At 34.3% G+C, this 72,089-nt stretch overlaps 5 protein-coding genes across 6 annotated transcripts; 3 read left to right on the top strand and 2 right to left on the bottom strand.

The window, feature by feature from the left end:
- Positions 1-25,364: 25,364 nt before the first annotated feature.
- On the bottom strand, positions 25,365-26,154 carry LOC108779247 (protein SREK1IP1). The gene has a single exon (XM_018546622.1). It carries the CDS (start codon positions 25,994-25,996, stop codon positions 25,496-25,498), a length of 501 nt encoding a protein of 166 aa, XP_018402124.1. The 5' UTR covers positions 25,997-26,154; the 3' UTR covers positions 25,365-25,495.
- A 1,616-nt stretch (positions 26,155-27,770) lies between these two features.
- On the top strand, positions 27,771-32,199 carry Hsp90 (heat shock protein 90). The gene is made up of 3 exons (XM_018546642.1): positions 27,771-28,073; positions 29,241-29,359; positions 29,846-32,199. Exons 1-3 carry the CDS (start codon positions 27,924-27,926, stop codon positions 31,749-31,751), a joined length of 2,175 nt encoding a protein of 724 aa, XP_018402144.1. The 5' UTR covers positions 27,771-27,923; the 3' UTR covers positions 31,752-32,199.
- Positions 32,200-34,052: 1,853 nt separating this feature from the next.
- On the top strand, positions 34,053-40,107 carry Tudor-SN (staphylococcal nuclease domain-containing protein 1). The gene is made up of 9 exons (XM_018546615.1): positions 34,053-34,149; positions 35,078-35,199; positions 35,353-35,495; positions 35,949-36,443; positions 36,784-37,267; positions 37,555-38,185; positions 38,272-38,721; positions 38,794-39,000; positions 39,442-40,107. The coding sequence occupies exons 1-9, from the start codon at positions 34,099-34,101 to the stop codon at positions 39,547-39,549; spliced, it is 2,691 nt and encodes an 896-aa protein (XP_018402117.1). The 5' UTR covers positions 34,053-34,098; the 3' UTR covers positions 39,550-40,107.
- Positions 40,108-42,110: 2,003 nt separating this feature from the next.
- On the bottom strand, positions 42,111-45,277 carry LOC108779254 (methylosome protein 50). 2 transcript variants are annotated; one of them, XM_018546637.1, is made up of 6 exons: positions 44,977-45,277; positions 44,534-44,662; positions 43,568-43,898; positions 42,789-42,961; positions 42,524-42,716; positions 42,111-42,395 (listed from the first exon to the last, which is right to left on the bottom strand). In XM_018546637.1, exons 2-6 carry the CDS (start codon positions 44,637-44,639, stop codon positions 42,212-42,214), a joined length of 987 nt encoding a protein of 328 aa, XP_018402139.1. In that variant the 5' UTR covers positions 44,640-44,662; positions 44,977-45,277; the 3' UTR covers positions 42,111-42,211. The 2 variants fall into 2 exon arrangements, with proteins under 2 accessions (XP_018402139.1, XP_018402140.1); XM_018546638.1 differs by lacking the exon at positions 44,977-45,277 and having other exon boundaries at positions 44,534-44,678.
- A 3,179-nt stretch (positions 45,278-48,456) lies between these two features.
- On the top strand, positions 48,457-56,182 carry Vap33 (VAMP-associated protein 33kDa). The gene is made up of 6 exons (XM_018546641.1): positions 48,457-48,858; positions 51,923-52,078; positions 52,228-52,337; positions 52,585-52,770; positions 52,851-52,952; positions 53,714-56,182. The coding sequence occupies exons 1-6, from the start codon at positions 48,789-48,791 to the stop codon at positions 53,879-53,881; spliced, it is 792 nt and encodes a 263-aa protein (XP_018402143.1). The 5' UTR covers positions 48,457-48,788; the 3' UTR covers positions 53,882-56,182.
- The last annotated feature ends 15,907 nt before the right edge of the window (positions 56,183-72,089 follow it).

Genomic DNA, 72,089 nt, shown 5'->3' with positions numbered 1-72,089 from the left:
GAATTCAACGGAAGCACATTTTTACATGCTCCATGCGCCATAGAACTTCTTCACAAAATCCGAAAATTATTGCGCTTCCTGACTGACAATGAGTGCGCATAATCATGGGATTACATGGAAAGACAAGGGATGGTTCCGTACAGCATAATGAATGATTGCAATAAGAGTGTATGAATGACTGGTATATACTCGATAAGATGACTCCACCTTTTAAACCTTAAATGCTGATTACAAAATTATAGAATCTTTAAAAAATCTAGATGTTACTATAATAGTATTATACGAAATAAAATGCATTAGATTTAGAATTGTACGTTAGAGATTATATTTGAAATATAAAACTAGTGGTTGCAATGCGAAAAAAATATATCAATTTTGAAAATAAGACCGTCTAAGTGTAGTAGTAGTAGTAGGATTCAATAAGTATATTCAATATACCGGGTGTCTTAGACCACCCGTACACCCTTTTTATCTCCGCAGGATAAGTTCCAATCGAAAATATGTTCAGACCAAAGTTGTGGGGTTCCAAAAGATCTACTTATTGGTTATATCATAATAATTAACACGTTAAATAGGGCGAATAAGAGTCAAATTACAATTTAAAAAAGTATAACAATTAAATTAGCTGCAAAGTATCTTATCTTATTTTATTACTCCAAATATATTTTATAATAAATTGACGCAGAGGATATTTACATATGGACAGATTACAAAAAAATTTTTATTTTATTTTTGACAAGGTATATATGACTTTAATATTTGTATTAGATTTTAATAATTTGGACAGGGTTAATAAGACATTTAGTAGTTAAATTTTTAAACAACGTTATAATTTTTATACTTTTTATCAGGATCAAAGAAAAAAACACATACAAATACGAATGTTCAAATTTTATACACCGAATCTATGAATTTCAACAATATGAAGATTGTATAATGTTAATTTAATTTTAAGTAAAATTATTGTATCATTGAAAATGACCCGATCGGAGTCGAAACGTCTGACGTTGTAGTAATATATGAATTAAAATAATTCGTTAAATTAATTTGGCTCTACGCCCTAGTTATATTTTTATATCACTTTAATTAAATTTCTATCTTCAGATTAATTAGATGTGTCAAAGCATTTATAACGTCAAGTGGACACTACCGCACACAAAAATGATAAATACATTTAAAATATAATATATAATATAACCATATAAAAGTAACTATTAAATTAGTTACTAGTTATACTTAAATGATGTAACTAAGTTAAGTTACAATTACAGATGGATAGAAAGTAACGAAATTAAGTTACACTTACTCAAAAAAATAATTCTAACTGTAATGTTACAAGTAAAGAGTTACTTCCCATCATTGAATAATAGTATTATATATATAGATTTATAAGAGATATTTAATATTACAAAATGCGTGATACCTCAACGAAATTATCTTTTTAAAAGAAGTGTTAAGACGTTAAGAGTGCATGTTCGCCTCACAAAACTGTTACATTATATATTATTATATACAAAAAGTGAAACGAAGTCTTTAAATTGCGCTAATTGTAAAAGAAATATATTATCTTGCCACATACATAACATATACTTTATTTCAAAAAGCAAAGGTGCAAAAAACTTGGCGATGCTAGACCTCAAAATATACAATAATAAGATATAGTTATTAAATAACAACCGAATAAAAAAAATAATGAAAAGATTTAAGAAAGAAAATGCAGTATTAAGATGCAGACTATCAAGAGACACAGTATATGTAATGTGTTGTGCCAAGTAAACGCACAGCGTGAGATTGTGAGATTTTGTATTATAGAATAAGTATAAATACATGTATAAAAAATCAAGGACTCAGAATTAAGTACATATGAGTGAGTTATGTTAAGGATTTTCTCCGAAAAATCCATTTTCTTTAGATTTTTCTGAAACTTATAGAAAAAGCTTGTTTTAGTGTCCTGAACATGTACTTTAAAACTCAATACCTAGGACGGGTTTTAAAATCAAGATATTCCACTTGGAAGTTGAAGTGTTTAACATAGGGTTCCTATCTAAGCTTATTCGAAACTGGTTTCTTTATTTACTATTAAAGTTATTCTTTACAATTTTTTAAAACAATGAGATATAAAACTTGATATCACGAGGAATAATATGAAATTTGTCTGAATATGGCTTCCGGTATTTGTTTTTAAGAAATCATTGAGTATAAAGTAAGTAAGTCTGCTATTTTTTCGACCAGCCGACCGTCGGCAGCGGCGAAGGTGGGGATATTAACGATTTATGTCGTATGAAACATCGTATGAAACGTCGAAATGATATGATATAAAACTATGGCACCTAAAGCTGGTTCTACATTAATTCCAAGCCGATCGCAAGTTTGTTGCGACAGCCAATCTCAAGCTTGTATTTTGAAATCAACGCTTCAAATTGGCTGTTGTAACAAACTTGCGATCGGCTTGCAACTAATGTGAAACCGGCTTAATAAACATATGGCAGTAAGACGCAAGCAGTAAGCGAATTAACCAATCACAGTAGAGATCGAAAGCCATTACTTAAGCAATAGCAAATCCACAACGTTGATTTCCATACTGCTTATGCTTACTGCCTTAAGTTTTTAGTGAGCCATGGTCTTTATACTTACATGCAATATCTCACATTTTCATAATAATAATTAGTAATATAGATAAGGTTAATTAAAAAAAAAAGAATCTTATTTTATGATCATTGATTTGCATTTGTTTTCCTTTTTACTTTAGGTTAAGCACAACTGCAGTCGGAGAAAGTTCTTAATTTAAAAATATAGACATTAAACTATATTTATTTCTTTTATGTAACATACAGTTATTATATTTTGAGATCTAGCAAGGCCAAGTTTGTATCTTTACCTTTTGAAATAAGGTACATGTTATATATGTGGCAAGAAAATATATTCCTTTCACAATTGGCGCAATTTAGAGATTTTGTTTCATTTTTTTATAATGTAATAATAAACATAACATAAAATTGCGTTTTAACAACAGTTTGAAGTCGTTTTATTACGAATTTGCAGTAGATATTCTTTCATATAAATATCTCCCATAATAAATCTAGATTGTCACTCTTCTAAAAAATATATGTATCAAGTATATTATTAATAAATTAAAGTATAATGTATATTAAGTATAATGTATATTATTCGATTATTCAATAAGTATAAAATATATTCTTCACGTACAGTGGAATCATATACCGGAAAAGTTTCGCGAATAAGGAAACATTGAGTAATGATAATTCCATTTTTTAAATAGGTTCAAACTATCAAAATGAGTTTACTGCAGATGAGCTTGTTGTACGATTCGTTGATCGGAAAGCATTTGTTATTTCATGTTTATGCAACTTCTGACAATACCGGTTTAATTTTCTTGAAGAACATCTTTATGAAATTTAAACGATTTCGTCGTCGCTCATAAGAATGCCGCATATGCATATGTACATACACGTATGTATATGTACGGATATAATAGGTACACACATGAAGACCTTGGGTTAGTCGTTCCCAATATCTCGACATGCTTATATGTCAACAAATTATTTCAAATTCAACCGTATTCTTAGGTCTTGATCTATACGTTTAAACTGTAACTAGTGCATAAAAGTAATTATATCATCAAAGAATCAGACAAATATACAACGTCAAAGGTGTCATTCTAATTTTAAATTTTTCTTATCTCATAACAAATTCTAACTCTGACACAGCTTTCTGTTACTTCCTTGTAACTTTTAGTGACAGCTGTCAGTTTATTAAAGTTTGATATTATTAAATTTTTACATTTTTTATGATTTTAGGTGTTAAAGTACAAAAGTGAAAGTGTCTACATACATTCAGAACATATAAACTACGATAATAATATAAAGAAACGTTACAGTAAATAGAAACGTTACAATAAATAGAAAAATATATCCAGGATGGATCAGAGAATTGATTCGAAAAAGGTGAAACAAAATGAAGAAACTAATAACGACACAATAGAATCTGAACACCAACAGTGCGGTAAGATTTATGTAGCTCCTAATAAACATTCATACCATTATTAATACATTTGTGCATTACAAATTGCTCAACAAAATTAAACCATTACATAATTTACTATCCAGAAATTGGCAAATTACAATGTAAATAACTTTGTCAATAATCATATTGTCAAAATTTTTACAAAAGCACATTAAAGCTATAAATCTGTTTTTTCTCAGATCGGTACTTTAAAAACGATGTTACTATAATACTTTATAAAATTACGTAGATATAAAGGGTGGTACAATAGATTTCAAAACTGTTAACGAAACTTGTGAAGTTCCTCATCACGAATTAAAAATTGTGCACTGATGCGGTATACAGCATTCAAAAAGTTAATCTTGGCCTATAAATTGCAACTCTTTCGAGTTTTGATCACTGTTCTTTCTCTGAGTTATTCGATGTTGAAGTAAACAGAACTTTTTTACTTCAACGTTCAGTAAACCTGTGAAAAGGTCATACGGAAGTCGAAGAAAAAGCAAATAATGTATGAAAGACGATTCAATGTTTCGGAAGCTGTAAACCGTATTTGTACATAATTTTTATTTTGCGCCGTGCAGTACCAAAATTACGTTTAAAATTTTAAATTTTGTTGCATCATTATTTACGATATTGTAACTTCATGAAATATCAACAGCACTTTTTCTCAGTGTAAGAAGATATCAGTGTAAAATGTTTTTTTAATCATGCCGGTACGGTAATGTTTGACCAAATTATTATATTTCAATGATTGCTTATTTTTGCAAATAATGCATTAATTTCTATGAATAGGATGTTTAAATATTATGAGATTCGTATTACCGTTTTTATTAATGATACGAACTTTTCTTAATATTCAGATAATAGTTCAAACACCCCGACAACTTCGAATCAGAATAAGAGAGACATAAATAATTTAATTATGCCATACATATGCGAAGCATGTGGTAAAGAATTTTCGTTTAAATCGTGGTTGGATAGACATAAAAGAATTCATACAGGCGAAGAACCTTTCGAATGCGTATCTTGTAGTAAAAGATTTAGGTGAGAATATAATAAGTGAAGAACGTAAGTCGTTACGGTAATTACGTAGCACTTGAGTATCAATGATTAAATTAAGTGGTAAAAAATAATAAATATTCTAACGATCACACACACACACACACACACACACACACACACACACACACACACACACACACACACACACACACATTTACAGACAAAAATCAACCTTAGTTCGGCACGTGGCTGCACGACATAAAAATGATGACAGTTACAAGAAAAATAAGGACAATGTAAGGGTGACACACACATGCGGACAGTGTCATAAAAAGTATAAGAGAAAAACGGATTTACTTAAACATAAAAGAATGCATGACGATGAAGGACTTTTTGAATGCAAATATTGTGGGTTAAGATTTACGTAAGTATTTAATTAAGCATCAAAAGTTAAACTAATTGTTTGGTTCTTCAACATAAATGCTTATATAAATTGATAAAAAATAATAAATATTGCAACGGTTGTTTTGTAGGCATAACAGAGACCTAAATAAGCACAAGAATAAAGAGCATCCTAGTGATGAAAGGGTATAAGGATAATAAGGACCAATATGATATAGGTACGTCTCACAAATATGGAACGTTTAATAAAGAGTTTAAAAATAAATCGGATTTCCATAAACATGAAGGACTTCATAATGTCGAAAATTCTTATAAAAGCGTATTTTGTGGAACAAGATTTAAGTGTGTATTTAATTGAATAATAAAAATTAGAGTAATTGCTTCGTTCTCCAGTCTCAGTACTTAAATTAATTAAAATATTTTAAAGATAATCAAGGTTTGTGTATTCGAAAGAACTTAAGTCAATCTTAAAAAAACTGTAGTAAAATCTCCCCTTTACACAGTCAGCCTCAAATAATTTCCTAGTTACCTTGACCTACACCTTAACCCTCAAAATTACTTAATCAATGTTTATATTGCTATTTGTTTTCATTTTTCTGGTACATGTAACCATCATAATAATCTAACTGGGAAAGTTAGATTATTATGATCGCGCACGGGATGTAAGAAATCCGGTTTCGGCTCCCGGCCGAGATAACATTTTTCGCAATAAGAATAATTCATTTACAGATTTTAATTTATCTCTCAACATTATTAATTCCGATTTAAGATGCGTAAGGGGCATCAAAAATTGTTAAATTGCTACTACAATATAAATCGTGATATTATTACGACGGTTTTGTCGGGTTGCGTTTCAAGACCGAAAAATTGTTTGGTGCGCAGTTTAAAAGATAACATACATAGCGTATAAATTCACATGGAATTACCCCAGTCAGAAATAATTCCTCGAAAAGACTTTCTAACAATACGCACTTTAAACTTCCTGGAATGTTATTCCCTTTAACTAATATTATAGTTGAATCTCATTTTATTGTCCTACACCAGCTGAATGAAATTATTTTTATTTGTACTTCATAGTTAATTCATTATAATGTTATTACGTTACTTTTGTAAATGTGTTGAAGACTTTAGAGCACAACGTCAACCTTAAAATTCAATTCTGAAAGTATTCTTGCATTTGTTATTTTTAGATAGCCATGCTGAAACAGAGTACTTTTATGTACCCCTACTCTAATAGAACATCCGTTTGTGTGTGTACTATATATATATACTAATAACGCAAATTAATTAACTTTAATATCGATTCACCTTGCACTTCATCTTTTTCTTACAAGAAGAGTAAGTTGAATTGAGGTTAACAATAATCTACATTAGTGGAAATAGGCATCAAAGTAGTTATATACTAACAGAACTGAAGTAATTATTTCGCAAGCACTAACTAACATTAACTGTCTTTTACTATAAATAAGTAAAAAATTAAGAAAGATACCTTTGACTTTAATTCTAACTTGAATCAATATGGAAACGACTTCGATTCTTAAATCAATGAAATTTAAATGTTGTTCTATCGTACAAGTTTTTAATATCGTTTTAAGAGATCAATTCAAGATTTCAATTCTAACTCAAAAATTAAAGAAATTTGGAATAAAAAATCTGTCGAAATCAACAGAAATTTCGAAAATTTTCCATTTTTATTTTCGACATCTTTTTGAGAAACTATTTCTGACTGGGATAATAGCACCTATGATCTAGTTCGATCGTTAAAGGCAATTTTTTATTGGTTTCTCTCACATGTTAATCAATGTCTACAATAAGCAAATCATGCATAAATGTGTTTTAAAGCAGTACAATGACAACTGACTATAGTTTTGCCTCTTTTGTGACTATATGTAAGACGAAGCAAGAACGAGCATATACTTACAAACCTTTTCGTTGTTTATCGATCCTTCACTCGCTACCGAAGTTTTAACACTTTTAAATTCCGTGCACTCTACAGGAATAATTATTTACTTTTTAGGTTCACACATTTTATTCATGATGTCATACTGCGATTAACAATGGTAGAGATAATCTCAAATACAATTATGTTTACTCTAAACAAGTGTAAGGAACAAACAACGACGAAAGAAATTGAGAATATGGATGAAATACTTTTACGAGATATAGTTAAATAGATAGATTTCCAGTGGTTATAATTTTTATACGAGGTAACGCTAATGCATATTTTTGTATAAACAGCATCCTTATAAGCGCATATTATTTCATACTAACATAAGTATAAACCGTTAACTCCTTAGATGAAATCAAATCGATGTCGATTGACCTTTCGTACCTCTTTTTTTATATACAAGACACTATCAAATAATTTTTAAAGAAGAATGACATTTTACGAACGCTTTATCGAAGAAGTCAATGTTTTTTTGAAGATTTAGTAAAAGGATATTAGTAAATTATTATGTCAACCTGTCATAAAATTCAAAAATTTTCAAACGGAATATTGAAATCAAGATACATTAGGTATACTTTAGAAATTTAATTGTATCATATTATGAAAAACTTACTAAAATTTTATGATATTAATTATAATACTTATTCTTGCATTTTTAATAGATGTTTATATGTCTAATCGCTGTAATACTACGACGATATTAAAAGTTTAATTAGATCTTACTGTAATATTATACGGACGTAAAAGACCATTTTAAAAACATTGATTGCTAAAACGTTTTTGTTACAATATTGTGGATACAAGTTGCAGTAATACAAAAATGTTACGTTGGTTATGTATGTTATAATAATACTTTGGCAAAGTTAAGGAAAAATATTATATAAATGGATGTATAATATCAATTAAATAGTCTCACAATTTTTAAAAACATAAATTATTACTAATTATAAGAAATAATTTATAATAATTTAGTTAACCGTTAATTATGTTTATGTGTCATTGTACCACCATTCTGCGCAAATAGGGTTTAACTTGCAATGTTCATAAAGCGTATATAATATGAAAAATTTCATCTTTAACTATTATTGTCCTTGAAATTATTTTAATGTAATAAATCCATGTACTTACGTCATCGTTTGATTTAATGTAATACAATGCGGCGAATAAAAGGCTTTCTTGAAATTGTATCGACGTTGTACTAAAAGATGCTGGAACCCTTTTGCAGTTCCTGCGACAGTGACATTTCAGCGTTTAGTCGCGAGCAATTAGATATTTTGCTTTTATATGTGTTACGTATACAAAGTTCATAAAGTTGTTGCGATTTTATTTGTTTGGCCCAAGTTGACACTGATATTTTAATTAGAAACGAGATTGCAATGATGAAAAGTTAAACTGTGATTATGAAAAATTGTGATACGATTTTCAAACTTTTGATTGATTTGAGATGAAATCGTGTGTAGAATCCAATTTTCATAAACAATCGTCAGTTCATTTTGTGAATCGATGGAAGATAGCGATAAATTGCGTTAAACTGAGTTCTGTTTTCGTTTCTTTCGTGTGTGCCTGAGGTCACGTACCATGCGTTGCACGAATGCCTGGGGTTTGATTTGAGAAATCCACGTTTCATTCTTAGCATTTTTACATTCACGACTGATACAGCCGGATGTAAACGTCAGCGATCATGAATATATCGTAGAGTTAGTAAATTTTTTGTTTTGATAGCCGATCGACGTAATCTCAGTTTTCATCGGTAAATTTCTGCAAATGCAAAGCAATTATATTTCTTTAAAACTACATCTTATCTGATATATTAAAGGCTTCGATCTCCGACCCTTTTCATTTAAGTTTTGGAATATTTCAGAAATTTTACTGTTCAAAACTAAGGTTACGTTGGTCGGCTGTTAAAACACAGTTTATTAACATTACGATATGATCCCTGATGCATCATCGTATCAGTCGTGAATGTAAAAAGAAGTAAGAACGAAACATAGACTTCTAAAATCGAACCCCAGGTATTGCTACGTACTGTATATATTTATGTATATACATATATATGTATATATATGTATATATATGCATATATGTATATATATGCATTATGTGCAGACAATAATTTTCTATCAGTGGCGGAATTTGAAGTTGAAGATATTGTAATCGAAACAACGATAGAATTAAGTATTTAGTGATACTATGGCTAATGTAATATCTTCAAAATTTGTGCCGTATTCGTGCTTACGGCACTGTAAGCATTATTTGTAATTTAAGCTAAATTGTAAGTTTCTTTAATATCTGATGGATCCTTACTGAATGGGTACTCTGTAAAAAACAGAATGTTAATTTTAACTCAAAGATGTTGAGTATTTTTTCTGAGCATGAAAATGTTAAACTTAACATTTTTGTGTTAATGTAAACATTTTCGCATATCTAAAAAATCTACTGAACGTTTTTTTTTTTAGTCAAAATCAACATGTTATTTTTTACACTGTAACGTCACAAAGTTATAATTATGATGGCATCACGTAATTAATGTTAGTAAATTCCACGTAACGGGTCATTCCAAAACATTATGGTACCGTTTAATGCTTCTAATTGTTGGGTAATTGCGCTGACAATATATCTATTTAAAAAAAAAAATTTTTCAATAGATTTTTATAGGGTTTTCGAAATCTTTATATATGTGTAATGATATACTTGGCAATGTATAGAGCTCATGTTTTTTGTTAATACGCTTTATGTGTGTTAATACGCTTGGCGTATCTCTTTTACCTTTGTAAAGCCTTTTTTATAGGATTTCACTTCTTTTTGTAAAAATTAGGGAGTACTCGTCTTTTATAACATCGAATGTGTTCAGACGGCGACAGATGACTTAAATTAATTATATCGTCATGTATAGAATATAATTAATTTTTATTTTTAGTATATTTATGTCGTATGAAACGTCGTATGAAACGTCGAAATGATATGATTTAAAACTATGTCACCTAAAGCTGCTTCTACATTAGTTGCAAGCCGATCGCAAGTTTATTGCGACAGCCAATCTCAAGATTGTACTTTGAAATCAACGCTTCAGATTGGCTGCTGCAACAAACTTGCGATCCGCTTGCAACTAATGTAGAACCGGCTTAATAAACATATGGCAGTAAGACGCAAGCAGTAAACGACCAATCACAGTAGAGATCGTAAAGCCATAACTTAAGCAATAGCAAATCCACAATGTTGATTTCCTTACTGCTTATGCTTACTGCCTTAAGTTTTTAGTGAGCCATGGTCTTTATACTTAAGTACATGCAATATCTCACATTTTCATAATAATAATTAGTAATATAGATAAGGGTACTTAAAAAAAAAGAATTTTTTTTCATGATCATTGATTTGCATCTGTTTTCCTTTTTTACTTTAGGTTAAGCACAACTGCAGTCGGAGAAAGTTCTTAATTTAAAAATATAGGCATTAAACTACATTTATTTCTTTTACGTAACATACAGTTATTATATTTTGAGGTCTAGCAACGCCAAGTTTGTATCTTTACCTTTTGAAATAATAAGGTACATGTTACAGATGTGGCAAGAAAATATATTCCTTTCACAATTGGCGCAATTTAGAGATCTTGTTTCATTTTTTTATAGCGTAATAATAAACATAACATAAAATTGCGTTTTAACAACAGTTTGAAGTCGTTTTATTACGAATTTGCAGTAGATATTCTTTCATATAAATATCTCTCATAAATCTTTTGTCACTTTTGTAAAAAAAAATATGTATCAATTAAGTATATTATTAATAAATTAAAGTATAATGTATTTTAAGGGATATGGACAGTGTGAAGGCCTGAAAAATAGGAGGTTCTTTGGGAATTTTTTTTTAAATATAATAAAGTCAGGTAATTTTGTTTTATGGCATCTTTATTGTATCAATTCTGAGTAATGTAAAAAAATTTTTTTTGTCTCGATTACTTATATATAGGCTGCTGTACAAAAGGGTAATCTTGAACAGTTACTTTTGCCTCGTTGACAGCAAATCAAAAAATCTACTCGACCTATTGACTTGGTGTAAATTGCATTTTGTTCAGAAAACTTACCTCTGTAGCAGGACGTAGGGAAATTACAAAATTGCAAAAAGTAACAAAATGGCGGACATATGAATTTTTTTTTTAATTTGGCCTTTTTTACAAAAAGCCTTTGTTACAAAAAAGTTGAATAAAATTGTGAAATTTTTATTAATTAAAAAACGGCTACGTCCAGCGATAGAGGTAAGTTTTCTGAACAAATTGCAATTTACACCAAGTCAATTGGTCGAGTAGATTTTTTGATTTGTTGTCAACAAGGCAAAAGTAACTGTTCAATATTACCATTTTTTACAGCAGCCTATATATAAGTAATCGAGACAAAAAAAATTTTTTTACGTACCTCAGAATTGATACAATAAAGACGCCATAAAACAAAATCACCTGAATTTATTATATTTTTTAAAAAAATTCCCAAAGAACCTCCGATTTTTCAGATCTTTACACTGTCCATACTCCTTAAGTATAATGTATATTATTCGAATATTCAATAAGTATAAAATATATTCTTCACGTACAATGGAATCATATACCGGAAAAGTTTCGCGAATAAGGAAACATTGAGTAACGATAATTTTATGTTTTAAATAGGTTCAAACCATCAAAATGAGTTTACTGCAGATGAGCTTGTTGCACAATTCGTTGATCGGAAAGCATTTGTTATTTCATGTTTATGCAACTTCTGACAATACCGGTTTAATTTTCAGGAAGCACATCTTTATGAAATTTAAACGATTTTGTCGTGTCTCATAAGAATGCCACATATACATATACATATACATATGTACATACACATACGGATATAATAGGTACACACAAAAAGACCTTGGATTAGTCGTTCCCAAGTGTTAAAATATATTAAAGTTGCGACGATGGCAATTCGGTGGAAACAGTAATATATTTCAGATATACATAATTCAATATATCATACGTTAGAGTCGAGATTATTACAATACCTTCAGATATTACAAGCAATCAACATACAATACAAACAGTATTCTTAATTTATAATGCGACTACAGAAATCGGGATGATGAGCTCACCATGTCTATCTAAACAAAAGTAAATCACACACAAATGAAAGTGCTGTTACTAAGTTCCAATCAAATTACCTTTTGTTTCATGCTTGCAAACTTCTGCTTATAGAACATAACATAACTCTAGTAACGCTAGTAACTTCAATAAAAAATACTTAAAGAACAACGGTTTAAATTACACAAACCAACACCAAGATTTCGACATGCTTATATGTCAACAAATTATTTCAAATTCAACCGTATTCTTAGTTCTTGATCTATACGTTTAAATTGTAACTAGTGCATAAAAGTAATTATATCATCAAAGAATCAGACAAATATACAACGTCAAAGGTGTCATTCTAATTTTAAATTTCTCTTATCTTATAACAAATTCTAACTCTGACACAGCTTCTGTTACTTCCTTGTAACTTTTAATGACAGCTGTCAGTTTATTAAAGTTTGATATTATTAAATTTTTACATTTTTTATGATTTTAGGTGTTAAAGTACAAAAGTGAAAGTGTCTACATACATTCAGAACATATAAACTACGATAATAATATAAAGAAACATTACAGTAAATAGAAACGTTACAATAAATAGAAAAATGTATCCAGGATGGATCTGAGAATTGATTCGAAAAAGGTGAATCAAAATGAAGAAACTAATAACGACACAATAGAATCTGAACACCAACAGTGCGGTAAGATTTATGTAGCTCCTAATAAACATTCATACAATTATTAATACATAATTAAACAATAATACATAATTAATTAATACAAAATTAAAGCATTACATAATTTACTATGCAGAAATGGGCAAATTTCAATGTAAATAGCTTTGTCAATAATAATATTGTCAAAATTTTTACAAAAGCACATTAAAGCTATAAATCTGTTTTTTTCTCAAATCGGTACTTTAAAAACGATATTACTATAATACTTTATAAAATTACTGAGATATAAAGGGTGGTGCAATAGATTTCAAAACTGTTAACGAAACTTGTGAAGCTCCTCATCACGAATTGAAAATTGTGCACTGATGCGGTATACAGCATTCAAAAAGTAAATCTTGGACTATAAATTGCAACTCTTTCGAGTTTTGATCACTGTTCTTTCCCTGAGTTATTCGACGTTGAAGTAAAAAGAACATTTTTTACTTCAACGTTCAGTAAACCTGTGAAAAGGTCATACGGAAGTCGAAGAAAAAGCAAATAATGTATGAAAGACGATTCAATGTTTCGGAAGCTGTAAACCGTATTTGTACATAATTTTTATTTTGCGCCGTGCAGTACCAAAATTACGTTTAAAATTTTAAATTTTGTTGTATCATTATTTACGATATTGTAACTTCATAAAATATCAACCGCACTTTTTCTCAGTGTAAGAAGATATCAGTGTAAAATGTTTTTTTAATCATGTCGGTACGGTAATGTTTGACCAAATTATTATATTTCAATGATTGCTTATTTTTGCAAATAATGCTTTAATTTCTATGAATAGGATGTTTAAATATTATGAGATTCGTATTACCGTTTTTATTAATGATACGAACTTTTCTTAATATTCAGATAATATTTCAAACACCCCGACAACTTCGAATCAGAATAAGAGAGACATAGATGATTTAATTAGGCCACATGCATGCGAAACATGTGGCAAAAAGTTTGAATTTAAATCGCGTTTAAATTTGCATAAAAGAATTCATACAGGCGAAGAACCTTTCGAATGCGTATTTTGTAGTAAAAGATTTAGGTGAGAATATAATAAGTGAAGAACGTAAGTCGTTACGGTAATTACGTAGCACTTGAGTATCAATGATTAAATTAACTGGTCAAAAATAATAAATATTCTAACGGTCTCACACACACACACACACACACACACACTTTTACAGCCGAAAATCAACCTTAGTTCGGCACGTGGCTAAACAACATAAAAATGATGACAGTTACAAGAAAAATAAGGACCTTGTAAGGGTGTCACACACATGCGGACAGTGTCATAAAAAGTATAAGAGAAAAACGGATTTACTTCAACATAAAAGACTGCATGACGATAAAAGACCTTTTGAATGCAAATATTGTGGGTTAAGATTTACGTAAGTATTTAATTAAGCATCAAAAGTTAAACTAATTGTTTGGTTCTTCAACATAAATGCTTATATAAATTGATAAAAAATAATAAATATTGCAACGGTCGTTTTGCAGGGACCAAGGATACCTAACTAGGCACAAGAATAAAGAGCATCCTAGTGATGAAAGGGTACAAGGATAATAATTAAGGACCAATATGATATAGGTACGTCTCACAAATATGGAACGTTTAATAAAGAGTTCAAAAATAAATCGGATTTCCATAAACATGAAGGACTTCATAATGTCGAAAATTCTTATAAAAGCGTATTTTGTGGAACAAGATTTAAGTGTGTATTTAATTGAATAATAAAAATTAGAGTAATTGCTTCGTTCTCCAGTCTCAGTACTTAAATTAATTAAAATATTTTAAAGATAATCAAGGTTTGTGTATTCGAAAGAACTTAAGTCAATCTTAAAAAAACTGTAGTAAAATCTCCCCTTTACACAGTCAGCCTCAAATAATTTCCTAGTTACCTTGACCTACACCTTGACCCTCAAAATTACTTAATCAATGTTTATATTGCTATTTGTTTTCATTTTTCTGGTACATGTAACCATCATAATAATCTAACTGGGAAAGTTAGATTATTATGATCGCGCACGGGATGTAAGAAATCCGGTTTCGGCTCCCGGCCGAGATAACATTTTTCGCAATAAGAATAATTCATTTACAGATTTTAATTTATCTCTCAACATTATTAATTCCGATTTAAGATGCGTAAGGGGCATCAAAAATTGTTAAATTGCTACTACAATATAAATCGTGATATTATTACGACGGTTTTGTCGGGTTGCGTTTCAAGACCGAAAAATTGTTTGGTGCGCAGTTTAAAAGATAACATACATAGCGTATAAATTCACATGGAATTACCCCAGTCAGAAATAATTCCTCGAAAAGACTTTCTAACAATACGCACTTTAAACTTCCTGGAATGTTATTCCCTTTAACTAATATTATAGTTGAATCTCATTTTATTGTCCTACACCAGCTGAATGAAATTATTTTTATTTGTACTTCATAGTTAATTCATTATAATGTTATTACGTTACTTTTGTAAATGTGTTGAAGACTTTAGAGCACAACGTCAACCTTAAAATTCAATTCTGAAAGTATTCTTGCATTTGTTATTTTTAGATAGCCATGCTGAAACAGAGTACTTTTATGTACCCCTACTCTAATAGAACATCCGTTTGTGTGTGTACTATATATATATACTAATAACGCAGATTAATTAACTTTAATATCGATTCACCTTGCACTTCATCTTTTTCTTACAAGAAGAGTAAGTTGAATTGAGATTAACAATAATCTACATTAGTGGAAATAGGCATCAAAGTAGCTATATACTAACAGAACTGAAGTAATTATTTCGCAAGCACTAACTAACATTAACTGTCTTTTACTATAAATAAGTAAAAAATTAAGAAAGATACCTTTGACTTTAATTCTAACTTGAATCAATATGGAAACGACTTCGATTCTTAAATCAATGAAATTTAAATGTTGTTCTGTCGTACAAGTTTTTAATATCGTTTTAAAAGATCAATTCAAGATTTCATTTTTAACTCAAAAATTAAAAAAATTTAGAATAAAAAATCTGTCGAAATCAACAGAAATTTCGAAAATTTTCCATATTTATTTTCGACATCTTTTTGAGAAACTATTTCTGACTGGGATAATAACACCTATGATCTAGTTCGATCGTTAAAGGCAATTTTTTTATTGGTTTCTCTCACATGTACGGTTCTGTAAGCTTTGAAATTTAAATGAAAATAATGAGCTATAATTGTACAATATTATATAACAGGGCGATTAATAAATAGGGCGTTTGGAATTTAAATGTCAAAATGTCTGGAGTGTGTAGGGGATCGATAAATCAAGAGAAAAGGTTCTATAGGATATATAATACTCGCTTTTGTTGCGTTTTGGAGAAAATCATAGAAAAGCAAGAAAATGTTTTGCATTTTGTTCATGGACTTGAAGGTGGACTGTCTTGGGTATTCCGACCATCATTTCTGATGCATAGGATTTCTTTGGGTGAAGGTTTCTAATGTAGATAGTTAATTCGTTGTCAATCAACTTACAACACCAATTGAAAATCGAAACAAAGCTGCACCAAATATCACAAAGTCAGTATCCGGCGGCGAGACGGGCTGCCCGTACTGAAGCTATGATAGCATTTCTACAACTGCCTAAAATGTTAATCAATGTCTACAATAAGCAAATGTATAAATCATGCATAAATGTGTTTTAAAGCAGTACAATGACAACTGACTATAGTTTTGCCTCTTTTGTGACTATATGTAAGACGAAGCAAGAACGAGCATATACTTACAAACCTTTTCGTAGTTTATCGATCCTTCACTCGCTACCGAAGTTTTCACACTTTTAAATTCCGAGCACTCTACAGGAATAATTATTTATTTTTTAGGTTCACACATTTTATTCATGATATCATACTGCGATTAACAATGGTAGATATAATCTCAAATACAATTATGTTTACTCTAAACAAGTGTAAGGAACAAACAACGACGAAAGAAATTGAGAATATGGATGAAATACTTTTACCAGATATAGTTAAATAGATAGATTTCCAGTGGTTATATTTTATACGAGGTAACTCCAATGCATATTTTTGTATAAACAGCATTCTTATAAGCGCATATTATTTCATACTAACATAAGTAACCGTTAACTCCTTAGTCGTAATCAAATCGATATCGATCTTTCATACCTCTTTTTTTTATATAAAAAAAACACCATCAATTAATTTTTAAAGAAGGACGGCATTTTACAAACGCTTTCGAAAGATAAAGAAGAAGTCAATATTTTTTTGAAGGTTTTTTTTTATTAAAAGGATATCAGTAAATTATTATGTCAACCTGTTGTAAAAATCATCCATTTTCAAACGGAATAGTGCAATCAGGATACATTAGGCATACTTTAGAAATTTAATTGTATCATGTTAGGAAAAACTCACTAAAATTTTATGATATTAATTATAATAGTATTTATTCTTGCGCTATTAATGGATGATTATGTCTAATCGCTGTAATACTACATTCACAGTTTTATTTGAATTTATTGTAAAATATACGGACGTTAAAAACTATTTTACATACATTGATTGCTAAAATGTTTTTGTTACTATATTGCGGATACATATTGCAGTAATACAAAAATGTTACGTTGATAATATGTTTTAATAATACTTTGGCGATGTTAAGGAAAGATATTACATAAATGGATATATAACATCTATTAAATAGTCTCACAGTTTTTAAAAACATAAATTATTACTAATTATAAAAAATAATTTATAATAATTTTGTTTAACTGTTAATTATGTTTATGTATCATTGTATGTACCACTATTCTGCGCCTATAGGGTTTAACTTGTAATGTTGATAAAGCGTTTAAAGTACGAAAAATTCCTGCTTTAACTGTTATTTTCTTTTAAGTTATTATTTTAATGTGTGTGCGTGCGTGCGTGCGTTCGTGCGTGCGTGTGTATGTGTGTGTGTAATAAATCCTTGTGCATTTACGACATCGTTTTATTTAACGTAATACGATGCGGTGAATTATTTCTTAAAATTGAATAGACATTGTACTAAAAGATGCTGAAACCCTTTTGCAGTTACTGCGACAGTGACATTTCAATGTTGAGACGCGAGCAATTAAACATTGTGCTTTTATATGTGTCACGTATACAAAGTTTATGAAGTTGTCGCGATTTTATTTGTATGGCCCAATTTAACATTGATATTTTAATTAGAAACGAGATTGCAATGATGAAACGTTAAACTGTGATTATGAAAATTGTCATACGATTTTCAAAGTTTTGATTAAGTTGAGACAAAATCGTGTGAAGGATCCAATTTTCATAAACAATCGTCAGTCCATTTTGTGAATCGATGGAAGATAGCGATAAATTGCGTTAGACTGAGTCCTGTTTTCGTTTCTTTCGCGTGTGCCTGCGGTCACGTATCGTGCGTTGCACGAACGCATGGGGTTTGGTTTGAGAAATCTTATGTTTCATTCTTAGTTTTTTTTATATTCACGACTGATACGACCGCATATTTTACATCAGCAATTACGAATATATCGTGGTGTTAGTAAATTGTGTTTTGATAGCCGGTCAACGTAATCTCAGATTTAATCGGTAAATTTTCTGTGAATGTAAAATCAATAAATTATATTTCTTCGAAACTATACATATTATTTGATATATTGTATATTAAAGGCTTTAATCTCCGACTCCTTTCATTTAAGTTTTGGAATTTTCAGAAATTTCACTGATCAAAATTACGTCAGTCGGCTGTTAAAACACAATTTACTAACGCTATATTCATGATCGCTGATGCAACACCGTATCAGTCGTGAATATAAAAATAACTAAGAACAAAACATAGACTTGTATAATCGAACCCGGGCATTGCAACGCACTGTATATATACTGTATATGTATATAAGACAGTAATTTTTTATCAGTGGCAGAAATTAAAGGTGAATGTATTGTGATCGAATGATCGAAAGAATTAAAAGTGATATTATGGTTATTGTACTATCTTAAAAGTATGTATCGTATTCGTGCTTATGGCGCTGTAAGCATTAATTATTTGTGCTTTTTTAATATCTGATATGTATCCTTATTAAAAGAGTACTCTGTTAAAAATAGATTGTTAATTTTAACTCAAACAGAGACGATGAGTATATTTTCTGAGACATGCAAATGTTAAAATTAATGTTTTTGTGTTAATGTTAACGTTTTTGCATGTCTATAAAGTAAAAAGTCCATTAACATTTTATTTTTTACAATGTAATATCATAGAGTTATATGATGGCATCACGTAATTAATGTTAGTAAATTCCACATAACGAGTTGTTTCAAGACATTACGATAACGTTTAATGCATGTAATTGTTAGGTAATTGAGCTGACAATATATCTATTTTTTAAAAAGTATTTTTGAATAGATTTTTATAGGGTTTTCGAAATCTTTATATATGTGTAATGATATACTTAGCCATGTATAGAGCTCATGCTTTTTGTATAGTTAATACTCTTTACGTGTACTTGGCGTATCTCTTTTACCTTTTTAAAGTCTTTTTTTTATAGGATTTCACTTTTTTTTGTAAAAATTAGAGAATACTGTTCTCATTTCTAACATCGAACAAGTTCAGACGACGACAGACGACTTAAATTAGTTATGCGTCGTCGTGTATAAATTGAAATTTATTTTTATTTATTTTTATTTTTAGTATATTATATTATATTTTGTTTGTGTATATTTATTCTTTTTATTTATTATATATTTATTTTGTTTTTACACTATATTTTATTATATTTTATTGTTATATATTTATTTTTAACTTGTAATAAAAATGATTCGATAACCGTTATTAGAGAAAAATGAAAAAATTACTAGATGAATTAATTCACTTATTTATCAACGAAATATATATTATAAATAGTTTAGGAAACATACACATGAGACAGGGAGAGAGAAAGTCAGACTCAGCGTCTTATTTGCTCTGTCTCTTTCGAAGTTGTATATTTATCTAATTTTAAATGCAACAATTTATGAGGATTTGAAGCATCACGAATTTATGCTGTTGAATATTAAACATACAGCATTTTTATAGTATCAATTGATATGTAGGTTCAATATCCAAAATACTGCAACAGGGAAGCTGAAATAAGTTTCGACGCAAATATCAAAAGTATAAATAATATAATATTTCAAAATATCAATTCTATCTAACATGGAAGTAATGACTCCTTTTATGGTGTACTTGGGGGTGGTTTGAATTATAATTCAAGTATCTTCCTGAATTCGTCGGTTTTTTGATATATGTCAAAGATAATATGGCCATTCTCTATTCCTATTTTAATATCTAAGAAGCCTATCCGACCATTAATATTTTCTTCTAATATGAATTTGATTCTGCTATGATGAGAGTTGAACTTATCGAAAATTTCGATTATTTTATCACGTGGTAATGCTAATAATACATCATCAACATATCTATAGTAGATAGGAATCTCAATATTGATGGTGGATAGAATTTCTATTTCGAAATCTTCCATAACAATATTTGCAAGCATGGTCGAAGCACGACCGCTCATTGAGCGCTCAGTGAGCTCTTGTACCTATTTGGTTTATATATTTAGATCTAATAGAATATGCTAATCAGATAAAAAAGCTCATTGAGCGCTTAGTGAGCGGTCGTACTTCTGGATGCACCTATTAATTGTTATATGATATTGTAGTGATAAATATGTAAATTCAGCCACTTGAGTTACTACAAAAAACTATTCATTCCGAGATCACTAGAGATTCGTCCTGTTCGTTCAGAATGAAAACGTCCAAGTGTGTGACGTCACATTACCTGTGGACACCCTTGTCCGGACGAAAAAATTTTATTCTGACGCATCCGGTAATAATGGGCGCGTTCAGCGGACTCAACAGTTGAGTGAGCGCTCGCTGTTATTGGTGTATTCTTTTAGATCATCCAATCACAATTTTAGATCTGTAAGAATACACCAATAATAGCGAGCGCGCTCACTCAAATATTGAGTCCGCTGAATGCACCCAATGGTGACTCCATGGGAGTACCAAATTTTTGTCTATAAAGTTGACCATCAAAAGTAAAAAAGGTTGTATCCAAAACCATTTTTACTGCGTTTAGGAAATCTTTCTTGGTTATCTTGCAATTAACCGATATGTAATTCCATGTCTTATCAAGAGCCGAAATAACCAACGCAACCGGAATGTTGGTATAAAAAGAGATGACACATCAAGAAAGATTGACTCCGAATTTGTTTTAATCTTATTTTGAACTTACTAACAAGTTCAGAGGCTTTCGGAGTACTATTGATGATGGAGTGTATATCAATTGCACACGAGCTAGTTTGTAGTATTGGCACACAGGCCAATCACAACGCTAGAAAAAAAATTAAAAAAATTCCCTACGCAGAAGTTGCTGTGATAGGCAACGTAAAGATAAGGGGCTACGCAGAATAAAAGGAACAGGGAACAGAGAACAGAAAATAAGAATTTCAACCTATCAGAAATCATATACTGTAGAATAAACAGTGTGTATTCCATAGTACATGATTTCTGATAGGTTGAAATTCTTATTCCCTGTTCTCTGTTCCCTGTTCCTTTTATTCTGCGCAGCCCCTAACATTCCAATTGTCATTAATAAACTTTTTAGTTTAAAAGGTTAAATCCTTTAGGGCGACTGTTACCAACGCCGATTAACTTAATCGACGATTAGTCCATTGGAATTGACCAATCGCATTTATCATTTAGTTTTGACGACAGACGCGATTGGTAAATTCCAATGGACTAATCGTCGATTAAGTTAATCGGTGTTGGTGAAAGAGGCCCTTACAGTCTCATCCGTTACTACTACTACTACTACTGCCATTGTAGACTACGCATAAGGGCTGCCGCACGCACCTTCCGTAATAGGCCTTCTACAATAAGCCATTACCTATGTTTTAAGTAGTAAGTCATAAGAAATTGACCACTCACAGTCGATTATTCTTCTCATGTTCGATTGTGATTGGTAAATTTCTTATGATTTAACAGTTAAAACTTTAGTAATGGCTTATTGTAGAAGGCCCATAACAATAACCATAAGACGTACCGTAAGAATTAGCCAATCATAGTCGAAAATTCTTTTGAACTCTTAATTCTGATTGGTTGATTCTTACGGTATGTATTATAGTTAAGCGGGGAGCACAGACTTTTGCATAACGCATAAAGCATGTGCATAAGGAATTTCATTGGCCCATTTTCTTATGCATGAGTCAATGGATCAATCAAATTCCTTATGCACATGCTTTATGCGTTATGCAAAAGTCTGTGTTTCTCGCCTTAAGTCCATGGCACATAGAAAAAAGTAAGGCCGTAAACGTAATCAGTAAGCGAATTGGCCAATCACAGTAGAGACCATAAGGCCGGTAGCGAATCCAATGTTACGATTTCCTTACTGATTCGTCTTACGGCCTTACGTTTTTCTATGTGTTTCTGGCTTTACTGTTACGGAAGGTGTGTGCGGCAGTCCTAATTCTATAAAGCCGCTTCTACATTAGTTGCAAGCCGATCGCAAGTTTGTTGCGACAGCCAATCTGAAGTATTGATTTCAAAATGCAAGCTTGAGATTGGCTGTCGCAACGAAATTACGATCGGCTTGGAACTAATGTAGAACTGGCTTAATACAACATAGTGAACATAGGCCGGTATTCATAGTCAGTTCTTATATTCAAGACCGTCTTAAGTTCAGTTTTGAAGAGTTACGAACCAATCGGAGGGTCGCTTTAGCACCTTAAAGGTGCTTTTTCATGCGCAGCACGCTGCAGCAGCAATTCGTTACTATTGGTTAAGAATTTTATGTAAGCTAGATGACGCACTTCCGGCGCAAAATACATTTTGCCGCAGTTCGTTGAAGTTGAACCGAACGAACAGCAAGCAGCAAGCGGCAAAATCGAGGCAATATTATTTATTGCAATAAATATTAGGAAAATAAACGAAGAATAGCTTCGGATAAGGTACGAATGTTTGTAAATTAGATCATTTTATACTTTACACTTTACTCTTTAATTTGTGGTAAAGTATAAAATGATCTAATTTACAAACATGTATCCGTACCTTATCCGAAGCTATTTTTCGTTTATTTTCCTAATATTTATTGCAATAAATAATATTTTCATAATGAAACGACGGACATATTGTACGCTTTCTCGATTTTGCCGCTTGCTGCTTGCTGTTCGTTCGGTTCAACTTCAACGAACTGCGGCAAAATGTATTTTGCGCCGGAAGTGCGTCATCTAGCTTACATACAATTCTTAACCAATAGTAACGAATTGCTGCTGCAGCGTGCTGCGTATGAAAAAGTACCTTAAGACATACTTAAGACAGTCTTCAAATAAGAACTGACTATGAATACCGGCCATAGTATAAGAATAGGCCCCCTGGCGTATCAAGTGCACGATGTAAACTAGGCCACTGAGCATACGCACTATCGTAACCAATAAAATTTAAGGTATTACGTTCCGTTTCGCATATGATGCGCAATGCGCATGATGCATCAATTATTCTTGTTTAACATTTGGTAAACAACAAAGATAAACAATGGCTGCGTTCAACAGAGAAAGCAGCTTTGCAACTGTTGCAAAATTCGTTAATATGATTGGTCTTGCTCTTACTTCCTCATTAGATCTAAATGTATAAGCCAATCATATTCAAGAATTTTACAACAGTTGCAAAGCTGCTTTTTCTGCTAACGCAGCCAATGACTATGTTTCCACCGAGAGTAGAGTTGGGTTAGTGTACAAGAACTGACCAACCACAGGCGAGTATTCCCATCTTAGGATGTTAGATTTGCTTACAAAATTTGTAAACAGATCTAACAGAACGATTCTGTGATTGGCGATCCGCTAATCCGCGATACGCTCCATGGGACTGCACCCTGATGGCCTTTAGAAATTTGCACGTAACGTGGTCTTCAGATTTTTCTAAAATTCCATAGAATGTGATGAAAAGATGATCTTTATCTTGCATCATATCCTTCGTAGAATGACTATTATATTATTTCTTGTTTCGATATTATTGTTTTCGAACAGATTAAAAAACTGTTTAATCGCTCTGATTTTAATATTTTTTTTAGATCATTTATAATTCTGTAGAATGTGATGGAAAATAATGAACAAGTATCTTTAATTTGAATCATATCACAGATGCAATTATGCTATTTTTAGAATTTAAACTCTTATTTTTACCATCATTTTCTATAATTTGATAACGTTGCAACTTTTTATGACGGCAATGCATAATTAAAAAATTAAGAATTACTTAAAAAAATAACTTATCATCATCATCTTATAATATAACGTAGAAAATTATTAATATAGTCATTCTACTTTCAAAAAATTATGTTTTTTCAGATTTTAAATTTCTATAGAATGTGATGAGAAAAATAAAAGCAAATATCTTCTTACATCATCTAAGTATTGCTGACATGACTCATTCTAATACCATCATTTTGAAATAAGTATTATATGCTTTCTACAGTAAGCCATTATACCTGAAAAGTCTTAAGAAATTTATTAATCATAGTTGATTATTCTTTTCACATATTTGACTGTAGTTGATTAATTATTTTTTCCTTTTTTCAAGATTTGCTTAGATAACGGTTTATTGTAGAAAACCCATTAGAATCATCATTCTGCTTTTAAAAATGTGCAAATATAATGCTTCTTTAAACAACTATTTAAACTTTAAAGTTCTATAATGTATGAAATGTGATAGAAAAAAATTGAATAAACGTTTTAATTTATATCATAAATTATTTTGCAGATTATATTGTACTATTTCTCGTTTTAATACAGATTTTAAAAAATTACTTTTCATTTTAATATCATTATTTTTAAACGGATTAAGAAAAAATAAATCACCTTCTTCCTAGAAATTTACAAATGAAACCCACTACACAGATCTATGAAATGCGAGAATTTACGGAAAACTATTAAACAAGCATTCTTAACTTATCATACATTTATCGCATCACAAATGAGATTAGATAAAATAAGATAAAATTAATTATATATTTAAAAAATATACATGTGTAATTTCTTTTCGTAATCTTTGTAGTTTTTATGAACTACCACCTCTTTATTACAAATGTCACTCTCTATAAAAATATAGAAAAAAAAAATAACATGTTCTTATTTACAGTTCAAGTCATAGCGGACGTAGTAAAAGTAGCATTTCTCTCATGAATAAAAAAAACGGAAACACAATTTAAAAAATGTCACAATCACACATCGTTCAATATTCAATAATAGAAGGAACTGGAAACGAATCAAAAATTCTCATGAACAATTCATTTGTTCACCCTGTCACCTTTTCCCTCATTCTTAGACGAATCGTCGTGCTGCTTGTGCTTCTTGCGTTTCTTGCTTTTGGAGCTCTTCCTCTTCCTCTTCTTTCCTTTCTTATGTTTTTTTTCCTCCTCGCTAGACGACGACGACGAAGAGGACGACGAGGACGAGGATGACGACTCGGACTCGCTGTCGCTGCTGTCCGAGCTCTCGTGTTTCCTCTTCCGCTTCTTCCTGGCTTTCTTTTGCCGGCGCTTTTTCCTCGCCACCCGTAGCTTTTTCCGCAACTCGCGTTCCCGCAACTCCGTCAACGGAGTGACGTAATTCTCGTCGCTGTCCGAGCTCGTGCTACTCACGTCCAGGACGATCTCCTTGTTGGGATCGATTTTGATGAAGTTGCGACACTGATAGGTTAAGTGCCCGGCGTAACCGCATTTTTTACACGCCGGTCGCACTTGCTCTTTACTCTGCGGGATCAGCCGCGAGAGAACACCAGGATCCATGACTCCAAGAAGAAGACGAGCACAGATGAGTCGAAAGACGAACGATTTCGCGGCGAATCTCAATCAGTCAGTCTTAACCTTAACTTTCTTCGGTCGCGAATCGCCGAGAAAGCGACGCCCATCGCATCGGAGTTGCATCTTATTGCAGCGACGAGGAGTAAATGAAATCCCGATTACTCCGAGTAATGAAAATTTCTGGAGAGGAAATATTTAAATTGCCAAGCATTGCAATGCTAATGCAAACTGCAAGTTGTAACATGATTTCTAGAATGATCTGTGCTTAACAGTCTTTGTTTCCATTTCTACCAATGCATGTAGATTAACTTTAAATTTTTTTCAATTCTTAGAACTAGAAAATGATGAAAAGTTATTGAACCTTAAAATAAAACTACGTTGGCAGAAACGAGTATGTTATAAAAATATATGTACTTTTTGAGATCGTAAAATTTCTGACTATTGATTTAAATTTTTAAGTATTTATATATTAACATTTCAATTAAAATTTTAATATATATAAAATTACATCAGTGAAAATTGTCAATAAAAATTATATTCTAGAAATTTTATTTTCTAAGTATCTTACATTTAACATATAAAAATATAATTTGAAAATTAATAAATTATATTATTTCGTCAGTAAATATTTTTTTTTTTTAAACCTACGTACTCTTTTCTTTTTAGTCGTCCGAAATAAAAATTCACGAATTTCGGAAGAAATAAAAAACGCATGACACGAAATACATGATTATTGATTACAACTGAAAACGGTTGCAAAGAAGGAAAAAACAAGAGAAACAAAACGAGAAACAGGAAGCTATAAAACTTGCAAGAAAGAAAGACATATAAAAAAAATGATTTACAAATTAAGCGAAAACTAATAATTACATCTCATTACACACAGCAGTCGAATTTATATTGAACGAAAAAGGAGAACATCACATTTTGACATCAAAGTGACAATAAATGATATCAGTTCGTTTATTGTCACTTTGATGTCAAATTACAGAGATAAGATAAAAAAGAAGAATTCAAGAAACAGGAAGCGGAGCACACATTCATGAGCATCCTTCGCCTCTGTTAAACAATAATTTGACGATGTTGAATTGAACAACAAGGACGATTCTCGAGCAATCCTTAAGTTATTGTGGAAGACGTGAGTCAGATCGCGGTCTACATTGTTTATAAAAAAAAAAAAAAAAAAAAAGAATACTCGGGACAGAGTCTGAAGAAAACCGATCGACCGACGAACAAGGCGTTCTCACGTTTCGCCACGTGGCGATTTTTACGCGCCAAAAAGTCATCTCGGCACGCCGAGAAAAAGGCCTCGCGACGCTCATCGACGCTCCGAAGAACGTGGTCGATCGCGCCGTTACATACACATACACGTGCGTACATACACGTATACGACGCGGGTCCCACCTCTTTAAAGAGCGCGCGAGCCATCGCGACGGTTCTAGACTCTCTGAGAAAATGCCGTCACTTCCGGCGGACCACGCGGGTCGCGCGAGCGAGGCGGACAAGTCGAGCCCGTGCGGACGCTTTTCCCTCGGAGAATCGCTCGCGTCTCGACGCGTCAATTCCACCGACGATTTTTCCGAGCCACGTGACTCGCGGCGGCGGGCGAGACGCCCGTTCGATCCCGCTCGCGAAACGCGCGCTTGATAGAAGGTTCTAGAAGCTGGGCGAACTTCCGCCATCCGGCCTTCTAGAATATTCGCGCTCGACGCGCTCGTTTAAAGGCGACGCCACGCGCCGCGAACGAGGCATTCGTTACTCGGCTCTCGCGCGAGACGGTTTTGGCTTGTCGTTGGTCGCTGTTGGTTTTATTCTTCGCACCCCCTACCGTGTGCCCTAATTCGGATTGCCGTCTCTAACGATTACGTGCACTCGGCGTTTTGCCCCCGTTTGAATTTAATCTCGTGGAAAAATGCCCGAGGACGTGAGCATGACAGACGCCGGCGAGGTGGAGACCTTCGCCTTCCAGGCCGAAATCGCTCAGTTGATGAGCCTGATCATCAATACCTTCTACTCGAACAAGGAAATTTTCATCCGAGAATTGATCTCCAACTCGTCCGATGTAAGTATCTTAGGTTATCGTTAATTAATCTTTCATTACCTCTTTACTCCTTTCGTCACCTCTCCTATGGCTGCGTTCGGAAGCTTCATCTTTGAGCATCCACGAGCAAAGAATAATTAGTGACTCAGAATTTATTTATATATCTTTAATTCTTTTCATGTGGATATGAAATACTTCGAAATTAGAAAAACGGGAATTGCGACGAATTTCTTTTTCGGAATATATTTTATACACGAAAGTGTACAAATGTACAAAATTAGAGGAAAATTAGAGGCATTGTACGAAACATTTACCTCATTTTATCCTGTTGCTTTTAGCTAAATTTGTTTCACAGTTTGTCTTCTATTTTTTCTTTAATGTGAAAGAAAAAAAAGGGACACGTGTGAAAAAAGTTCAATTGAAAAGAAAAGAAACCTAAGAATACCTGAGTGCATCCAGGTAAAATTTCTTAACACAGTTTATTGGATCAATTGTATCTTATGAGCTAATTCTAAAAGTTAGTGAATTTTTATTAGAATATTTACAATTTTATTAGTCAATACCTAGTAAATTCGCTCATTTTTCTAATTTTTACCTTACTAAAGAATATGTAATTGACCTTCAGAATATTTCAACTTTATAAATTTGTTAAATGTATGAATGCTATTTATGCTTACACATTATTATATTTTATGGAAATATTTTACTATTAAAAAAATTTTTGTATTAATTTTTGTACAAAAAATACATATAATATTATCAATTTTTATTTAATTGTAAATCACCAGAGAGAGGAGGAGAAAACAATAAAAATTGTAATATAATGTTAGGATCAGAAATACTCTATATTTAAAAAATTCATGTGAGTAATGGAGGATTAAGAAAAAAATTTCGGCAATGTTGCCATTGATTTACTGTCGAGTCGATCTCATGCAAGATAACCTCTTAATTTTATGTATATTAAAATATTAATTATTAATTAATAATTTATTAATTAAACTTTCAATACTTTTTGGATTAAAATTTTTTAATATTATTTTTATGTGACACATGTAAAATTTTCTAATTTTTCTTTTTGTTTGCAAATTTCTAAAAATCATAATTAATAATTATGTGAATTTGAAAATAAATGACAAATAATTTAGTCTTGTTAGCATGATATTAAATCTTTTTTATAAATCTGTTTAGGCGTTGGACAAAATTCGATATGAATCCCTCACGGATCCATCCAAGCTGGACACTTGCAAGGAATTGTTTATTAAGATTGTTCCGAACAAGAATGACCGAACCCTGACGATCCTCGATTCGTAAGTATTGACTTTTTGTAGAAATATTATAGTTTGTTTTCAATAAAAATTTTTTGCCGTTCATCTTTTTCCTTTTACATTAGAAAACAAGAAAAAGAATAAACGATACAAGAAGTGCTTTTAACTAATTTCTGTTTCCACTAATGTTAAATTTTTATCTCTGTTCAACTTACTCTTAATCTTTTTTTCTAATTCTTAGGTCTAGTTCCACAACTCACAGTTAACTTTTAACCAAGATTTAACTTATTTCTCATTTTTTAAATTCTTATATAATTGGAAAGTGATGAGGAATTAATTAAATCTCGGTTAAGAGTTAACCGTAAGTTGTGCCTTAGAAGTAGAGAAAGGTGAAGAGCGAGTTAAACCGAGATTAAAGTTAATTTACATTGATGGAAACGGGCATAAAAAGACCAGATCTAATACATACATGCGGTATATATTAATATGTAACAGTTTCCTTTAAATTGAGTTTTCCTTCTTTTATAGTGGTATTGGCATGACCAAAGCCGATCTTGTAAATAACTTGGGTACCATTGCCAAATCTGGTACAAAGGCATTCATGGAAGCTCTGCAAGCTGGTGCTGATATCTCCATGATAGGACAGTTCGGTGTAGGATTCTACTCCGCGTACCTCGTAGCCGATAAAGTCGTTGTGATCTCCAAGCACAATGACGATGAGCAATATTTGTGGGAGTCTTCCGCTGGTGGTTCCTTCACGGTTCGTCCCGACAATGGTGAACCGATCGGACGGGGCACCAAGATCATCCTGCACATTAAGGAAGATCAAACGGAATATTTGGAGGAATCGAAGATTAAAGAAATTGTCAAAAAGCACTCGCAGTTTATCGGCTATCCTATCAAGCTCGTCGTCGAGAAGGAGCGCGACAAGGAACTGAGCGAGGACGAGGAGGAAGAGGAAGAGAAAAAGGAAGAAGAAAAGTCAGAGGATGACAAACCCAAGATCGAGGATGTCGGCGAAGATGAAGAGGAGGATAAGCCAAAGGAAGAGAAGAAAAAGAAGAAGAAGACCATCAAGGAGAAATACACCGAAGATGAGGAGTTGAACAAGACGAAACCAATTTGGACAAGAAATCCGGACGACATCACGCAGGAGGAGTATGGCGAATTCTACAAGAGCTTAACTAATGATTGGGAAGACCACTTAGCTGTAAAACACTTCTCCGTGGAAGGACAACTGGAATTCAGAGCTCTGCTGTTTATCCCGCGTCGTGCGCCCTTCGACCTGTTCGAGAATAAGAAACGGAAGAACAATATCAAATTATACGTACGTCGCGTCTTCATCATGGACAACTGCGAGGATTTGATTCCGGAATATCTGAACTTCATCAAAGGCGTCGTAGACAGCGAGGATCTACCTCTTAACATTTCTCGTGAGATGCTGCAACAGAATAAGATTTTGAAAGTCATTAGGAAGAATCTCGTCAAGAAGTGCTTGGAACTCTTCGAGGAATTGTCGGAAGACAAAGAGAACTACAAGAAGTGCTACGAACAATTCAGCAAGAATCTTAAATTGGGTATCCACGAAGACAGCCAGAACAGAAAGAAACTTTCAGAGTTGCTCCGCTATCACACTTCTGCGTCCGGCGATGAGATGTGTTCACTTAAAGATTACGTTGGTAGAATGAAGGAGAGCCAGAAGCATGTCTACTATATCACTGGCGAGAGCAGGGAGCAGGTAGCTAACAGCTCGTTCGTAGAACGCGTGAAGAAACGTGGCTTTGAGGTCGTGTACATGACCGAGCCCATTGATGAGTACGTCGTCCAACAACTGAAAGAATTCGATGGAAAGCAGCTAGTATCCGTTACAAAGGAGGGCTTGGAACTTCCGGAAGACGAGGACGAGAAGAAGAAGCGTGAAGAGGACAAGGCCAAATTCGAGAGCCTCTGCAAGGTTATGAAGGACATCTTGGACAAGAAGGTGGAGAAAGTTGTAGTATCCAACAGATTGGTCGATTCTCCTTGCTGTATTGTCACATCGCAGTACGGCTGGACGGCGAACATGGAGAGGATCATGAAGGCGCAAGCACTCCGAGACACCTCCACCATGGGATACATGGCCGCAAAGAAGCACCTCGAAATCAATCCCGACCATCCTATCATGGAGAACTTGAGACAAAAGGCTGAGGCGGACAAGCACGACAAGTCCGTCAAAGATCTAGTCATGCTGCTCTTTGAGACTGCACTTTTGTCGTCTGGCTTCGCGCTCGAGGATCCGCAGGTGCACGCTTCCAGAATATATAGAATGATCAAGCTCGGTTTAGGCTTTGACGACGAGGACACATCAAACCCAGAAGACGAGAAGATGGACATGGAAGTGCCCACGTTGGAGGGTGACTCGGAGGAAGCATCGAGAATGGAGGAAGTTGATTAAACTGCGAATTAAATTTACGATAAGACTTGTCGAATATATTAAGTCTCGAATCCAAAGACTCTTAGATCCGTGAAAAGCGAGAGACTGTTTTCTTTTTTTTTTTTTTATTTTAATGTTCAAGCGGCTATTGTAAGTTTTTCTCGTTTCAGTGTCGATAGAATTACGTGTTACGTTCACTGTGCTAATCACTGTATCAACTTTAAGAAGTCCTTGTCCAGCATACGTGGCTCACACAGAATTCTATCAACAGGCAAAGATAGCTTACCGTTTTATTTCATCAAAATGTTCATTCTTTTGCATTTTACATGCCGCGCTTCGTCACTCATCTCGCATTAACATTTTTTTTATACTTTTCGTGTTCCCACTTACATCATTCCATCGGATACCTTAAATTAATTGTAGAATAAAGGTATAAACATGCACAATAAAGTAAAAGAAATCTTATTGATCTTAAAGTGTCTTCATTCCTATGTTCCTATTGTAATCCTCTATCTCAAGAAATTATAATTTACCATTCTGTAATAATCTCGGAAGGAATACTTTAAATAATATTTAATAAAAATAGTTAAATAATTTATAATTATTTCAATTTCTTTAATTCATTTTTGTAAAGTTATTTATCCAAGCTTTTCAAATTAATATTAAGAAGTCTGTAAATGTGCGAGTTTAATTATTTGTCGGCTTTCAACGTTATTTAAATTTACATGTATTAATTCTGAAAGGAGAATACACAAATTTAATAAATTTAGAATCTATATTTTTTCAGCAAAGATATTGATCTGATCGATATACTATTATATACTACAACTATATACTACTTTTGTTAATTAAACCTAAGATAGAATTTGATGATATATAGAAAGAACACTTTAAATAATATTTAATGAAAGCAATTATAAAATTATAATCAGTTTATTTTTTAAAACTAAATTATTTTCGTTAATTAAATTTAATGATATTGTACAAATGATATAGAAGAATATCAAGAACACTTTAAATAATGTTTAATAAAAGCAATTAAATTTTCGATTAACTTTTTTAAAACTATACTTTTTATATTACTGAAATATTTAAAAAACTGCAAATTATTTAAATTTGCATAAGTTGTTCCTGAAGTATTATAAATAAATACGTTAAATTATAAATAATCGTTTTTCTAAAACTATATCTAAGTTTAGTTCATATTGATACTAATAAAAAATCACAAAATATCCGAATATTAATCTAAATTCACATAAGTATGAGATATTCCTCAAATAAACATTAAATTTTAATAAATTCATAGCGATGAATTGGAATTGACCATATTTTCTCAATCTCGCCTTGATTCAAAACTATTCATATTAATTAAATCTAAGTCATGATATTAATTATATTAGCATCCGAATGCCAACAAAAATATATACCTATGATACATTTCACGATTGAGTTCTGACTATGAATACGGGCATTGAATTTTTTTACAACTTTAAGTTGAATGTATAGTTTGCTTACAATTAGAAGAATGCCAACTTCATTCAATGGCTTGTAAATTACAATAAATATATATTGTAAAAACGGAGCAACCTTTCCAATACTATCATCAATGATAGTATTAAAATTTGTAATGCAATATGATTAATGAAATAAAGTAAAATAATTAGAAATGAAAATATAAATGTGTAGAAAAACAAATATATATAATTATAATCATAACAAAATGCCGACAATTTATATTTCTCATCCCTCCTGCATGGGGAACATACAACTACTTAACATAATATTTCTCAGAGAATGAGACTGCTCTTTTTTAAGTGCACCTGTTCTCTTGGAACCGGGGGTCGACGAAAGAAGAAACCGCATGGAAACCGCTCTCTCGTGCGCGCCAATTCGAAGACGGAGCATAGAGCGCGACACTGTATCACACGGCGTGTTGTCGCGTGTTGCCACATCACCATCGTGCCTAAGCGAAATTCGAAGCGTGTCCCTCGTGGTGTGTAGATCGCGCTCGCGCCGATCGCAGGCAAGATCGTTGAGCCGCCTCGTAACAGCCGCGATTATACGTGGAAAGGAAACGCGAGAGAGCCCCGGGCCGCTTGTCTCTGCCCCGCGTTCGTCCGTCAACATGACAACTCGTCATTCCTGAGGGTCTTGCAGTCCTCGCAAGAGAGAGAGAGAGAGAGAGAGAGAGAGACAGTGGGAAGTACTCTCTTTTTTTCTCTCCCAAGACGCACCACGAGGAACGAGACAAATTGCGGAGTCACGAGCACAGCTGCTATCGAAGCTCGGTCTTAGGAAAGCGCACGTGCCGCGAACGCTAGAACAAGCGCATCGTCGTCGATCGATTCCCGTTGCGAGAACTGTCATCATGAGTGCACCACAGGCACCAGTCAAATTACGGAACGGGGTGGTGAAGCAGGTGAGGAACCGCCGGACGCGCTACCCGGCCGCCTTTCTCGTGGCTCTTTCTATCTGTGCCACGCCGACCCAATGTTGACCCCCTATCCGCTTATCCAGTTTGCAGAAACCACACCGTGGAACATATGGTTGCAATCTGGAGCCACGGCAGCCTGCCACGTGATGTTTCCTAAAATCCTTTAGATATGCATTACGTTAATGAGAATATCTTTATTGTCCCCTTTCTTTTTAATTTATTCATTGTTGAGTGACGAGTTTGTATTCACCGAAAGATGTTAGCAATTGCGTAACTAGTACTTGATCTAAAATATGATATGGTGCTGGATATTTTAGGATACTTAAAGTTTCCTCACGCTGCAAAATTTTAATTCCAACTGTAACTTTATATATTTGTTACGTCAATGATATCACTGTTTCCTTAATGTATTTCTTGTTGAAAGTTATGAATCAGAAAGTTCTTTTTAGCAATTGCATAATTGATATTTTAATCCAAAATATAATGTGGTGCTGGATATTTTGGGATACCTTAAGATTTCTCACACTGTAAAATTTTAATTCTAAAGTTAATATCAGATATTCATCATGTTAATGAAAATATTTTCACTTTTCTCTTGCTTTTTAATTTATTTCTTGTCAAGAGCGTTATGATTCAGAGGAAGTTTCTATGAAATATTAGCAATTGCGTAATTAATGTTCTAATTAATCTGAAATACAGTGCTGGATATTTTAGAATTTTAGAATTGCCTTATGCTGCAAAATTTTAATTCTAAAAAAGATTCTTGACAAATATTCTTGACTTTAATGAAAAAGCAATTCTATGAGAGTTAGTAACAGTTTATTAATAAGTATTTTATGTGAAATCTAAGACAATACTCTGAATATTTTGGAATACTTAAGCTTTCTCACACTGCAAAATTTTAATTCTAAAGGTGACATCAGGAGACACCGTTGTTATCCGTGGACAACCTATGGGTGGTCCTCCACCTGAAGTAATAATTACTCTGTGTAACATTACTGCTCCAAAATTGGAACGTTGGAAAGGAAATGACAAGTATGTAAAAATGCTCATTTATACTATACAAAACTATTCCTTGTAAAGAAGGAATTTTCTTATTTTCTACTTTTTTAGGCTAAGCGTAGATTTATATAAGTCTGTTGACAATAATTTAATTATGAAATTAAAAAATAATTTATATATTTGTAGCATGGATGAGACCAAAGATGAACCATACGCTTGGGAAGCAAGAGAGTTCCTACGTCGAAAGTTGATTGGTCAAGATGTCACTTTTGCAACTGAAAAGTCTGTCAATACTGCCAGAACATATGGAACTGTCTGGTTAGGAAAGGGTATTTATTATTTGTGATATATACTATATATACATTTGCTAAAACTTGAAAATTGATTGTGTTCAACAGAAAAAGCAGATTTATAACTATTATAAACTTAAAAACCAAAGATTCTTACAACTGTAGGGCAGCCATGCCAAGAAAAAATGTCGAGCGCTCCACCGGTGTCGGGACTTGAACCGAGGTTTCAAGTCGCGTCCATATTAGCAAGCAATCGTCTTGCCGTGGAGCTACACAATCCGAGCTACAAACTTAGTTTATATTCCATACAACAATGCTTTTTCTGCTAAATGCAACCAACGGCCATGAAATTTTCTTTGTTGGGATTGGATTGTTCCTTTAGATCTAAAAGTGTAATCCAGTCAGTACAAAGAAAACTTTCAACAGTTACAAAGTAAATATTCTGCTGAACACAGTGATAATTAAATTTTTGCATCACAATTGTTATTCTAGACAGGAATGGTGAGAACGTAATTGATACTTTGGTGTCTGAGGGTTTGGTGACTGTTAAGAAGGACAACCGTAATTCTACGGCTGAACAGCAACGGTTAATCGAACTGGAGAATATGGCAAAAATTGCGAAGAAAGGAAAGTGGTCGGATTCGCCGGTTTCCGAACACATACGGGACATCAAGTGGACTGTTGATGATCCTCGGAAATTGGTCGAGAAATTCGGCAAAAAACCAATCAAAGCAGTAATTGAGTTCGTCTTCGACGGCTCTACCGTGAAGGCTTTCCTCTTGCCTGATTTTTACAGCATAATTCTGATGATCTCGGGTGTTCGCTGTCCTGGCTGGCCGAATGGTCGTCGTGAGAATTCTGTGGGCGATCCTTATGCGGACGAAGCTAGATTCTTTGTGGAATCGCGACTCTTACATAGGGACGTCGAAATAGTGCTGGAATCGGTCAACAATAACAACTTCATTGGCAGCGTTATTCATCCTAAGGGTAAATTTGTTAAAATCTGGCATTTTAACATTAGAAATATCAAGAATCATTATTGACTGTTTCTATTTTTTTGATTAATTTAGTATATTGCTTATGTAAAAAATAAGATACTGAAATTGTTTCTATTTTTAATAATAAATGTCCTTTATATTGATGAAATATTTAGTTTTTATATTTTTTATTTATAATTTATTTACTTGATCTCCTTTTAAATAAGTAAGAAGTTGGTACTTCTAGTGTTAAACACATCTAGTAATGAGCAGCATATGCTAAAGTATGTACAATAAGCGTTCGAAATAATTGAATTTAATTATAATCAATGATTTTTTATTTGTATTAGGAAACATTGCTGAAATTTTGCTGAGCGAGGGATTTGCGAAATGTCAGGATTGGTCGATCAGCAACAGTAGATCTGGCGCGGAAAAGCTGTACCTCGCTGAGAAAACCGCGAAGGAGGCACGTTTACGACTATGGAAAGATTACAAACCGTCTGGACCACAGATCGAGTTTACTGGCACCGTTGTAGAAATTGTTAATGCGGATGCGTTAATTGTCCGAACTCAGAACGGGGAAAACAAGAAAGTATTTTTGGGCAGTATTCGACCGCCGACCCGTGAGAAGAAGAACGAGGACAGCAATAATACTACTCGATCGAAAGATTTCAGACCGCTTTATGATATACCGTGGATGTTGGAAGCGCGAGAATTTTTACGCGAAAAATTCATCAGGAAAAACGTAAAAGTAGTAGTCGATTATACGCATTATTATCCGGCTAGGGATAATTTCCCAGAGAAGTTATGTTGCACCGTAACTTGCGGCAAAACGTAAGTGTAAATCTTTGAAATTACTTGCAGTACACCTAAGTTAGTGTACTAAAACTGCTATATAAATATTTTAAATTATTAATATTATTAACTGCTCATATATTTACCTTACTCTTTTAAATTTAATTTTTTACTCATCTTTCCTCTCTTTCCTCTTTAATGTGTTAATAATAATGTAGTGCGAATAATCAAGTTTACCATAAGATTTCGCCTTCTAATATGATTTATAAAAAAAATTATCATTTAATAATTGATAAATTTTATCTTATACATTATCATGTCAACAGGAACATTGCAGAAGCATTGGTCGGCCGAGGTCTTGCGCGAGTGATCAAATATAGGCAAAATGACGATCAGCGTTCCTCTCAGTACAATTTGCTGCAAGTGGCTGAAAGCAAAGCTGAAAAATCACAGCATGGACTGCACGCGAAGAAAGACATTCCAGTTCACAGAATAGTGGATCTCTCGAACGATCCCTCGAAGGCAAAAGCATTCTTGACTTCGCTCAAACGAGCGCAGGGAATCAGAGCGGTCGTCGAGTTTGTGACAAGTGGCTCGCGGCTGAAACTCTATCTTCCCAAAGAAGACTACATTATCGCGTTCGTGCTGGCTGGAATAAGAACTCCGCGTTGTCAGAGAACATTGCCCAGCGGTAGTGTGATCAAAGCCGACGAGTACGGCGAGAAAGCTCTCGCCTTCACTAAGGAGCACTGTTTTCAACGAGATGTGGAGATCAAGATCGAAAACACGGAAACAAAGTTGAGCGGTTTCATTGGTTGGTTAACGGTGAACGATGTCAATATGTCTGTTGCTCTGGTCGAAGAAGGTCTGGCTGAGGTTGTAAATTTCCCGGACTCTGGAGAACTGACCAAAACTCTCAAAGCCGCAGAGGAACGTGCAAAAGCTAAAAAGCTTAATGTAAGTAAATGTGCTTAATTTTTTTAAATATTGAATATGTACTTCATTAAAAAAAAAAAAACTAAAATGTAACTTGTATTATATAGATTTGGAAGAATCGCGTGGAAGCGCCAGTAGAAACCGACAAGATTATGGACGAAAAGGAGGGACAAGAGCGAAAGATCGATTATCAAAAGGTTGTGATTTCCGAAGTTACTGACGATCTTCATTTCTACGCCCAGTTTGTCGATCAAGGTAGCTTGTTAGAAAATATGCTTCTACAATTACGCCAGGAATTAGCCGCTAATCCACCGCTTCCTGGCGCCTATAAACCAACCAGAGGAGATCTAGCGGTTGCGAAATTCAGCGGTGACGATCAGTGGTACCGTGTGAAAACGGAAAAGGTTTCCGGTACTAATGTCAGTGTGTTCTACATTGATTACGGCAACAGGGAGACCCTTAATGTTACGCGAGTTGCCGATCTACCTGCGCGTTTCGCGACTGATAAACCATACGCCCACGAATATGCGCTTGCATGCGTGACTCTTCCGAGCGACGTAAGTAACGAATTCTTATACTATTTATTTTCAGAAAATAAATGTATTAACGAAAAGATGATGTTTTTACAGACGGATGACAAGAGAGCAGCGGTGGATGCATTTAAAGAAGATGTTTTGGACAAAATTCTGCTCCTAAATATCGAATACAAGCTAAGCAGCAATGTAATTGCCGTGACGCTGATGCATCCCAGTACAAACGAAGATATTGGGAAGGGTCTTATTTCTGACGGATTCTTGCATGTTCAAAAGCACCGAGATAGAAGACTTACTAAATTGGTTAGTCAATGTCTGTTGTACTTGTATTCATCTACTGCGATAAAATTTCTATCTTATTGAAATATAAATTCCCGAACCCATTTTTATAATATTGCCACTTCATACTCTTTTACTCGCAACCTTTAATTTTCCAATCAATTAAAAAAAAATTAATGTAGAAGATCGAACCTATTATTTATAGATTATGAATTGACTGCTCTACTGTCATCTCTACTGCGATAAAATTATATAATACTAAAAAAGAAAGAAGACTAAAACGGGCGATCAAAAGATATCAAATAAAAATAAACCTAATTTTTTAATTTTAAAATTTGATAAAATCATTTCTCTTGATTACACATCTATTTTTCTTTCTTTTACTGTGCTGCTTTGTAAAAATAAGCCTTTGTATCTATATTTATTGAAAAATTATTATATTTGTTGTGTGTTAACTATTTGCAGATCGAGGAATACAAGAAAGCCGAAGAGGATGCAAAGCACAATCATCGTAATATTTGGATGTACGGAGATGTAAGGCCAGAAGACGATGACAAAGAATTCGGGTTGTAATTCATAATAAATGCTCAATAATTTGGGATAAGCATTATTAATTATAGGGGAAAAGAAAAGACAAGATCGTTATAAAAAAAAAAAAACAAAATAATAAACAACAGAATGTCTGAAACGAGTCTATGGCTGCATTCGGGCAGCGCGCTATTAGCGCCATTTGTGTGGTACGTCCTTGTCTCACGTCTAATGGACGACAAAGATAAAATGAAACAAATAGCGCTAATAGCGTCTCCCCGAATCTAGCCTATGTATCGTTACATAGACAAAAAAAAATGAATGTCAATATGAGAACTACATGTTGTGTTAGTCTCAATGCAATTAAATATCTCAGTATATAAAAAAATAATTGTACATATATAACTATTTTAATAATTTCTGTAATACATTGAACAAGGTGCGCATGCACTCCTTGAACGAGACTATACAGCCATTGGCTCTACATGTATTCTCATCGACATTTGTTAATTTGGTGCCACAAATACGAACTGTTTGAAGACCTGATATTTTCAATATGATATGAAATTTTCAATGTGCAATTCAACAGATACATCAATCATGTTAGATATATTAATTGCTATGGATAAACAGCAATCATGTTAATTAATGTTGTACTATTCTTTTCAAGTTTTTATATGCAAGGATGATCATGTAGCTATAGAATTTGTAATTGCAGATTTAATCGGACAGTTATAGTTAAACTGAGATAAGGAAGATTCATATCAACAGAATATCAGTATTTTCGATTACAATGACATAATTCGGATAATATATTTTTTGACTTTTTCAAAGTGGCACGTGTGACGTATGCAAATTCAGTATAATATAAAAAATGGGGTATATACAAAAATGTGACCTTAAGAAAAATATTTTGCTCATCACAATATGTACTCCTTCGAATCGAATAAGATTCCCTGTGGTATTTTCATAAAAAAAACAACAGATATTTTAAATAATCAAGTTAATAACAAACATCCTGTATAGTAATAATAATGTGAAGGAAGATACTGTAAAATTATACTGTCTTGCTATCTCTTTTCAGATGAATTCACGTTATTCATGTACGTTATATGCATAAACAAGTTTGATACATTAATGTACTTACAAAAAATTATTTATGCACAGTTGTCTCACAAATCAGTCCTATAAATTGCAGTACAACAAGTATAAAATTTTAAATATTCAAAATATATTTACGATAAACAAATGTTATCTACTGTGTGTTCGGAAGAAGTAAGTCGCAATATTCTGTGGTACAAAGAATACATGTGTTTTCTTATATCTAAATTCTATGCACCATAGAATAAACTTGCATGTTTATTTTATCAGAATTACTACACACACACACACACACACACACACACACATATACATAACACATTATATAGTGCATAATTTTAATTTATATCATCTTTAACTATGCTGAAAATAATTTTCTAACTTTTTTTAGACGCTTTGTGATGAAAAAACTTTTATTTGTGATATTTTGTTCACGTTATCACGTTATCATTGACTTTGTAAATAAAATCCTATTGGATGTTTGATATACCGTACACACTGTAGGATCAGAAAGTAAAAGAAAGACTTGTTCGAATTACGTTAAAAGTATTATGATTCTTTTAAAGATCCATTCAAGAGTATACAATACAACAAATTCTGTTACATTGATATACTCGATTCCTTTACATTACTGTTATACGTAGCGATAATACTTTATAATTGTCGAATATTTTTCTCTTTTCTGCAATAAAATAGAATATGTTGAATAAACCAGGATTGGCAAGTAACGTGTTACTTTTAACGTCATTACCGTTACATTTTCTTCTGAGTAACATTAATGGTAACGCAGTTACATTTTTGGGATAACGGTAACGATTTTACTAGTTACTTTTATCGTTACTTTATTTCTAGCTACGTAAATGCTGAGTCGTAACTAGAGCGTGTATGTGTGTGTATGTGTGTACACACATTTATCAGTTTTATTCCTCTTCTAAAAGATAGAGTTCTGACATTTTTTATATTTACCGCGAAAATCTACATATTCTGTTATAATTACAGAAAAAAAGTAACGAAGAAGCAACAACTAGTTACATTTTGAGTGACGGTAACGGTAACGAATTATTTTTATGAGATAACGTTGCCAATCCTAAAATAAACACAGACAGTATCATAACTATGTTGTAGAAGTGTTTGAAACAATGATCAAGAAGTTTAAATAAATACAAGAGGAATGTTTTCCAATGTGTGAAACTTACTAAAATTCGCACCTTGTTTCACCGCTCGTGAAAATATGTATTGAACATTGAATGCACATTTCTTGTGAATCTTTACCTCCAATTAACACCATTCAGCTCTCCTTGAGTTACGATCAGTATTTTCGTTTGCAAGTTTTTGAGGTGAGAAAAATATTCATTATATTGAGATGTTGTTTCGATCAATAAATCAAATATTTTATAAAGTAAAAAGATCATTTTAATATCAAAAAATTTTAATGTGACACAAATTTTAATTATCATCTTTCGATGGCTACATGTTCAATCAATATATTTAATTATATTTGCGTCCCAAGAATATGTGTATAAATGTCTTTGTATCACACAAGTCGTACAAAATCATAATTACTGTATCGTCTAACTTAAATTGTCATCCTTAGGAAGCTATATATTTAATTTACTATATGTTTGAGCACATTTGCGTCCCAAGAACACGAGTATAAATCATCTTTATACCATGCGAGTCCTCGCACAAAATCGTAATGACTATTATCTTCGTATATCTGTGTCAATTCTCTTTCGGTATCAAATACTTTAACCGATGTGTTATCAAAACAGCATGCTAACTGTTCTTTCCTAGAAAAAATTGATAAATTATCATAAATTTATTATCATCGAAACAATATATTGTATAAGAAATATTCTGTATAAGAGTTATATATATTGTACAGAAAAGTAAATTGATATTTCTGATAAATTCTCACCTCTCTGGAGTTGGATTGAATAGCAGCTTGTGTATACCCCTATCATATTCGACTGACTCGCATAACGGAACTTCTGTTTGCCTAATGTCAATTATTGCAATGCTGCCTTCAACTGTGCCTATTGCTACAATATTTTCCAAAGTAGTATTCCAAGATACTGCTGATAAGGGACAATTATTTTTCTTGAAGATAGCTTTAAAAAATAAAATGAATTATTTTTAACAACGTAATAAATTGAAAAAAATAGAGCTATAAATATACGAACAACTCGCTGGTTTAGCTCGTCTAATATCCCATAGTAATGATTCGGAATCTAAAGAGACAGATGCAAATACAGAACAGCACATAGGCTTCACATCTGTACCAGTAATTATGTCTAGATGCGCAAAGCTATACGAGTAGGTTGCAATTAAATCCTCTATATCCCATATTTTTAAGCTGAAACAAATATGAGATTATAAATTCTCTATAGCTGATATACAGTGGGTCTATTGGACTCACTCAATATCCCTCCAGAGCTGATAATGGGTGTATTGAACTCATTATAATTTGACTGTTTGAATAAAAATTATTCTTATTTGAGTAAAAATAATTTAGTTTCCTCTGTGAAGTATTGTTCAGATAAAAAATATATTTGAATTTATTAGTAATTTTTAATTCTCCTATCTATTATTGTAGCATTGTACTATTTTACACAAAATGGCAAACAATTAAATTTTCTTTATGTTACATCTGCAAGTTGTCACTTCAGTTCTTTGAAATTAATCAATGCTTTAAAAAAATCAAATAGTTGAAACCTATTTATTAGATGTTGATTAAAAGGCATTAATTAATTTTAAGAAATCAAAATGACATAAGAAAAGAATAAAATACTAAGAACAGAATACTAAGTTTATTTTAATAAAAATAATAGTAAGATAGGTTTTGCATTATCCTTGACTTCTCAGACCCAGTAACTGTTTTTAGCATCAGCTCCACAGAGCTAATCTCTTTCTCTAATTTTTTTCTTAGATTGTAATACCATATATTTTGGAAACTTTTTACCAACAATCCATTCCTCCTGTGACAATGTTTCTCTGATTGAAAAACGCAGATACCGACAGAATGCTGCTGTCGTGCTGACATACATATCCGAGAAGATGTAACTCAGACTGCTCGTCCATTTCAACTGTCTGATAAACCCGTACAGCACCGCTATCCTCCACAATAACAAATATGTTCTCGTTCATATAAACGGCATCGCAAACGCCACTGTCTATCCGTTGCTTTATGGTGGCTTTCTCTCGAGAAAAATCCGAGATATCCTTATAGTACCAGAGAGAACCATTCCAGTAAAGGTCGACCATATTAGTGCCTCCGAGAAGAGCATTGTTCTCTATAATAGAAAACTTCAGCTATAATCATTAACTATAAAGGAATTGTACCACTGAAAATGAATTTTTTCCAGACAATATAAACTAACAGTAACATTACATGATTATTATGCTTTCTTACTTAATAATATAAATATGATATAATACACGTTTTATATAACACAGTTATATTATTGAGTAGAAAATTATAACATTATGAATATGTAATGTTAGTGTTTGTGTCCTATGGATTTATAACTGTATAATTTTATAACTTCTTTCTTTCTTTTTTTAATATAATTCTTTTTATAATATAGAATATAATCAAACTCGATTTTGTAGTATAATCCATTCTACAACTTTTTATAATTATAAAATTAAATCATAACTTCATAACTAAATAATTAAACTCCATAACTTTATAACTGTATAATTAAACTCCATAACTTTATAACTGTATAACTGACTCCATTAACTTTATAACTTATATAAACCCCATAACTATGGTTATATTCCAAAATTTACTTCCAGCACTAAAAATATGTAATTTATGTCACATGTATTAATAGATTTTCAGTACTGGCAGTAAATTAATAGATTTTCAGTACTGGCAGTAAACACAACCTATTTAACTAAATACTCCGGATATACTCTTTACCATTGTAAATCGAGAAAAACTGTAGCTGCTTGGTCTCGACGGGCGTTCGGTTTTCTAGAAATGCTAAGTTTCTAAAAAGATCCCCATTAATAATCGCAGCGTTCATCGCGAACCAAACCGTCTATCGAACTGCAAGAATGAGGACGATAAAAGGATCAAATTTTGTGATGATTTTCAAACTGTTGTAAGGTTATATCATAGAGAAACCTAAGAATGGACATCCTGGCCTTTTTCGTGTACCAAAATCTCATAGGGTAATATCCACGTTTTTCTGGTTCTCTTCCATACTATTACGTGAGTTAGACAAGGACGAGCCATTAAAGTTGATTATTCATTTTTGTCTAACTCACGTATTAGTATGGAAGAGAACTACAAAAAAAACGTGAACATTACTCCAAAGGCCAGAATATTCACTCTCAGGCTACTCTCTAGTTATATATAACCTAAGTTCCTGCTGTCGGCATCGGGCTGTGTGGCTCCGTGGCGAGACGCAGCGAGACGGTTGCTTGCTAATAGTTGCTTTTCATTTACACACAAGTGAAATTGAGTCTGAAGTGGTCTGAGATGAGCTGGAGTATGAAATACTCAGATTAATAACGTCACTACTTGCTTACTTTGGTAAAATTAACAACACCGGTTCATAACCTCAATATATATTTTAAAGTGAGTTTGAGGTTCAGTAAGCACATGATATTTTGTACAGTTTGTAGGTGAAAACCTCGGTTAAGGGTCGACAGGAGTGACCCGTGGAGACCAGAAATATTTTTGTTATGCCTTTTTTACAAAAAAAAAAAATAGCTCTGTACGGCCTTCAGGAGCCTTTTCTGATTACGAATATCGTAATTAAAACGTGATCCATCCAGTATTTTAGCCGTAATTTGGGTATAAAAATTCATCTTCGACTAAAGGTCTCCACGGGTCACTCCTGTCGACCCTCAAATCTCACTTGTCAGAATGCAAAAGGAACGCGCGTTCAACTGAGTTATGATGTCACAAGTGAGAATTATCGGAGAATCGGTGTAAAAGGAAAGCAACTAACGGACGACTCGAGGCCTCGGCACCGGTGGAGCGCCTGATATTTTTTCTCGCCCCAGCTGTTACCCTATCAAAAAGCTTCTTTCCGTCCATACGTCGGAGTATTAATTTTCGGAGCAGTTTTCACCGATTGGTCTACTCTACTTCTTCAATCTCTCCTTAAATTTCGAGTTAAATTTATACAACGCCTAGATATTATTTATTTTGCCTTTCAGATAATTTTGTTAAAATTTTCTTGAACAATTCTTCAAGAACAGCCAGTGAGGATAGACACGCGTCCACAGTCACATACAAATGCATACAATACAAAACGCGCGCAACAGTCGGTTTGCGCTGATCTGCGCGTGCTCGTTGCGAGGTTGGAGTACAATGATTGAATCAAAGAATCCTCTTTAGGTTAAATGGTCTGTTTTTTTTTTTCAGCCGAATTTTTTTACACAGTTCATTTTTTCTTATTTTCTTTTTGCCGTGGAGAGAAAGTGAGGAAAGGAATGAACGATGCAAGGAGTTCAATTCTGAAAAGAATTAGAACGGGTCACAGGTAGAAGCGAGATAATGCAAAGCAAGAAGAGGACAATGAGAAGAGATTAACTCGAAAGTGCGGGCGCAAAAAAAGACGATAAGCTTGGACTGAATAAATAAATTATGCAGAGCAAAAAAAAAAGAATTAAAAAAAATTTTAATTTTTAATTTTTTTTTTTAAATTTTTTGTAAAAAAATTACAAGCGTAGAATACGTCAGCAAAAGCCGAAAGAGGTCCGAGATATAATAATTGGTTCGCTTTGGAGCGAGAAAAAGAAAGAGAAAAAAAAGTAAAAGAGAGCGAGATAAATAAATAGAAAAATAAAAGTAGTTAATTTTTAGCAATTGAGCCTTTCTGCATTTAATAATTAAATATATTGTCTTGTTTCAATGAGTAAAAAGATTCATATAATATATCATAATATTTTTAAGAATTTATCATATTCGAAACATGTTAAAATTCCTAAAAAAAATTTTTCAAATTTTCTTAAAAAGATTTTATAACACAAAGAAATGTGGGAAACACCATATTCAGTCAAGGTGTATCTCTATGCTTATAATACTTTTTGCAAATTTATTTATTTTCCAGTTCAAAGCAAACTGTGTGCCGATTATTTAATTATTAGTCTTGAAACACAGTCCTAAACTGAAGCTAGAGTAGTAATATCATATAAATTAAATTGATAAATAATTTAATATTTATTATTATGTTCTAATATATTTAAGATATCCTACTGTCCTCACTATATGTTATATGTTGAAATTGCAGAATAAAAGAATCTTAAAATATTTTACATTATAATTAATTTTATGTAGATAGTTATAAAATACAGTTGAACAATTATTATTATCTATAATATTAAAAAATGTACATTGTAATAAGGCTCAATATGTTTTTAAAACAACTAATATAGAGAAACAGGGCAATGAGCCAATAAATTAAGTTAAAAATATAATATTTACATTTAGAGAGAAATTCTAAAATATTAAAGTTTAATTTTACATAAAATTCTAACATTTGTATAAAGAATTAAAAAAATATATTATTAGAGTTCAAATGATAAACAAAGTATTATCAGAGAGAAATCTGAGTGTGGACATCCTGGTCCATTTTTCGTATACCAAATCTCACAGGAATGTCCACGTTGTGTGGTTCTCTTCCGTATTATTACGTGGGTTAGACAAAGACGAACCATCCGAAATTGATTATTCATCTTTGTCTAACCCACGTAATAGTACGGAAGAGAACCACACTAAACGTAGATATTACCCTATGAGATTCGGTACACGAAAAAGGCCAAGATGTTCAGGGTGCAAACCAATAACGAGCATTCCGTGTTTCTAGAGAATCTCGTGATTGGTTCTAGTGACCCTCTAATAAGAGTCTGGCCACCTTCTCCCCGGTTTGTGATTGGTCCGACATTTATCATCCATTCCCGCAAATTTCTTTAAATTTATAAACTGTAAAAATTAATAAATTCGTAAAAATTAAAGTAGAATCAATTACAATTTTTATTTTTATTATTATTTAACTTATATTAACATTATTAAATATTTTCTATAAAAACTTTTATGTAAAAAAAACGTTGCAATATGTCTTTCATAAAATAAAAACAACAATTAAGTAAGTATTATAAATAGATTGAAAATATAAAAATTAATATATTAAGAATATATAAAATTTATAAAAATATTACAAGATTAAGAAACTTTAATAAAAATTAAATTTAAATACAAATAATACAATTAATGCTTTAAAATTTTGGTCTTAAAAATGATACGATGCATGAGGCGAGACGAAACAGAAACAGAAACTATGAAGTTTGTAGAGCTACAATCAGCTACAACTTACAGCGCCACTAGAATGAGATAGCATGATTTTTTCTCTCTCGCACAATTTCGACGAATAATGGCGGACTTCACGTGTCCAGACTCTTATTAGAGGGTCACTAATTGGTTCTACTCTCGTTCCGCGTTACGCTATTCCGCTGCATGGGTTTGCACCCTCACTCTCAAGTTTCTCTCTAGTATTATTATCTAAATATTATAGAGAAGTTATAAAATAATCGACGCAGCTATAATTAAGTCATATAATCATACAGTTATTATATTTATATTATAGAAATATATATATATATTTTTTTTTTGAAAAAATTCTGAAATTTATGTAAAATTTCTAGAAAATTGTATAAAGAATCTAAAAAGAAAAATTTCTCTCAATTAGAGCTGAAGCAAGTGCAGGAGGTACAGGGCAAGTGCAGCCACGGGGACCGTGCGGCCGAGAGGAGAGAAAAACCGAACGGACCGATTTACCGGCCGTGACGTAACGCGGCCTCTACAGCTCGCGTACACAGTTTGGGCGCATGCGCATCGGTGGCCAGCCGCGAATCGGAATCAGTCCAACGGAATCTCGGTAAAGATACGGCACGGGAAACGGGACAGCTCCGACGTAGTACACGGCCGACGCGGAGGAATCGCGACGAGCCTAGAGCATCAGGCAACTTGTCAATACGCGGGGCCCAACGCGTCGTCGACCACCCGTTGGCGCTTCAGCAGACGGCGGCGGCGGCGGCGGAGCGGAGGAGGAGGAGAGGAAGAAGACGAAGAGACGGAGGTGGTGGCGGCGGAGGAGGAGGAGGTGGTGGAAGACAGCAACAAAGCCGTGACTCGGGAAGTTCGTCTTAGTCCGCCAGTCAGGATGTCGTCGAGGTCCGACAAGCCCGAGCAGGTTTTAATTATCGAGCCGCAGAACGAGCTCCGATTCAGGGGTACGCTGTGTGAACAAAATTTCAATTCAACAGACTCATTCTTCACTCGCACGTCGTGTATCTCTCTCTCTCTCTCTCTCTCTCTCCCTCTCTTTCTTTCATTAGTTTTGCATTCCTTCTTGTCGCTATGTGTTCCTCGTCGCGAACTGAAACGCCAACGAATGCATCGCTCGCGACGACATTCACGCGGACGTTCGCGACGAGAAGCTCAGCACGACGGGGCTAGCTACGTCGTCAAGATGACGTAAGGCCGTCTCGGCTGCTCACGTTCTATCGTCTCTTCGCACGGCACGGCACGGCGATCGCTGAGCTATAGCCACGCTAGCCAGGCTGCCGACGATTGTCGCGTCGTCGTGCCGCATGCATACCGAGGTGCACCGAGGTGCACCGAGGTCGCGGCCGTGGATGCCTCGACGAGCGTGTGCGACGAGCTCGCCGTACGTCCGTACCTAACCCCATCTGTCCCCGTCCGGGTGTCAATCCGCTGTCATCCGCCGTCGTCGCGGCGCCGCGGTCCCGTCCCCGCTCTTCGTCTCGACTCCCTCGCGCCTTGACGGGGCAAATCTCGTCCCCCCCCTCTCCCCCCTGAGACGAGGGAACGAAACGGACGGGGCAGGTGACGACGGACAAGGCCGATGGCTCTCGCGCCCTCTCTGGCCGCTTCCGTAGCTGCTTTTTTTTTTTCTTCCCTCCCCGAGAAACGGAAAAGGGACGATCGGTCGATTTCCCGGTTTTTTCGCGAAACGTGGAGTGCGGCTCTCTGCCCATCGATCGGCATGCCGCCCGTTACTTCTCAATGCCCGTCGAATGCCGGACGATCGCTAATCGCCGATACGAGGAAAAGTCATTTATTGAATGTGTATACCCGCTGCTCCACTTAGTCGCTCCGCTATACGTCAGTAATCCATAAGAGCCTCGTTTATTTATGCCTCGCGATGCCTCGCGGCAGGAGAGGTCGGCGCCGGCGGTAGATCGCCTAGTTTCCGAATAATGCCGCTCGAATTTTTTTTTTTCACCATTTCCACCACGTTCTCTCCCCATCTCTGTCTTTCTCCCTTGGAGTCGAAGGCCCGTATATACGTCGTGAAAACGTCGCGAGAACGTTGAACTCTCTGGTCTCTCCCCTACGTTTCGTCCACCTACGCGCGCACGCGGGCTTCTTTTTCGAATTTTAGAGGAGTATACACCTTCGAGACATTACATTGCAGAACTGATTCTGTAAAAAGGGATAGATGTATCGCTCATTCGTAATATCGTAACTCACACGCCCACGCAGGGTGGAATTCCGTTAACACCTCAGACGCAATATCGGCTGCAATTGTTTACGTTGCTGCGTTCGGTCGGCGCTTCGTCGTCTTGCTCGCCACCGATTGCCGTGAAAACGAGGCTGATTAATTATGCTTAAATCGAGTGGCGTAACACTCTTCGACCGTGACCGGTGTCGTGTGCGTGTCACGCGTATTGTATTTGGCAAGACGACCACTCGAGACGTCCACGGCGTATCGCCGTTTCGACGAGCACAATGTTCTCGTTATCGGGAGCGAGACGTACTCGAAAACAATTCCATAATCCGCCAGCTGATTATTCCATCCACACTCCTCTCTTCTGCCGCATATCTTTTGTACGTGTTTCTTTTTGTATACAGAGTGATTCATTTTGATTTTAACAGAAATATTTCAAAGATATATAAAAAAAAAACACATTTCGAATAAAAATTGTATAAAAAACGTTTCAAATACTTTTTATTTTAGTAAAATTGCTCTCCAAAGTATTATATTTACTTGTCAATATTAAAATGAATCATCCTGTTTATATCGCTCATTTATAATCACAACAATATAATTTAAATTTTTTAACTTAAAAATCATTTTTTAATTGTTTGTAAAAATAAACGGAAACATAAGAAAGAAAAAGAAAAATGCATTTTAAAATTATATGTATACTTTCATTCTTCTATAATCCGTTATTACATCAAAATTATAATTCAAAATTAATATTACAAGATTTTAATGATTTAAAATATTCAAACTTATTTTCTGGAAAAATTTGTTTTTTGAATTGTGTGGCAAATGAGTGATGTATATATGAAAAATTTATATTGCATTTACTTTTTTTTGTATGACTTTGTATAACAATTCAGCGATAATTTAGTTGAAATGTGTAATTATAGAATAGAACAAAATATTTATTCACTTCAGCATTTCTTAAAATGTGTTATTACATAGTAATTAGTAATAACTAACTTTTATATAATCAGTTATTATACGGTAGTAATTAACAATTTTTTGCTTTACATATCGCTTTTCTGAAAGGAATTTGAACGTTATCTAATGAAATGATGACTAATGACTGAATGACTAGCAACTAATGAAAGTGATGGATCTTGATTCGAAGATCCTCTTCTTTAAAGAAACGTAAATATAGGAGTTCTCATTAGTATCATAATAATACATGAGAAAAATTTTATTAACTATGTAGTAGCTGATTGTTATGTTGGTAATTCATAAAAAAGTAGAACGGAAGTCAAATAATTACGTATTCGTTAATATTAATATTTATATAGGTTGCGTACAGTAGAAAAAATAACTTTGCAACTGTGTAAGATTTTTTGGTGTATTTGGTTCTTGCTATTAATTCTCTTCGAATCTAAATGTATTATTCAATCATATTAAAAAATGTTACAGTAAAAAATCTAGCTGTTAATATTGAGGATTTGGTTTAAAGGAAAAATTTTCTGGTTAAATTAATTATAATTCTAATTAAGATAACCAGAATTCTGATATGATCATTTTCATTTTCAATTAAAAAGTTTTATTGTATAGCAGCAAAACTGCTTTTTCTACTGACTGAACACAGCCAATCTTTGTACTTTGTACCTGTATTCTTCTGGAAGTAATCTTCCTTTTTTACTGTGTGTTTGATCATTACGATCTCTACTTTAAATTACAACAGAAAATAAATACCTATTTGACATTGAATTTATGAACAAATTCAGCTATTATATGTAAATGAATATATCATTGTAAATAAATATAAATTAATTTTTTTATTTATCTTGTTACAGGTCCTTTTACAGGAGGCCCAGTCACATCATATATAAAATTAATTAATCCAACGAATAAAAAGGTATATTTTAAAATAAAGACTACTGCCCCAAAGAGATACTGTGTACGTCCAAACTCTGGTGCTCTCAAGCCAAAGGATGTCACTGAAATAGCAGGTTAGTCTATAACATCGAAATCAAAATTATTATTTATTTTCTATACTTAAAGTTTCATAATTTTTTCATGTACTTCTTAGATGATATTTTTTAAATTTAGAAAAGCCAGAGAAGGTTTTTTTATGATTGAATATTGTGTTTTATTACAGTATGCTTACAACCATATGATTTCGATCCGTCGGAGAAAAATAAACACAAATTTATGGTGCAAACTGTGGTAGCACCAGATGATGATGACGATGAATATCCAATTGATGTGGTAAGAGAATATGACTTTATATTAAATATTGATAATTGATAATTAATATGATAATATTAATTAATATTAATAATGAGATTCACAGTGTAGTAAGAGCGTAATACTATGTTGAAACTAATAATATGTAAAGTAGATGTCACTAAAAACAAAAAGTAAACATATTTCTTATTATTTTAATAATTCTCTTTAATTTTAAAATTAAATAATGATTTATAATAATTATATATATCTCTTTTTGTTTTTTTAGTGGAAGGATATAAATCCAGATCAGTTAATGGACTCTAAATTGAAATGCGTCTTTGAGAATCCCGTAATTAGCACCACTAGTAGCACGGTTAAAATGACTGCAACTTCCACAACAACTAAGGCAGACTCTAATGCGACTAACGGAAAGAATAAAACAGTTGGCGATTCGGTCAAATCGTCGCCTAAGGTAAAATATTAAGTGTATTGTTGTACATTGACAACAATAATCATTTGTTATGGTTTCAAACAATATAATTCTCTCGTCAGGTTCTTGGTGAAGCAGAAGAGAAACTTATAAAAGCTGCGCAAGAGGTTAATCAGCTTAGGGTAGAGGAAAGCACGCTTAGGCAGGAAAATCTTCAACTTAGGGCAAGTATTAAGGAAAAATCAATTGTTACCTAGATCCAAATAACAAGAATAGTAAGGATAATGAGAGCTATTTCGCTGTTATTAGTGCGATCATATATAAGATATGTTAAAGTATGAATATTATATACTACGTACGTAGTTCCCGGGACGAAACGCCAACTCGTAATATTCTTCACAATTCTTATTTTTCTTAGATTTAAATTTATTTCTTCTTTAATATTATAATTTAAGAATTTAATATGTCTTTCAACATATTATTAAGATCCAATTTTAGATGCTATATAGCATTAAAAATTGTGATATTACTACGGTAGTTGAATAGATTTGCGTTTTAAGTTCGACGGATGTTCGGCGCGCAATGGGGGGGGAACTACGTACGTAGTATATAATATTCACACTTTAACATATCTTATATATGATCGCACTAATAACAGCGAAATAGCTCTCATTAGCCTTACTATTCTTGTTATTTGAAACTTTCGAGAGTCTTCTTTAATTTGTTACCTAGATGTAATTTTTTACAACTCGTCGATTTGTATAAATCAAACTTGTTGCATTTCGAATTTGTATTAGCTGAATATTTGCTTTACACGTTTTTAAGATATTAAATTATCCATAAAATATTAAATTAATAATCCCGCAGTATTTCTACATATTCTACGAATGACTTAATAAATTCTTAACATCAATTTCAATTTAAAAAGATGTTGCAGATTAAAAAATCGTGAACAATCTGATATATAGTATGTATTTTTCTGCAGGAAGATTTAATGAAGTGGCGAAATGTGGCGCTGGGCAACGATGGTAATCTAGCAGCCGCCAGAGGACTAACCTCGCAGAGCAATAGCCAGTTATCTCCGACATCAACTAGTATTCTCATCGCCGTCGCCATGGTTATAGTCGGTTACTTGCTGGGAAAACTAATCTGAACAGCCTTTATCTTATCGTATACCTCAGTGTATCCCCACCGCCCCCAAATTTTTTTAGCCTGTCTTCTGCCGTCATGTGCCATCATTCGATCGCAGGCACAGACTTCAAACGTTGCGTTACTCGAATGTTCATAATAAATGCTGTAAACACGGACGGTAGTGGTCTATATTAATAGGATTGCTCGTTACGGGTGTGTGCTTAACCTGATAAAATGCTTGGTTTAAAATTTATTCTATATTTTATTTATTTTTTTTTGTTTCTTTTTTTAAACCATGGTTAGAAGACGCTAAGTAATGCTCGGTTCATGTTTATTATGTGGTTACATTCTTATTTTTATGCTTGTAAAGGGATTTTCGCTCTGTAACTTGCTCCCTGCCTTGAAATAACGTTGAGCAAAATGTGTACCCGCGAATAACGAATAATGGTTTCGTATTTATAAATACATATTCAAAATATTATTCGTCAGTCGCATCACTCAACGCCTTTGAAATCTTATTCGCTATTGGGAATATAAGTTACCACAATTACTAATTGTTATCGCACTCTTTCTCGAATTTGTACACCACTTATTCGCAATAGGCCGAACCGTACTGGTGCAAAAGATCACACACGAACGAGTGAGGGTGCTATTACTGTCATATATAGCATCTTTCTCTACGTAATATAACTTTTACGTCACATAATCATGTTGTACAATCGGAAGAGCAGAAATAGTCCAGTTGCTGGTGTACTGCATGAGAACGGTTGTTGCCCAAGTTCGCTCGATTTGCACTGCTTCGGTGCATCCGCGCTAGGCGCCGTTCTCATTCCCTGTTGTACATATTGTGTCCATTTGAAAATATATATAATACACATAGTCGGGGGGTCGGAGGGGGAAAGAGGAAGGTAGAGGCGGAGCTGGCTGACGAGTAGTGGTTTATGACCCAATAATTGGTTGTGTTGGCAGTTGTATTCCGCCAGCGTTGGTATTTTAAATGAGAAAGATAAAAAGAGAGAAAGAGAGAGAGAGAGAAAGGGACGTTATAAAATGCATTGAACTTACTTGACGCTTCAGTGTACTTTTTATTTCTTTATGTTTGTCTTACGAAAATAACGAATAAAGATATGTCTCGGATATCACAAACGCTGAAGGGTTTTGAATTATGTACCTCTCTACTCGAATGTCATCTAGATAAGCGTTGGTACGCGATAGTTATGCATGGACATATATTATTTGTCGAGGAGTCCGAAGCGAACGCGAGTCGCTCAATCTAAGATTTCAACGAGCTGACAGGTTGTCATATTAAATACTATTGTTGAGCACACATAATACTTATCTCACACAGACATAGAGATATTTATATAACTGTGCCTTAGGACTAGAAGGCAATACAGTATTAACACGATTTGAACTTTACTGGCTTCCTCCGTCGCTCCGAGTTTTTTTTTTTTTTACATCACCACACTTGGTCCTCGCAAATCTTTTTAGCGAGCTACGAATTTTTCGTGTCTCGCGGCTCTGTAATATATGGACATAAAGAACATAAAGATTACGTTTCACCATTAAATTAGACACGTATACTGTATAAATGCGTTTTTCGTCGTGCTTGACGATGCGTGTATTTCATATATCGGTGTGAAATTTTCATCGCTGTACGAGTTTCTGATTCGGAGATGGTTTATTCGGACTTCTCTTCAATATAGCGTTATTTTTCCAAGACATTCCTATAAGTTTGATTTCGGCGAGAAGAACTCAGCGGCTCTTACAGCGAGAGAACGATTTTAGATCTCGAATCGTGTAAAATTGAGAGCTCTACCTCTCCTTACATATATATTTTACATGTATATTCCGTGTATTAATTATGAAGTTTGTTAATTCGAACCTGATCTATGTCGCGTCTTTGTAAAACAGAATATATGTGAATACATATATATATAATATATGAATATATATATATATGTGTATGTTATGTATATTCGTGCCTAAGAGAGGGCAAATGCACGTTTCTTATCTCGTGCGTTTTAACTGCACCAGAGGTACTCTCCATTATTCCGTAGAAAAAAAGAAAACGATGCAATTAGTATGCACAACGCATAAACATCCTTAGATACTACTACGTTAGTGAGATTTTATTACAGATATACCAAGAATTTGTTGTATATGATCTATATACGATTGTTATACGTATAATTATATATATCATTACCAAGTTTTTGCGGTTTTGCTTCATGCGTGACCACGTCGTCACGTGCGATTAATCTATTAACAGCGATTTCGTTAACACTCGTGTTTGAATAAAAGTATTCTATTAAAGAATGTACTATACAAGACTTTTCTAATGTATTCGATACCACAGCAAGAAATTATAAGTTTTCGCATAATTCTGTCGATTGACGTGTCGAGATTGATGACTCTTCAAGGCTTAAATCTAGATTCCTAAATTATCATCAATATTTTTTATTTCATATTTCTTTTATTTATCAAGAACTTAAATTTAAAAAATAGTCCACTCTTACAAAAATTTAATTAAAAATTACTTATTTTAGTTATTCAAAACATTGAACAGCTTATATACTCAATATGTATAATTAATCACTATCTTCCAGTATTAAATTTCTCTAAAGACAACAAATCATGCTTTACAGTAAGTTCCTTCAAGAATGAGAACGCATGTATGACGCACGTTTGTGGCGCGGCAGAGAACGTCCTTGTTTCGATAATATTCCGTAAAGATACATTCACGAATAGAAGTAAAAGTCATCTTTACGCGAAGAACGGCTTTGCTGAAGTAGATATAAAAATTTAGCTAGCTATTAATTTATTGAATTATCAAAACAATTATGTAGGAAGTTGATTGCTAGAATATTGCTAAATTTTTTGCAGTGTGTTCCTAATCATGTTTGAGTTTACTATATAATTCTTAAATGATCCAAATTATTTTCAGATCTGTAACTAAATGTTTAAGCGGATGTATATCAATTGCCTACATCGCTAATCGGCTAATTTAAAATAATATAATCTCATTAATAAAGCAGTTAAAAATTACTAGGAATCGGCCGATGGTGTGTGCAAATGCATCGCTCCCTGTTTAAACGTTCCATTGTGTAGTTTCACTCCACTTCCTGATTCATAGGTTGTTATTCGTACGATTCTTATATTTGAGAATATTTTAACTACAGTCTTATGATGTCATAAGCCAATCAAGAAGGCTACATTAGCATCTTAAGATATTATTTAAGATATCTTTAAATAAGTGTAAATACTGCCCATAGTTTGAATCTTTCAAGTACTTGATTAAAGTCAGATCAGAGATACTAGATTAATCAGATCAGAAATATTGAGATTCCTGGCAACATTAAATTTTAAATTAATATTGAAGTTTTAATAGCGTTAACAGTTTTAACATTAATTATTTCTTCGGGCGGGGATTAAACGAGCTGAGATGAACAGAGAAAAAACTGTTTTGTAGACAATAAGATAAAATGTCGGGAGATCGTGACTTCGGGCAAGCATCCTCGTGACGCCAGACAGTTTCCAAAAGGGGTAGCATCCCTGGAAAGGGAGCGTGTAGGTAGAATCAAAGTGGAGTAGGTCAACTCATAACCAGACCGCAATCCACGTACGTCTCCCTACGCGTCTATATTTTCGGTCATATCGGAAGGTCGCGTCCACCCATTGCGGTAAGAACGTCAAAGTAAGACCTATAAATGCTGGAGAGAGACGCGTGGGGGGGGGGGGGGGGGGGGGGGGGGGGTGAGTTTGACTTTCTTTCATATCCATTTTCTCGGTACTTGCGTCATCGGTTTAAGATCAAATCTTTTTCGCTTTGCATATAAAAAACTTCATTCTCATCTTTGTTATATCGCGTTAAGTCGTAGCTGTTGCCCGGGTTTTATCATAGATTTTTGACAATAGCGTGCTCCGAGATACGCCCCGTTTAAATATAATGGGACATAGAGGGATAGGACAAAGTGAAGGTTCAGATAAAGATCGCCATGACAACTCGTGATTCAGTGCTATGACCGTGAGATTTTGGCTTTTATACCACATTCTTAGATGTCAAAGGACCAACGACAATCCAATATCTTGAGTTAAATAAAATTTTGTTATTTTTTACTTCTATGTGTGCCAAAATGTAAATTGATTCATTTCTGTAATTATTTTTAAAGTAAACAACAATCACACATTAACGTAGTGTACTTAGTAAACAATATACTACAAATGATGAGTCAAATTTAATATTCATTTCTTAAGTTAAACTGTTTAATGTCATTGTTTTTTTTTTTTTATGAATTTAACGGTGCATATATATACAAGAAAAGAGATCAGATTTTTTACTCACGGGAGGAAAGAATTTAATGAAGGATCTAACAATTCAGCTAGGCATACACAAATGAAAACAATTTTGTTGAACCATTAAATTAATTACGTAAGAATCTCAAGCACACAATGATCGATGTTGCGAAAAGTTTTGAGCGTCCTACACATTTATTTTGATATGTCGAATAAAATTATCTTTAAATCTGTACTAGCTAAAAAGTTTCAAATATTTTTAGATACTTCAGCAAAACCGCCTTTTCTGTACATTAACGTTTCTTGGATATGATAAAGTTAATGTCGTGCAGCGAGAACCAGGAGAAACCTTTTCAGTTGAGCTTCACTGATTTTTGGTAGCATTATGGGGAAACCTTTCGATCGTAATCGTAGCGAAATTTCTGCAAAAGCACCCTTATAAGAGTAATCCTACATAAAGGACTCGTGGCAACAACTGTGTTATTGTTCGCATTCCACGTATATTATATTTGGAGCGTTCACCGTACAAATCGAAGGGCACACGGTGTCTCCCTTTGATGCCTCAAATACCGACTCCCTAATCTTCTTCTTCTTCCTTTTATTGCGGCACTCGATCCCCAAAACGGGTTCGATTCGGCCAGACAGACTCCCTAATAACGATAACGAAGAGAGAATTGGCGGTCATCGGAATTCCATGCATCGCGACGCGTTTCCACGACACCCCGTGGACCCCCTCCTACCCCCCCTTCCGTGATCGGGTCACTCGGTGACCGATGACGCTCGGCACCGAGAGACGTTCGGCTGCGAACTAAAGTCGGGCACGACGCGAGACGCGACTTCCTCGGTCACGCCGTGCGGATAAATCGGGATACGGGAAGAGGGAGGAGGCGGCGACGGCGACGATGACGGTGGCGGTGCTGGTGGTGGTGGTGGTGGCGGCGGCGGTGGCGGCGGCGGTGGCGGCGGCGAAGCGACGGATACAGCGCAGAGCAGCCTGATCAGGGTGGCGGCGGCAGTAGCGGCTGGCTATTGATTTCAAGGGCTTCCTTAGTCCCCCACCTTGCCGCTGAGTGCCCGACGGCTCCAGGTCGCCCGAAAAGGTTTGCGGTGCCCGCGACTAAAACTATCCTCTCCTTTCGTCACGCGAAACAGTTTAGGGATAAGTTCTCCGAATGCGGGGGGAAATCATCGATTGAGAACACCAAAAGGTGCGAACGTGCGGAAATTCGCCGAGATCATTCGTTCGATCCAACGCGAAATTAATATCTAATCTTCAGTCGCGGATTTGGGATTTCGCGACGCGGAGGAAGAGAGAAAGAAAGAAAGGGGAGAACCAGCTGGAGAAAAAGATCGATCGACGGACCGGTGTGGGAACGATGTCGAAGGAACGTTCTTTCGGGAATCGTCGAATATAGAACGGTATCACGCGGGTGCGGCATACTCGAGGAAGGGTTAAGAGATAAGGTCGCGAGGGGGGGGAAAGGGGTGCGCGCGCCCAACCACCCCCGAGCGGGCATCGCGGGTGATTCGGCCTCGCGTTACGGCACTGCGCGAGTCGGGCCGAGCAGAGACGCGGATCGCGGGGTGAACCGTCGCTCGCCATACGTCGAACTGGGTGCCCCGCGTTGGGGCGTCTCCTGGCATCAGCGGGCATCGGTGTCGTGCAGTCGATCGGGGGACGAGCACCGTCTTCTCGGGTCCTCGTGCGTGTAATCGCCGCGAGGGAGAAAGAGAGAGTGAGAGAGAGAGAGAAAGAGAGAGAGAAAGGGAGAGGGAGAGTGAACGAGAGGAGCGAGGGAGAGAAAGAGGGAGGAAGGGAGAGAGCGACGAAAGAGTGCGTGCGTCCTGTGCGTTCGTTCGACCCTTTTTTCCTTTTTTTTTTTCCTTTCGCGCCCACCCCCGTCGCACGCACGCACGCACGCACGCACGGTGGGTGCGATCGAGCGCGCGAGTATCAGCAATATCAGTCAGCAACACGCGAAAAACGGGGCGCACGCCGAGGGGCGCGACGACGATGACACTGCGACGATGTTACTCGGGGTGGTAGCGCGACCACGGTGGTGTCATAGCGTGGTGGTCGTCGTTGCACAGAACAGCAGCAGGAGCAGCAGTGGTGTAGACGTCGGCGTCGTCGTCGTCGTCGTCGTCGTCGTCATCGGCGGCGGGTGTGCACGCGATCGCACGGGCGAGGAGGAGATGGTGCCCTCCCCGGATTGTACGGAGGTGGGAAGTGACTACTTTTCGTCATCATTATCATCATCCGCGTTACCGTCATCGTCATCACTATCGTCGTCGTCGTCGTCGTCGTCGCCGCCGCCGTCGCCGTCATCGCCTGCAGTTCACGCTAACAACGTCGTTCTTGGTGCGGTCGCCGTCGCCGTCACCGTCGTCTCGTTGTCCTTGTACGGCCTGGTCGCGTTCTTCGTGTACAGCGTCGTCGACAGCGCCGTAACTGCCACCGCCGCCACCGCCGCTGCCATCGCCGCTGTCGCCGCCGTCGTCATCGCGACTGCCGCCACTATGAGTTCCGACACTGCCACTACTGCCGTTTCCGACGCAAGCACGTTCGTCGTCCGTGCTGCCAACGAGGCTTCCACCGCGACGGTCTAACCCCGTGAGGGTGAGTGCGATTATCCCTCTCATCATCATCATCATCATCTGTCTCTCTTCGCGTGTCTCCTGCTTTTCTCGTCCCTATCTGTGATACAAAATCCCTCACCGAGAGTTCTACATCGGATAACGCGAATGCATTTGGTCCTCTCGTTCTCGATGATGATCGAAAACGGGGTACGAGATCGGGAGACGAGGGAGTCAGGAAAAGAGACAACGTATATACTTAGTGAATAGTGTGTAGAGCGAAGAAAAAGAGGAAAGGAAGAGAAGAGAACGCGAGCGAAGAGGGTAGGGAGAGCGCGTGTGGATTGATGAATTTCTTCGCTCGCTCGTTTCATCTTTCTTCCTTTTTTTTTTTTTTATTTTTTCATTTTCTCGCCCCCAGCTCGCTCGCTCACGTCACGCTCGTCGTGCCCCGGCGGCGAGTCCCTCCACGTAACTTTCGTCAATCGATAATACAAGACGTCCGCAACGTCGTGCGGCGCTCTCGCAAAGATCGGCCTAGGAGAACGGCGAGATTTGTGCCCTTCGTGCTTCGGGTAACGTGAGCGCGAGCGGAGTTCGCTAGTCGCTGAAGAGAAAATGCGCGAGGGGTTGCTGCTCGACCCTACCCTCGTTCGAGCGCGTTCGAGTCGACTCGAGCGAGCGAGCCATCGAGGGTTGCGTTCGACTCGCAGACGGACGGACGAACGAACGAACGAACGAACGAACGAACGAACGGTGAACTGCACGAACGCACCCTCGCTACCCCTCACGACAGCGCACGTCTTGGCACTTTCCTTTCTCTTTTCCGTTCTTTTTTCTTATCCCCGAATTTGTCGAAAGTGTCCTCTCGTTTCGATCCCGCTACGCGAGTTCGCAGCAGCGATCTTTCGTTCCGTCCGATGTAGATTTTCCCGTTCATTCCGTGCGATTACAAGCTCCCGCGAGAGTAAAAATAGATTAATCGCGTTTGTTACGTAAAATTTATTCTTTGCCTGCACAAAGTAAATGTAAGTGTACCTTGTGTAAATCATTTCGAAATGAGGAGGTTTTCTATCGCGATGGCACAAATAAGTAATCGTATGTCCATCGTCGATTCAATTACAGAGAAAAAGACATAATGGTAGCAACTATAATAGGTATTATAGGCGACAGCCTATATATATGTGTGAGTTTTATACGTAGAATTAATTTACACAGTCGAATAAACAATTTTATAGCAATAATTATGAGATTATAGTTTATTCAATGTATATACAGGACGGCGTCATAAAATGTCATTTGCTTTATATATATTATTCATTTTTAACCAAATTGGTACATTGGGCTGTATAGAATTAATTATCAGAGTCTGAAAATTGGACAATTAAACGCTTCAAGTGCCTTTAGTAACTGGTATATCGCTTATATTTTAAATACAGACATGAGAGAATCTAACAAAATCTTAATCAGAATTATCATTATAACACCCTCATCTTATGTTACTCGGCTGTTAAAGATAACTTCGCCAAGGCAAACGATTCTAAATTTGTCGAAGGAGAGTTGTCCCTGAAATAACCGATGCATTATCGGGGCGCATTATATCGCGTACGAGAAAATGACTTGGAGGTGCGTGCGGGGAGGCACGCTTCCTGTGGAATAAACGCCGACGATCGCGTTACCCGGATACGTTGCGTTCCACCGCCAACATTGCAGTGCCGAGGAACTCCACCCGGCGCGGCGCGGCGCGTCGCGACTTCGAGGCCTCCACGTACCGCGTTCGAATTCTCGTTCGAGGCCCCAAATCACGTTCTCCTCGCTCGCGTGACTCCCTCCGATGTTGCTTAATGAGATTCGGGAATGTACGAAGAAATCTCGGAATTTCGCAGCGGCTCGCCATAGCGGGTATACCCCAGGTGCGAGGATTCATTTTTAACCAGCGGCTCGGGCAACCCGTTAGTTCCCGGCTAATGATCGTATCAGAGCGTTCTTATTTCATGGGCGGATCTATAGAACGTCCTAGAATTGGCAGACAATCGATATATAACGCAGCTCCTGGCCGGAGTTAATTTTTCCTTAGCGAAAATGTCGAGGGAGGTTATCGCGTTCGGCGTTCTAAATTTTCATATTCGATATCACGAAACGCATCGCAAATCAGGATTTTTGATGAAATAAACCAAAGTCCATCATAACTTGAATGACAAATCTTAAATTAAATGATAAATACAGTTTCACAAGAAAGAATGCTATGTATATTCGCTCTTTGCTGATTTTAGAATCTACTAAAAAAAGCTTCATAGAATAATTTATTTCATGCAGAAACAATATAAACAATTAGAAGAACATGTAAGAGTCGATTCTTTTTGATAATAAAACATAGAAACAATTCACATTGAAAAATAATTCGACATTCGATATCACGAAACGCGCTGCAAATTAGGATTAAAAAGAATCCAAACTTAAACGACGCATCTTAAATTAAACAATGAATAAAATTTCACGAGAAGTAACGCTATGCTGTATTCGTTTTCCGCTGATTTTTTAATAGAACGTCGTGTGAAAATAATACTCGTCAAAGCTATGTCTGTTGAAAAAGCTCGTAAAATAATTTATTTCAGAAACGTTTGCCAATTTGTTTTTAGCGAAAATGTCGAGAGAGGTCATCGCTTTCAACGTTCGAAATTTCGACATTCGATATCACGAAACGTGCAGCAAATCAGAATTCCGCGCTAAAATAAAAAAGATCCATCATAATTTAAACGATGAATCTTAAATTAAACGACGAATAAAATTTTACAATGAATATAACGCTATGCATTCGTTTTTCACTGACTTTAGAACGTCTATGAAAATTAATGCGTTTCAAAGCTATCATATCTGTCAAAAAAGCCTCGTGGAGTATTTTGTCTCACAATCGGCGATTCTTCAATCTTTTTTAGCAAAGACGAGAGAGGTCATTGCTTTCTTTTTGACATTTGACATCGCGAAGCTCGCCGCAAATCAATTAATTCAAATTAATTTGAATGACGGATCTTAAGTTAAACGGTAAATGATTAAATTTCCATTTCATTTCAATAATATGCTTGCATCCGCTTTCCGCTAATTTTAATCCGTCATACGAAAATTAATACCTTAGCTTCAAAACTGTTATCTGTTAAAAAAGCTTCGTGGAATTTATCTGAGAAACGTTCGTTCATTTTTAAAGGTACTCATGAAAATATTTCGCCTGCTCCAAAAGGGGCGTATTCACTCCGCAAGTATCTCCAAAGAAATATAGCCGCTCATACGCTTTAAAAAATGCATAACAACTTCTTGCTCGGTTACCCTTCTCCACCGGGGGCTTCTGAAAATTATTAATTTAGGTTCCCGCAAAGAGTTTCATTTTTTATTTTATCTGCGATACGTGCCGTCGTTCGGAATTTGCTTCGGAAAAACCACCCGACCGGATAAGTTAGCAAAAGGATCGCGTCTGTGACACGCTTTCCCGGACGTATCCTCGTAATGGGGCAAAACGAAATGATGATATCTAAGGGTCATACCGAATAAGCTAATGACGCACGGGACGTTAATCTCGTTAGTCATGTTAGCGGCTCTGTCGCGCAACTCGAGATGGGTCACTGGAATACCGTATAACACACCGGCTTTCGTTCGTCGATACGAGATTACACAGCGCGTCTATAGATCCACATGCATCTTCACAAACGTATTAATACATTACGTATGCATCAACGTAACGTATCCCTTAATGCACTGTGAACAGAGACTAGGGCAAATCTTGAATCGAATACAAGCAGAACTCAAGCAGAACACAAGTCATCATGACATCAAAATAGCTCTAAAACGATTACTAATGCACTGAGAATTCCATTTCGTTGATTCAACTAATCTCTTATTTGGTACATGAATAAACCAATTCTTGGTTGATGAAAGAAAATCATATAGTTGAAGCAAAAAAGTTCAATTATTTAACATTTTACTTGTCTCTGATAACAATGTAGGAGTTAAATAATAATTTAACTCAAGGAAATGTATCAAATTTAACTCGAATTTAGTTTATTAATTACTATGTTAAATGCATATGAACGGTGTTTACTTTAAACATAATCACAGACATTGATCTGATTTACATTTTGATGCACGTGGAAGATAAAAATAACGGAATGTTAACTGAAAGAATTGAGTAACCGCATTGTTCCTTTGATTATCTAACATCAATATAGATAAACTTTAATCTCGGTTTAATTTATTCTATCTTTTTCTATAATTCTTATAACCAGAAAAAAAATAAAAAACTAAATCAAACCTGGATTAAAGTTATTTTTTTTATCTTCTTCTAATTTTACATTGGTAGAAATGAACATAAAAATCTCTTTCCAATCAGTTACGATTCATTTCCACATCATTTTGACGTTATCGTTTGACGTGATTTGATATTCTGCTTGAAAAAACTGTATCCCAAGCAGAACAAATCATGATATTGGCAAATTGATGTGATTAAAATGCATTATAAATGAATGAAAAGTGACTTTTAGTCATCATTTTGGAGTCATTTTGACATCATTTGGATGACTTGTGCCCTGTTGGGTGTTTTTTCTGATTTAGGGTGTGTGATGCTTTCGGGATTGTGATGCAATTCGTAGTGCGCTGTATTTTCCAACGAAATTATTGCAGCAGGATCAATTAGCACTTATCGCGTGTGGTTTGTGCATTAGGGAGCGGCGACAGAAACGGTAGGAGCGGAAGAGCCATTTCGTAAAAATTGCTTCGAGAGGAGATTATATATATATATATATATATATAATCTTTTGCCCGACTTTCTTGCCTAAATAAAAATTACCTCCTACATTCTGTTCACAGTTTGCGTGTATAATAAAAATTATATATTTACACGAAAGAGAGAGATTCTCTATCCCTCTTTTAAAATTCTATTCTCTTTCATGTTAATACAATTGAGTGTTATAAAAGGGAGGAAGAAGAGACAACATTTTATTATTAAATTAATGAACAAATTTTATTATTAAAATTATAATTTAAGAAGATATAAGGATCGTGTTATATTATATACTTATATAGCGAGACATATATTAACGGTAGTGAGAGGAAAAAGCGCATGAATAAAACGAAGACACGAGATTTACATCGTCGTCGTGTATGCCGAGTGTCGCGGGAACGAAAAGTTCGAGCTTTGGGGATGATCCAGGGGGTAAACCGAGGGGCAAGTAGGTCGTACGTTCGTCAAGAGCAGAAGACGTCCTCCGTCGCGTCTCGCGCCGCGAACTTTGCGAATCCGCGGCTAAAACTTGTCGTGGCCGAAGATACATTGCGAGAATCTCCACGGCGATACGCCAACGTTTCGCTAGGAGCTTTTTTCCCGTCATACAGTAAAACACATTTTGTATTTGTGTTAAAATCAGTTTTTGCCAAAATTTTTGTATCGATTTTATAACATATCCAAGTGTTGATTTAACATAATATCATTGTGTTATACGAATATTTTGCGTTAAATTGATATTAAACATCTATTAGTGTTCAAATCACATCATTTATGAGTAAATAGATAAATGAAACTTATGTATTTTATTAACATAAAACTTATGTACTTTGAAACGTGAATTTTAAAAGAAATGACTAAAATATGTTAACTTAATTAACATATTATAAACGTTAAAATTGAAACATGTTAACACATCTTGTGTTAAACTAACTTAAAAAGAACCGCACTAATTGGAGAGGTGCTCTGTGAAAACAAGTTTTACCCTTTTTATACACCATAGATGAAAAACTATCCATTAATGAGCTATGGCATCTGTTGTTCACCACGTTCTAAGCTACATTACTAACTCGCTTCACTAGGATTTTAATTTTCTATGTAATTAGTGCGAGGTCCTTTGGGGTGGACAGTTTGGAACACGCAAAACGTGTTAAATTTATAACGCAAATGTTCCAACTGTTCGCGTATAAATGTAAATTCTATCCCTTGTAACATCGCGTTCCCTTCCAAGATGATCGTAGATATTTCTTTTGCCGTCTTCACGGTAACGAGCGGTTATCAAATTTTGTAGAAACTTTTGCGATTATGAGAAAGACAGGAGTAACACTTTTTTTTATGAGATACACTGTATCCAATGCAGATGAATTAATACTCGTGACATTTACGAGGCACGCTCGGAATGAGGTTCGTTAAGGTCATTACAGTGTAAGTACCGATCTGGAATATATAGTCGAAGCATGAGCAAAGGACTTTTATTTTCTAAACCGCTGTTAGAAAGCTCTTTTTTACACAAGATGTCTAAAAACTAAAAATAAAGCACGTAGATCCTTCACGATTTTGCATATTAAGGAACAATCTATTTTAATCATCTAGTAGATTATTTCCTAACAGATAAAAATTATAGTCTATTAAAAATGTAAAAGAGCCTTTTACGAATTAAATTCAAGATGCTTAAATAAGTTAGAAGATTTGATTCCTAGTCCAATTTTAAGCAGATTTTAATAAAATTTAATTTCAGGTTTATATTCGCTAAGATATTTGAGCATAAAATTTAAATAAAGTTTGCATAAAGTTTTAACGGCTCAAAGACGATCCTCTTTAAAAAATTCATTCCAATTTGTCGGAGTATTTCTTTCTAAGAAATATTGGTTTTGGAACTGCTTCATTGTGTCTAATAGGATAAGGATCTCTATCTACAGTAATTGACATTAATTGCTAATTTTTATCTACTTTTCTGTTATAATGAGGACAAAGTTCTTCTCTTACATAATTTTAACAGAGAGACAATAATGTATTCAGTAAAATTTTGTGTCAATGCGTTTAGATTTCCGCATGAAATCCATAAAAACGAAGCTAATTTATGCAGTAATACCGTCTATAGAACTGATGACTAGAGATAGGGCACATGAAAAATCAACATTACGGCGCGTACATAATGATGCACATTATACAGGCCGTTCGTAACATACGTAGTGAAATTCCCATTTTATCTGCGTATTCAGATAATCGAGAAAACGAATAAAATTCTTGTTGAGAAAGAGAGAAATTTAAATGAATTTCAGTTCAGTACAGTTCGGAGTAGCATCGCGTCAACGAGCGACAACGAGCTTTTCATGCGACAACTCGCAAAAAATGCTTAATTAAATGAGTACAGGAGTCACATTGAAAACTAATTTGCAAAAGTGCCTGATTAAAAATACTTGATTAAATAAACTCAGGAATCGCATTGAGGGAAAACTGATTCGCGCTCATTTGCAATATGTCAGAAATGTTTCGGAAGTGAATCCATTTAACTCGTTAAAGAGAAGGTTCTTAAATTATTCTTCGAAAGCAACTTTAAAGAAATTGTTTTACGTGTATTTTGTTTTTAACTCTTTCCACTTTTAAATTCACAAATGTCAAATTATACCCATTTGAGTTATTTTTAATCTTATCTATTGGTTCCTATTTAATATGTCGTTAATTTGCCTAAAACAACGGAGTTAATTAACTCAACGAAATGTATTAAATTAGAGAGGCTCCAATTTTGTTTATTACTTACTAAATTCATACGTTCGTACAGACAATGCTTACTTTAAAAGTAAGCACAGAAATAAATTGATTTACATTTTTACACAGATAAAAATTAATAATATCAAACTATTATTTAACTCACGGGTTTAAGTTATCATTTCTCTTTTAATATCTAACAATGTGAAGTTCGAGAAATGAATCAGTACCTTAAATATTCTATTTTTATACGTTCTTAGCATCAGACATAACAATTGAGTTTTTTGCTCGGAAAATCTCTTTTGAAGATTTAGACAGTCCTTCTGTCAATGTATGGATACACTCAAAGAAAGATTTTACTAAAATGGCTAAATTTTTAAATACCTCAGCAAAATCATCCTCTTTTCGTGACTCGTATCTTATCTTACCTTAAACAGTAAAAATTTTTACGTTTTTATATTTTTGCGCAAATTTGGTTGTAACGTCTTAAAAACGCTGTAGGTATATCCTTCGAGCAACAAAGAGCAGTGTTTTGACTTTATCTCGAGAAGGTGAAAAACTATTCATTAACAAATTAAAAAATATATATTTAATTAATATAATGATCAATTGGTTCGAAAATTATCACATACCATACAGAATTAGTTGATAATAAAAAATTAATATATTATATAGAAATTTGACTACAGTTTTTTTTTTTAACGAACATCCAGTATTTCTAGCGCGATTTATTCACATCGTATTTGTGCGTTACGTATGTTACATGCTCTTCGAGCGCAACTGCGAGATACCGCGGAAAACTGCGAAAGAGAAAGATCCGTCAGGCTTAGCGCGCGTAAACCTTGACGATGAAACGACGGTGGGAGGCGACAGACATGAAAGGAGAACGACTATATATGTGATTACTGGTTGAACGAAGATGAAAACAGTGGGTGCACGTGACCTGATGGTAGGAGAAACCGAGACGAGTACCCGAGGAACGGAAGAAAGAGAGAAATTCAAACGAATTTCAGTTTAGTACACTGTTCGGACTGTTCGGAGTCGCGTCGTGTAAACGAGCGACGACGAACTTTTCACGCGACAACTCGTGCTCGATGCATCAGCAGCTCGGTTCCGTGTGTGCAACGTAAAGTGTACCTTACCTGCTCCGCAAAGCACGGCTCCAGTCCGTTGGTATCGCAGATTTTCCGTATTTTCTCGCTGCGATGCAAACTAACGAGTTCAGTACCGACAAGTGAGGATGCTTATAGATCATTATAAGACAGAATATCACTATGCGGGTGATCCGTGTAGGTGCAATTATCGCAAACTGGTTCCCTCGTTGAACGCAATTGGAATGTTCACAACTAATTTTTACCGAAACATTGGCATGAATTCATTATGCAGAATTTCCATTAGACATGGTCCGATATATCACGTGCATATGTCGATTATATCATATATTGAGTTGGAACAAAAGTTTATAGCGCTACTTAATTTCTTTGAATAATATTTTTAACAATGATTCTCGGCATTTAGCAATTGTAGCATTCGAAAGAGCAAAGCTCCAATTGAGAATCTGTTCTTCCAATTGCGATGTGACGATTTTGAATGGAGTTATGAGTAATGAAATGTTCTTTTTAATCCACAGTAACTCACACGACAGTCACAAGGAAAATCCCTAGGAATATGTTCCAAAAACTTGACTGTCAACTCCGAGTATCTTTTATCCTTGTCCAACAATCGGTGACCAAGAAGGATAAAATGATACTCGAGTTGATAGAGTCGAATTTTGGAACGCAACCTAGAAGTATTCATCGAGTTTTTCGATGCCAATTTTTTAAATGAATTTTTAGAAAAAGAGATACGTGCGCGTCGTTTATCAATATGCAGGGCTGCGTTCAGAATCATCATCTAAATGCACCCAGGTGTCGTGTTATCCTTGTTTATCATTCGTGAACCTTGTTTATCATTCGAGTTATAAATTTTTGAAAATTTTTTCAAAAAATGAACGATCACTATAGGTTCGCATTCAAGGTTCGGCAATTCTTTTCTTAAAAGTGTGTGTTCTGTTGTGTTTGTTACTTCTTTTAAGCAATTAGAATATCGATATCGTGTAATATTTCCTGTAAAAAAAAACGAAGCGTTCCTACATGGTGACAAAATTAGTGTTGCACACAGAACTTAATAACAATGTGCGTTTTAAGACAACGAAGTCTCGAACGCTCTATTTATTAAAAAACCGTTTGAAACGTGTATCTTTGATAAGCTGTTCTTGAAAAATAAGCGTAAATTTTTTGACTTCTCAACAATTTTAACTCGAAAATAAAATCGTATGTTGATAAAACGCCTTGAAATGTATCTATATTTTTTTTGGCTTAAGAAAGAAAAAAAATTGGCATCAAAAAATTCAATTTCTGGAGTTTTCCTTGTCGATAACATAAAAATTTACGAACACTTAAAAAAACAACTTTATAAGTGGAAAATTTTAAGTTTTTACGTTCGATAGTAAATAATTTGGTCAAATTTTTTTTGTGTATGCGACAGGCCCACAAAGCGGGAAGACTTATTTTGTCCGGCTTACTGTCTTTTATATGTAAAAATTACTAAACACAGAAACTCAAAAGACGTAGTGATCTTCCGGAAGTAGGGAACTTTTTTTTAATTTAAATTTTGTTTATTTTTAACACAGTTACTTTAACGTAACAACGTGAATTTTGAAGTTTATAATACTATGCATTTTTATTCTTATAATTACTTGCATCACTTGTGCTATATTACGTTGGTATTACGTGCACTACGATATAAAGGAAAAAAATGAACGTTATTATGTGTTATTAAATTTTATCAGAAAAGAAGTGTTATGAAGTGTTAGAGAACCGCTATTTTATATTTACAAAAATATACTTAATACATATATAAAATATATGCATTCTTACGCTTTTCAAGAATTAATGGATAGTTTTAAAAAATAAATACTTGTTATCGATTTTTTATCGCAATTTAAATACATTACACGCACGCACACGCACACACACACACACACACACACACACACACACACACACACACACACAGACGCGCGCGCACATACTGTCAATAGCGATGTGATAAAGATCGCGTATATCATAAAGTACTCACATTATCTTTTAGACTGTTAAATTCATAATGTCAAATTATATCAAATTTGAGCTATTTTTAGTCATTTCTATAAGTTACCACTATTTATTTTCAATAAATGAATTAAAGTAATAGTCATTAAATAAATTAAAATAATAAATTAGACAATTTAATTCAAGAACATGTATTAAAATTGACTAAAATTTAATTAATTTTTTACTAAGTGCCAACGTTAACATGGACGTTAGTGAATGTACTTTGAAATTAACTACAAAAATATGTAGTCAAATTGACTTATATTTTGACACATATAGAAGTTAAAAAATACCAAAATGTTATTTAATTCAAAGGATTAAGTTACTATTGCTCCTTATTTCTAACAGTGTATGATTATTTTTGATGATTATTTGTATAATTATTTTTACAATAATAAAAATAGAAAATGGACTGATAAGTGAAGAACATAATTAAACGAAAGAATTCTATTTAAAGTGGACTCCTCATGCTATTTGTATGTAACTTTTCAAAATATATTTTTAGTTCTATAAAATATATTTTGCTAATTTAGCGCTAATTTGGTTTCTCGGAAATCGCAATTATAAAGTAATGAAGTTGAAAATAGAATATTACAAATTGATCATTAATTAAATAATGATAATAAACATCTTAAATCATTGCAAAGAATTTGCACTGAGAAGAACGTCTCGGAAAAAACTAATACAATATTGTTGACTTAATTTTGTCAGTTAAAATAAAATTAATTTGTCAGTTAAGTATCTTT

Source organism: Cyphomyrmex costatus, unplaced genomic scaffold (genome assembly GCF_001594065.2).
Source record: "Cyphomyrmex costatus isolate MS0001 unplaced genomic scaffold, Ccosl1.0 scaffold567, whole genome shotgun sequence".
In the NCBI taxonomy this organism is placed as follows: domain Eukaryota; kingdom Metazoa; phylum Arthropoda; class Insecta; order Hymenoptera; family Formicidae; genus Cyphomyrmex; species Cyphomyrmex costatus.
This window is presented reverse-complemented; position numbering and strand designations above follow the sequence as displayed.

What these genes read in the sequence shown, in the direction of transcription:
- LOC108779254 (XM_018546637.1), bottom strand. Translation starts at nt 44,639, where the DNA reads ATGAACGCTGCGATTATTAATGGGGATCTTTTTAGAAACTTAGCATTT. An exon ending in GTTTTTCTCGATTTACAATG is followed by an intron (nt 43,899 to 44,533) that starts GTAAAGAGTATA and finishes TTTCTATTATAG; the next exon opens with AGAACAATGCTCTTCTCGGA. An exon ending in ACAGGAGGAATGGATTGTTG is followed by an intron (nt 42,962 to 43,567) that starts GTAAAAAGTTTC and finishes TATTTGTTTCAG; the next exon opens with CTTAAAAATATGGGATATAG.
- Hsp90 (XM_018546642.1), top strand. Translation starts at nt 27,924, where the DNA reads ATGCCCGAGGACGTGAGCATGACAGACGCCGGCGAGGTGGAGACCTTC. An exon ending in TGATCTCCAACTCGTCCGAT is followed by an intron (nt 28,074 to 29,240) that starts GTAAGTATCTTA and finishes AAATCTGTTTAG; the next exon opens with GCGTTGGACAAAATTCGATA. An exon ending in ACCCTGACGATCCTCGATTC is followed by an intron (nt 29,360 to 29,845) that starts GTAAGTATTGAC and finishes CTTCTTTTATAG; the next exon opens with TGGTATTGGCATGACCAAAG.
- Tudor-SN (XM_018546615.1), top strand. Translation starts at nt 34,099, where the DNA reads ATGAGTGCACCACAGGCACCAGTCAAATTACGGAACGGGGTGGTGAAG. An exon ending in ACCGTAACTTGCGGCAAAAC is followed by an intron (nt 37,268 to 37,554) that starts GTAAGTGTAAAT and finishes TCATGTCAACAG; the next exon opens with GAACATTGCAGAAGCATTGG. An exon ending in CAAAAGCTAAAAAGCTTAAT is followed by an intron (nt 38,186 to 38,271) that starts GTAAGTAAATGT and finishes TGTATTATATAG; the next exon opens with ATTTGGAAGAATCGCGTGGA.
- LOC108779247 (XM_018546622.1), bottom strand. Translation starts at nt 25,996, where the DNA reads ATGGATCCTGGTGTTCTCTCGCGGCTGATCCCGCAGAGTAAAGAGCAA.
- Vap33 (XM_018546641.1), top strand. Translation starts at nt 48,789, where the DNA reads ATGTCGTCGAGGTCCGACAAGCCCGAGCAGGTTTTAATTATCGAGCCG. An exon ending in GGATGTCACTGAAATAGCAG is followed by an intron (nt 52,079 to 52,227) that starts GTTAGTCTATAA and finishes GTTTTATTACAG; the next exon opens with TATGCTTACAACCATATGAT. An exon ending in CGGTCAAATCGTCGCCTAAG is followed by an intron (nt 52,771 to 52,850) that starts GTAAAATATTAA and finishes TTCTCTCGTCAG; the next exon opens with GTTCTTGGTGAAGCAGAAGA.